A 72,089-nucleotide genomic window follows, 5' to 3' on the forward strand; every position below is an offset into this window, starting at 1 on the left:
TCAATAATAATAGCATTCAGAGACATTGTTATTATTTTGGTGGAATTGATCAACCAATTTTTTTTAGTCAAAATCAACATTCTCAATTTGAATTGAAGATCATTCACTCATCGTAGTACAATAAAAAGACTCATTGCTTCACCTTCTTCAACCAAACATAATGGTGAGAGCCACTCATTTTTCGCTAGCACAAAATCACTCTCGGCGTCTCTAATGCACATTCCAATTCCTACTCGATTTTGAGTGAACGAAAAGAATACATCAATGTTGCAATTAAACATTCCTACGTTAGGCCTTGACCAGATCAACTGGTTCTCCAAAACATTTGTAGTATGTGACCTGTTATTAGGCACTAGTACCATATTCCAATCTTCCAATACATGACATGCTCGATCACAAATTTGCTTATTGAATATTGGCATTATGCAAAACATCAAAACAAACAGTAGTCGTGCTCTGTTGTCTATTAATTGCAGCACATATAGTTTGCCACAATCCACACCTTTGCCAGCAAGCAATACTAGTATGACACTGAATGAATATATTGAAACTGTTTTCATTGGCAATTTGGCATTGAGGCAAACAGCACAAAAATTTGGACAGTTAACTCCTCGTTCCTGCAGTCTTTTCCTCGTCGGAAGGCAGTTCCGACATACTCGCCAGACTTTTTATGAGTCAATGAAGCATGGTTGCAAAAACAAGGAAATGTCCTAAACTACAAGAGTTGTAGCAGTTCAGAAGGAGAATAGGGAAGAGGTAGTGATAATGAAAGGAGAAAAGAGACAAACACATAAGCACTATTTCTCCTAAAGCACTAAGCTTCCATCGAAGATATTGCCTTCACATGGGCCTGCTGATTCATTTATTATATACATGTCAACAGGTTTTCCATATCCTGAAAAAGAACACCTAATCACAAAACTAAATGACCAGCATCCTCGTGATGACCGTGTTAGCATATATAACTGATGCACACATGTCATTGCTTACCAAGTCCAAGACATCAATGCTGATTGCTAACAGGGAATGCATCTTCACCCTCAATCGTTACTAACAATACATTTCCAGCAACATCTGCAGCAGTTTTGTTATGCATTATTTCTTGCCTGTTTGAATATTGCAGAATGCAGATATACAGTTTTCCCACGCACTTGTGCAGGCTCCGACAATGAGGCATAGTAAGATATCATTGCAATGGCTTGATTCAAATCTGCCTGTAGGTTATGGTAACAACATATAATTTGTAGCTAATAATCAGTAATTTAATTTCATATGAAGGAAAAATATATCAAAATAAAAATAAAACACTCACAAATTCAATAAAAGCTTGATTTCGGTTCGACCCAACATTGCGTTTTGTGTTCACAACATGGCCAAATGGCTTCCCGAGTTCAATCAGTTCCTCCTCCGTACATTCCCATGGCAAGTTTCTCAAGTGAAGCACCTTTGATGGTGGTTGGGTGTACCGGAACTGTTGCTGACTAGAGACCGATGCCATTTCAGACAATAACCTTAAACCTGCAGAATTGCAATATCCATTTAAAAATCAGCTACCATATCATCATACAACCCTATACTCAAATGCATAATTCAGTTTTCTAAAAATTAACCAGATGAGAGCCACTGATAGTCTGATACAACATAATTATTTACATAACATAACAAGAAATGAGAGGAAAAGGCAACTGATATCAAAAAAATCATATTCTGATAGATAAGCCTTTGCATTCCCACACCTGCTAATACAAAAAAAAATAGTGACCTAATATTATATTATGCTGTAAAAAACATTGTATGAAAGACTATCAACTATGCTCTATGCACACCGTTATGACAGATACTGGCTACCGCATGACATAATGACCATAAAATCAATAAATTGTCCTAAATGAGAACCATAATAAAAAGGTTGTGTCAAATTTGTATATCAGCAGCATAAATTTTACCAAATAAGAGCATTAATACTGCTTAAGTGTGAGCCATAGTAGAAATGATAGGAAACAGCAAATGCCATCATAAAAATACATCCAAAATAGATAAGATATTGGTTTCCTCACAACTGGTAATACGAAAGAAAAAAAACCGTAATGATGACATAATACCAAAACATTAAATCATGCCCTAAAAGTAACTCCTGTCCTAGTAATACAAAATTTTCCAACAGCTCCTGTCATAAATCGATCAAAAAAGTGTCTAATGTGCTGAATGGAACACCTTCCTCCTCAGTTTGTTTTACAATTACCTGCTGAAAGTTAATTAAACAGTACAGAGACCTGAATACAGAACAAATTAGAGAATGCATTATACTTCCTCATCAAGGCATCAATAATTTATTATACATCCTCATCAAAGCACCACAAAATGGCAACCTTCAACCTGTTAGCTGTTCACTTGCTCTATCATTTTTAGCCTCTCCTTCGTCTGAACCGTCAGCTTCTGCCAACTCTGATACAGTACCAGTGGCAACAGTGCTCTCCAACGATTCAGCAGGAGTGGCAACAGCGCTCTCTGGCTCAGTTTCCTTATTCCCAAACAACTTGGAAGTTAATAAAAATCCAGATCCTATTCTCCTTTTAGCAGCTTCTGCTGCCTCAGCCTCCTTAGCCTTAGCTTCAGCTTTCAACCTTTCCTTCTCCTCCATCAGTTTGGTCAAGTCCTCTTCTCTCCCTTCTTTTCTCAATTCCACCTTAACAAACTCTTGGAATTCCTCGTCAAAGTCAACACCATTGTCATCCAACAACATATCAACAATCTGAAGCACATCATCCAACCTTCCTGCCTCGCTCAACACCTTCATCATGAACTGATAGCTAGCAACATCCATCTTGAGCTTCTTCACCATTAGGTCAAAGAAAGACTTGGCATCATCAATCTTCCCAACTTTAACCAACCCATCAACCAATCTATTGTAAACAGCCAAGTTAGGCCTCAAGCCCGATTCCACCATTTTTCTAAAATAGCCAGCAGCATCATCAGGCCGGTTCTCTTTGAAACAAGTATCCATCAACAAGCCATATGTATACTCATCAGGGTTCACCCCTTTACCCTCCATTTCTCCATAAACCTCCTCAGCTTCCAAAATCAGCCCATTATTACACAACTGTTCCATCAAGTTATTAAAGGATAACGTATCCGGCCTACAACGATACTCACCCATGCTCCTGAAAACCTGAATTGCCTCCTTGAATCTTCCCTCAGCACAATAACCATCCACCATGACATTAAAGCATCCCAAATTAACAACCAACTTGGCGGGAGGATTATGCTCCTTGATCATCCTATGGAACAACTTCAACGCCTCATCAAACTTTCCATTCTTTGCAAGAGCATCAAGCACAGAACTATAAGCAATGTCGCTCATCTTCTTTCCCTCTACAAACACCTTTTGATAACACTCCATAGCCTCATTCTCCATTCCCTTAAGAAAATACCCCTTCATCAAACTCCCTAATACAACCCCATGATCTTCCACAACACCACCCAACTTCCCTTCCAACTCCTCATACAACCTTAAAACAGCATCCCCATCGGAATTCCTAGCATAACCCAACATCAAATAATGATAAACAAGAGGATCAGGAGCAAAACCTTTAGCATCCTCCATTTGATCCTTAATATCAATAGCACGATCAACCTTATTGTTATCAATCAAACCCTTCACAACAATGCGAAAAGTGGTTGAAGAAGGGTTAACTGGATCATTATTGATAAACTGTTTAAAAAGCTCAAGAGCAGTATCCGGCTTATGACAATCAAGATAAGTCTGAAAGATTAAATTGTGAGTAATGATATTAGGAATAACACCTGCTTTTTTAATGAAACGGTGGAGTGACAGGAGGTCGGAGTATCGCGACTGACTGACGGAGGAGAGCATAGAGAACAGCATTAATTGATGGTGAAAATAGTAGGACGGCAGTTTGAATAAATGGAGTGGCGCGTGTAAAGTGCAGCTTCATCGAGATCATTTTGACGAATAAGCTATGGTTAAGATATGGTTATGAAGGTTGAGACGGTTACCGGTTAAAGCGGAAGCGTGTTCGGGAAGTTTAGGGTTACTGGGATTAAGATAATAATAAGCTGGTGATTGTGATTTAGGGTTTGGATTAGGTGATTGTTGTTGGTTTCGGTTAAGAGAGGAGAGTGGTGGTTCGATTCGGATTTGTCGCTTACGACGGCGGCGTTCGGCGGCAGCTTCTTCAGGGGAGGCGAAAAGAAGGTTGACAGATTCGGATATGTCTGTGAGGTTGTGCGATGGTTTTGAGTTGAGTCAGGAATGTAGCTTTGAAGAGTGCCATGGTTTTGAGTTGAGTGAGGAAACAATTTGACTCATTTACAAAGGAGAGTGGAACTATTGATGTAGAATCTGCAGTGGAGCCTGATTATTATCCTTTAGCTGGTAACAATTTGACTCAAAATGCAGTTGTAGATAATGTGTAATCCATGTATAAATGTAGCAATTACATTTTCAGTGATCTTTTTGTACGATTCTGTTAATAATTGAGAGTAGAGTTCTAGGTAGGTAGTACATTCCACACTCTTCTAGCATAAACTTTGAAAAGGCTGCAACGATTTAGATGGTCATGATTCATGAAGTAGCTTGCACCATCCTGTATGGTTAGCTACATAAACAAGATTAGTGGTTGATTCTGTTATGGTGTCTAGCAGAATCAAATAAAATTTGCTTTTCTTTTTGTATTCAATGCAAGACACGGCTGCATGTACCTAAAAAGTGGTTTTTTGCTTTTCTAATTAACCTAAAAAATGGTTTTTTTGCTTATAATAGTGACCGAAGGAGTAATATTATATCTCAAATAAATCATGAACCATTTTGACATAAAGACAGGAATTTGTACCTGTTGAGCCTGTTTGAAAAATCATACTAATATTTGAGTTATGTTTTGGATAAATAACTTAATTAAGCGTTTATAGCATAAGAGCTAATCATATAAGTGTATATGTGTAACTTATTTCTATAACAAAAGATAAAATAAAGTCAACCACATAATTTCTTTTGTACTTCTTGGATACAACCACTCAAATCACAAGGGAGATTCACACTAAGTCATTCAGGGTGAGAGAAAGTACTGCAGAAGTGGATGCAGTAGCATAGGTTCATATATATGTAACTGTTATATTGAAATTGATAATAAATATGATACTTTTCATCTGTAGTATTAGTTTTTCTAGAAGTTCAGTTGTAGATTTCTATAATTATTATCTCTTTAATGATAGTAGTTGGTATTGAAGTTGTATTTGAGTCTTGTGTTGCTAAAGATTACCAAGCTGTGCGATGTTTATATGTGCTAAGGGCACCTACATCATATAAGTTAGCCTTTTGGAATTAGATCCAAAGCAATTTAACATTAGCATGGTATCAAAATTGGATTTTCCAGGCAATGCTGGAATTTGACTAAGGTGCGCTATATTGAAGTTGCATTTTTGCTCCAGATACATGATCTCACTCACTCACTGATTAAGTTAAGTTTTTTTTTTTTTAATCAGACTCATTAAGTTAAGTTTTGGAAGAGAGATCCAAAACAGCCCATTGTTTCTGTTTTTCCCTGGGTGGGAGATTTGTTAAATTGAGTGTCATTTACGCGCAAATGCAAAGACTAATTCCTGGTACAATGGGAAAAGTGGAAAAAGGGCAAAAAAGACTAATTAACCGGTTTTGAGACCCATTCTGCTTGGTTTTCGTGTGGATCAAAGAGGTTTTTATTGAATTGATCGAATTACATTTGAAGGACCAAAACAAAATTAAAAAAAATAGTTATGGGACTAAAGTGCAAATACAAAATAAGATAAAGGATCAAATATGTAATTTAAACTAATTTTTTCCTATATTTGTTTTTTAGTTTATCTTACTCCCTAATTGAACCAGTGTCCCATCAATTTAGCATATCAACCTAATTGATCACCAAGTGTTTAATAATAACAATCCACTCAAGAGTATACTCTTAAAATGGTCACATTGTCATAACAAAATCAGTGAACAAAATTTTGTGCAGCAAGGAAGAGTATACAATTGAAGTCTGTGTGCTAACACATACTTTTACATTACACAGTTTTTCTATGTCACATACTTTTACAACATACTTTTAATAAGAGTTTTTCTATTGTCATAACCAATTATTTCATTCAAACAATTTTAATATAGGCATATTGCAATGATTACATTTGTTTAATTGTGCAAGAGTTACAACATCCGACAACAAATTTATTCAAGTTTATGGGTTTCACCAAGAATACAAGTTTAATTGTGCAATGGTTACATTTGTTTAATTGTGCAAGAGTTCCATTATTTTTCCTTTTATTACTATCGCACGGGTCGTAACGTTACGACCATATTTTTTTTTAAGTTATAGTTTGTAATCAAAATTGTTTTCAATTATAAATATTTAAATTGAAAAAACCAATCACACATAGAACATATTTATATATTAGTTAGAATTTATCTCGTGTAAAATAATTTTTTTTAAAATTTTATTAGTAAGAACTTGTCTCGCATATGATAACTATGTGGAAACTAGCTCGACTGAAAGTTCATGAGATGAGGATCACAGATCCATGGCGTAAATCGACGGACGTGCTCAGAGGTGGTCGAAAACAGAGCTTTTTGGCGGCGGAGTTCAGCAACAACTTCACTGTTTTCAAAAACAGATCGAATAGAAATATAGATCGTGTAGCTTGCAGCCAAATAAAGTTGTAGCTGAACTCCGACGAGGGACGCTGTGAAGACGCATATACGACTAGGGTTTGTAGCAGGGAGGAGATATGTTTCTTTTTTTGCAATAGATAGAGAGAAAATAAATTAGAAAATGAGAAAGGAAAGTAATAAGTAAAAGGAAATGCAAAGGCCGCTATTTTTATTTTTGTTTTTGGTGTAATTTTATTAAAAAAAATTAAAAATTCAATAGAGATCCACCGACGGTGTAAAATAGTTTTATACGATCACTCAATAAATAACTATCAATTTTCCATGTCATATTAAGAAAGAGGGTGAAGTGAGGTGATGTGGCGAAAAACATCGTTGATATTGGTTGACAGTTTACACTATCCGTGCATATTCATTTTTCTCTAATTCGATTGTTTTTTTATGAGAAAAAAAAATGCACCGACAGTGTAAAATTACTTTAAACCTTCAACCCATCAATCATGTAAAGAAAAAGTTGTGAGTAATTTCTTATTGGATGATCGTGTAAAAAAAAGTTACTCTGTCATTGCATCTCATTAAACTTTTTTTTTATAACATAATCAGATTTATGTCTTATTACAGTTTAGTTCATAAGTATTAATAACATTATTGAAATACCAATTAAAATTCAAACATAATTGATAATTGTCTTCGTAAATACATCTCAGTTGATAAGAATATCGCATTTTTTATATATAGAGGTGGGTTCAAATATGTAATCTCTCACTTTTTCACCTCAATACGTAAATAAATAATTTTTTCACTATCAGTATTCAACCGACTACACCGCATAATCTGATTTGGGGTCGGACATCAAATAGTTCCAACCCATCTCAATTTTTTAATTTTTTTTGGTCAGCAATATGTTCAATATTTAATTGTGCATAATTGACATTTGCTTAATTACCCCGTGCAAGTGCACGGAATCCACACTAGTTATTATCAAAGCATAAAACTGTAAATGTAATTTATAAACTTAAATTGTGAATTCAATATGTATAAATAATCTTTTACTAGTAAAAGGAAGGTTGAGTTACTCAAAAGCAAGCATTGTGATGATGTGGCATGCTTTAGAGAGCTTCTCATATCTATTTAAAATTTATCCCACAATTTATTTTGTGTGTCCATTCATCCTCCAAAATAATTATCTATATGTTACAATAATAATGGCTCCCAATAATAATGAAAGAAAAAAAAGAAAAAAAAGATCAAATTACAAAAGAACAATGAATAGATATATGCTCTTTCATATTTTACACTACCAAACATAAAATATAAATCATGCATGCGTAAATATGATTTGCAATTTGTAAAATTTTACTTTAAATAAATAAACCAAATAAAAAAATTACTCCTCAAAAAAATTCCATGCTTGACAAAATAAATAAATAAATTTTATGAAAAAAAATACTTTAGTTATATTGTTTATTAATTAATTACTATTGTGCTACTTTTTCAAAAAAATTACTATTGTGCTATTATTTAAAAAAAAATTAACTTTGTCACACCAACTTTTAAACTACCATTCTTTCGTATTCCTTAACTCTTATTCTTTAACTATGACAAATAAATTTATCAAACAATCCTTTAAAAGGAAGATTGAGTTGTTCACAAGCAAGCATTGTGATGATGTGACGCTCTATAAGAAAAGTTTACAATCTCTATTAAAACCTTTTCATATTTTTTCATATAATAGAGTTACTCTAATAATAAATAATAATAATATATTAAAAAAAAAAAACTAACACAATTTATTGTTGTTGAATTGAGACAAAAATGAATTGCAAGCAATGAAAGGTGAAATGGTGCATCATGTTATTGTTTTAATTGCATTGCAATATATTATTAAAATATATATTGTATGTTACAATTCCCTATTAATGCAATTGAAAACAAAGAATTCTTGGAGACACTAATATTGAATATGTTAATTTAGCTAATTATCAAACACAAGCTCTATATAAAGTTAACCCAAAAGCTAATTATCACCACCACCATATCAGGAAGTCTACCTTCTATGTTTTAACAAAATTTTAATTTATCTATCTCATAGCAAAAACTTTATGGTTTCTTTGTCTAACATCTCCATGAGAAAAAGTTATGCTTCTTCATCTTCCATATGTTAAAGTTACACATTATAGTGTCTTGAATTGATTTAAAAGCTATTGTGTGCATATATATAGTTACATCATAAGTATATTTGTTTTTGTCCTTGGTAGGTGATGGTGTCTAACCTCTTAGAATATCAGGTATGTCTACATGTGATTGATTAAGAAATTGATATACATATATGTGATAGTTGCCTATTAATATGTTTGTAAATTGGAATTTTTCTATTACTCTGAGTTTAGAACATCTCTAATCATTTTTTATATTTCTTTTTTAGGTTGGATATTTTTTTAAATATCAACCGGTGTTTTGTTCGATGATTAATTAAACTTTGAGTTGAATCGATTAATATGAATATGACTATTTTTTCATGTGAAGGAGGAGAACAGAATAAAACATACTTCTATTTTTGCTTACGTTGCATCCTATGAATGTTTGTAAACCTATGAAATGGCACCTCATGTGAGGATGTGTATTTAACTCTGATGGCAGTTTGTAAACCATCATTTTTTTTAATTGATATAATGTTTGTAATTAGACAACTTTCTTTTTTCATTTATTATTTTATTAGTATAATGTTTTAGCTTATTTGTTTCTTATTTTCTTTTTCATTTATTATTTTATATAAGGTAAAAGATTTGTATAAAAAATTGTTGATTAATGGGAATATAATTAATTTTTTTCATGTGAATAAGTTGAAGAGGATAAAAGAGACTTCTATTTATTGATTTTGAAGTCCCTTAAAATTTATATAGATCGAGGGTATATTGATGTTGGAGGCATTTAATTAAAAGAAGACAATCCAAATAATTTAAAAATATAAATATGTGTCTCATTTTTAAATACTATATTGTCTACAATGTGTAGGTAATCTACTTGATCTCAATCAAGAGAAATATAGAAACAATAACAAAGTAGAAATTAAAATAATTTTTTTTTTTTTTTTGTAGTTGATACTCAAGTCATGTGGTTCTTATAATTGTAATACATGCAAGAAGTATATTGATTCAACTTGACTTAGAGGTTGTCCAAATATATAATCTTCATGCATTTATCGTATAACACTTGCCTAAATCTGGATGGTTCAATATGAATATATATGAATTTTAATAGATAGTCCTATTTTAATCTACGCATGACATCTTATTCTTACAACCATAAAATGAATCGATGAAAAGAATTGTGCTAAAAACATGTTAGTTTAGAAATTGTGCTAAATACTTTTTCCTCCCACTTAGAATTGTACTAAAAACTTTCTAAATTAAATTAAAAAAAGACAAAAATTATTAAATAAAAATTGTTGATGCTCATTTGTCAAAATAAATTTTAGAAATTATTAAAACCGTAGATGTTAAAATATATTTACATATATTTAGAAAATATAATCACACATATATTTAAACATATTTACACACAACTAAAATTCACCAATAATTCAAAAATTATTAATTTAATTTACGTAATAATATAACTTTTTGGATAAATTAATTACATATTCTAAAAGAATGTTTACGTTACGGCTGAAAATAAAATAGTGGAATATTTATAAGAATAAGATGACATTTTTTTAAGCAAATAAGAAAATGACACATGTTAAATCTTAAATTCATCTATAAGACTTTCTTTACCTTAACCAAATAACTAAACCTAAATTCAAATATATAAAATCTTCGTCCAAAGTTATATATTGACAACAACAAATATTCAAAGTTTATATAATATAATAAGAAAAATAAAATAAATGTTCAAGAAAATATTAAATAAGAGGGGCAAAAACTAACAATAATTTTGAAGAGACACAAACCTCACCAAGAAAAAGAAAAACAAACCAAAAACAAAAGGACCAAGCAAAAAAAAATGTGAACCAAACAATAGACTAAAAAATTTGGACTAATAAAGTTGGAATAAAATTTCAGCAAGTGAATAAGTGAGAATAAACTCCAAGAGAACGAGAGATGAGTAAGTAGATAAACTATTTGGAACGTTAAATTGCATAGAACGTAGTAAGCAAATACGCTGTTTGAGATATAATTTTCAAAAAATGAGATCACGTGTAACAAATAGTCAAACCCACCATATATGAATCATATTCTATAATCAAAACTTATTTTAACATTTCTCATGAGCAATATTGTCTACAAGTATAATTAGGTATGCCTCCAACTCTTATTGAAAATAATAAAATAAGGGATACATCAAAAATAAAAAAACAAAGTGGCATTTGACTATAAAATTGCAACTCATATAAAGAAAACTAAAATCTTATATGATTACACTAATAAAATAAAAAATGATACATCCTTTCAAACTTATAAAATATTATAAGAGATCTATTACATTAAAATATGAACATACTACGATATAAATTAATAAAAAATCTAATATTTCTAAACAACTTTTTTTTACCCATATACTAATATTAAATATAATCATATTTTAAAATAATATCTATTATTTAAATATATGTGATTATAGTTATCACAATTATTATTTTTTATTTATAAAAATATTTTAATTATATATTTTAATCAAATCCGTGCAACGCACGGGGTTACCCCTAGTGTAATCTAATTGCATAGTACAACAATTGAACAACCAATGATTAATGAGTTTTCTTAAAAAATAATTATTTAGGAAAATTCGAATTTAATTTTTGAAATGAACAAATTTTGATCAAATTTTATTTATTAACTGAACTTTGAATTATTATACTTGTTTTTGAAAATCGGAAGATTAACAAAATATAATAGAGTTGCATAATACAGTGATCGATATAGATTAAGTGCATTTGATTTTTCTTAATAGCATTTTTTTTTATAAATCAACAAAAATTTATTTTAGATATTTTTTAAGAAGTTAAATTAGCCCACTCAAATTGAATTTATTTTAGATTATAGATATATGTTCCCAGCATAAGAAGTGCCAAAAAGCATAGAAACAATAACAACAAAAAGGTAACTACAATTCCCGTATGAAACGAATATCATTCGAAAAAAACAAAAACAGGGGAAAATAAAGAAAGGCAGCCAAGAACCAACTATATATACAGTATAATGTAATTATATATGTCAATGTTGTGTTGGTATATTGGTACCGGAACCGACGTGTGTTTGATACCATAACATTGACAAGTGTTTCACAATTTTAACCTATTAATTGTTTGCTTTTCTTTTTTTGATTGAGATTAATTTTTTGTCGATTAATTTAATCTTTAAACCATTTATTGTATTAGTGCAAGAAATATCTAAATCATCATCTCGTGAAGGAGAAAATGAAGAATATGAAAATTATGATGATAATTTAGATTGAAATATTGTTTGTGAAGAAGAAATACCTAGAACTGCAATGATATGATATTTACGTAGTTTCGAATAGGAAATTACCTTGTATTACATGAATTATGGATTTTGGAATTAATAAAATAAGTTCGAAAAATGAAGATGACAGAAAAAAAAATGTTACTTAACATGTAGTCGTAGTAGCCGTAAAGTATGTGAGCAATTCAAACTTCAAAGAATGGTTTGAATTTTTTAACTTTGAGATGAGATTAAACAATTATTTAAAAAAAATATAGAAAATTAAATAATGTATATAGCCACGTAATTGTTATCATGAAAACACCCTTTGTATGAAAAACATTTCTTTTCATATATACTTTCTTTCATCCCATTTTAAAAAATATATACTTTAATTAAATATTTTGACAGTATTTTTCTAAAATATATAAATGTAAATATCTAAATGAGACACCAGAATTCAAAAAAAAAAAAAAAGAACAAATAGATTCAGAAAATAAAAGAAAAGAAACACGCGATTCATTCATCTCCTTTCCTTGAAGGTTGAATCACCATATCCACCATCGCCGTTGCCGTCTCCGTCCGTCCACCGTACCGTACGCCGTCCTTCCACTTCCTCCTCCTTTTCCTTCGTCACTGCCGCCCCTGCCTGGTACAGATAATCCTCTCCCTTTCTTTTCTTCTTTAATTAAATTTTCCCAAATTAATTTAGGGTTTGAGTTTGCTAGTGATTAGCGCTAGTTTAGGGTTTGAGTTTGCTAGTAATTAGTGCTTTATGCTTCGTCATTAAATTTTGTATTTCATGTGAACTATTTAGTTAATTTTTTATTTGTTATTGCTTTGTGCTTCTGTTATTGCTGGTTTTATTAGTACTTTTCTTATTAATGTTAATTTAGCCTCTTTGAAAAAGATAATGAAGATTTAAGAACAAGAATAAGTTACTAAGAACATGTTAATTTAGCCTCTTTCAATGTCTTGATTTTCTGCTACAAGTATTAAAAGGTTCAACAATGAATTGATTTAAGACTTAAACATGACCTTTCTTTTATTTGCATTTACAAGAGGTTTGGATTAAGTCCTCTGTGATTTCGTATTGACTAGAGAGCTTAGAGGCTGTGGCTTGTTGGAGTATGACAAAGATTTCAATTTCTTAAACAAATGTATGTGTGTATTACTTTGAACGGTTTATATATTAATGTTACTACAATTATGGAATGGAGCAAATTGGTAGTTTTATTAAATCATGTTACAAGGCTTCAACTATGTGTGTCTAGTTGTTTGTATTTTTTTTTCTCAGTTCTTTTACACAATTTGGTAGTTTTATTAAATGATGTTACATGATTTCTGCAATTTGGCTGTTTTTTTTTTCTTCTAAATTATGTACTAAATCAGAAACCCCCAACAACATATTGAAATTTTTATGCCCATTTCTTAAATTTATCACATCCAAATAGCCCTGTGAAGGAGAAAAGTCATAAAGTAGAAAACCCTAAAATTTATGTTAAATTCCATAAACTGATAGACAAAACCTAAACTCAATTGAAGTAAAGCATTCAGATATCTACGTGTACTCGGTGTCTGGTCTGGAATTCAAACACACACTTTCCTTTTTGGCCCAGACCCTTATGGGCTAAGGTTGAATTGGGTGGACAAGCCTATATTCACAGCTGAAATACTCCTTTTTCACAATTACAGACAGCAGGTTGCATATTTTTATCTGAAGAGAAAAAGAGAGAAAGAGAGATGTCGGGTATGGGAGATGGATATGTGGGCACTGCCCAAGATGCAGTCCGGATCCGACGGCTAGAGAAACAGAGGGAAGCTGAACGTCGGAAAATCCAAGAGCTGAAATCCAAGTCTGCCACCTCCAATGGTCAACCTGGTCTCCTCCAGTTTGGTTCCAGCACTTCTGAGGTTACATACTGTTTTTATTTTGTTATTTTTATGTTTCTTCTTTCGATTTTCTCTATTGCAATCACTAACTAACCAATCCCCCCCCTTTCAATTTCATCATTTCAGATTCTTGAAACTGCTTTTAAGAAAGAAACTGTTGGTCTTGTCACCCGTGAACAGTATGTTGAGAAGGTATTTTTTTTTTAATTATTATTTTTGAACAAGTTTTTTTAATTATTATTATTATTATTATTATTATTATTATTATTATTATCCCTAACCTGTTCAGTTCATTCATATGTCCATACTGATGGGGAATCTGAATTTGAATATGCAGAGGGTTAATATTCAGAGTAAAATAGAGGAGGAAGAGAAGGAGAAGCTTCAGAAGCAACTACAAGAGGAGGAGGAGCTTCAACAACAGAAACGGAAGAAGAGGAAGATCAAGGGAAATTCTAGACTATCATTTTCCGAGGATATTATTGACAATGACGCTCAGGAAGAGGAGGAGCCACACCAAAGTAATAATATAGAAACAAATGGAGGAGTACGGTGTGGTAAGCTTGGTAAAGACCCCACCGTTGAAACTAGCTTTCTACCTGACAGGTGCGCCGCCCTCTCTTCTATCTTCAATACATACACTCCCTTTTCCTTTATTTGTTGCTTTGTTTGTTTCCCTAACGTTCGGCATAGGAGTGCTGAGGATTTTGTTCAGTGAGCGAGAGGCAGAGGAGCAAGCTGAACGTGAAAGGTTACGCAGACAGTGGCTCCGTGAGCAGGACCAAATTCGAAGTAAGTCTGTCTACTGTTGTTTTTATAATGGTAGTTCCTAATTTCTTTCAAAAATGATAAAAGGTTGAAAAGCATAGCTTGTGGATTATGCTTCCTTAGGAAGAAAATAAGTGTAATTGCCTGTTGTACATGCTTAATTGCCTCTTAACTCTTGTTTAATCATGAATATATTGCTCTTGGGTCCCCAGATGAGCCTCTTCAAATCACATACAGTTATTGGGATGGAACTGGCCATAGGCGTGTTGTCCAGGTAAGTGAAGGCCATGGGCTTCAACTTCAACTTACTTTTTAAGTCTTAAGTAAGTTTGCATTTGCTAATTTTCTATATAATGACTACATCTGTGTTTTTATCATTTTGTAATTCAGGTACGCAAGGGTGACACCATCGGAGAGTTCCTTCGAGCAATCCAACAGCAACTTGCTCCTGAATTCCGCGAGATTCGAACAACCTCAGTAGAAAATTTGCTTTATGTGAAAGAAGACCTTATCATTCCTCATGTATGAAGACCAAATTTGTTTATAGTTTGAGTAAATCTATGTACATCTTTGTTTGCGTACGGGCATGTGCCCAATTTTATTTATTTTTATTCAATCGTATATGTTATTTACCTGTTTTCGTGCATATTACAGCAACACAGCTTCTATGAACTAATTGTGAACAAAGCAAGGGGAAAAAGTGGACCGGTATGTTTTTTTAGTTCTTTTTTCTTGAATTTGTTGTGTTTATTTTATGTCGGAAGTTGTGTATCCAAAATTTTCTGAAAAACAATACATTCACAAGTATAATATTCCTCTTGAGAACATATATAACTCCCTCACACCTTGTAAATGGTTCTTAAATTGAGAAAACAGAATAGTAGAAATATATATTTTATTTTCTGCTGTTGGGGTTAATTTTTTTGTGCATTACGCACAATCCAAAGCTGTAAACCCATGAAGAAGAGGTTATCAGCTACAGAAATTTGAACAAATACGCAATTGGTGACAAATCATATATAATTTAGTGGAAAGTGCGATGCATAGCTGAGATTTGTAGTTTGTACTAGTGCCTATCTTAGCTAATAAACAAACTTATTCTTCTTCTAAGAATGTAGGGATTCTTGGTAGGTGGGTGGAATAGTTGAATGATAGTTCATTGCAGTAATGAATGAATTCTTCATGGTTTAAATGAGAAGTTCTGTTCTTTTGACCAGCTGGTATTCTTCCACTCTCTGTAGAAGTGTCTTTAACACTGATATTTTTGGGTGATACTCATGGTTTTACTTTTGGTCTGTAATCTATATTGCTTTGATGTTACTGACAGTATCTCTGACAAATATATGGCTAATGCTAAAACATTGCATTCCATCTCAACTGCAGTATCTCTGACAAAAATATTGCTACATGCCATCATAAACTTGGAAGTGTTTGCAGATTATCTATTAATTATTTACAGCGGATTAATGATACTTACTATTTTTCATATGTATTATACAGCTTTTTCATTTTGATGTGCATGAAGATGTACGAACAATTGCTGACGCCACTATAGAAAAGGATGAGGTACATTTTCTAGTTTCTACCCAGTCATTGTAGTTGCCTTTTTGAAATTCAAGTTGACAATATACTGAAAACAGGACAAATGCATTTTTTTCTTTGCGTGTTCTAGTAATCTTGTTTTCGATCCTTTTGCTCTTAATTATCTTAATCAGTTATTCGTATCTCAATTGACAGTCTCATGCTGGAAAAGTTGTAGAAAGGCACTGGTATGAGAAGAATAAGCATATATTTCCTGCTTCAAGATGGGAGGTACTTTGTTTCTCTCTTTCCCCTTTTCTGTGTGCATATAGTTTATATGCCGATCTTCATCTTCTTTGGCGTCGTAGCATATTGTATTTGTACATATTTATTATGACAATGACAATATGCTCTTATTAGTGTGCCTGTAATGTGTTGCAGCAGCAAAATACACAGCTGATTATGATTGTTTTCATTGTCTATTGCAGATTTATGATCCAACAAAGAAGTGGGAACGTTATACCATCCATGGGGATTAAACTTTTGCTGCCAAATAATTTTACTTGGATTTGCTGCTGAGTTTTGATCTGATCTTCAGCTGAACTGATTATGCCTCAATTTCCACCTTTGATAATGTTGGTTTAATATAATATAATTAGCAATTCCAGTGTTTGGAATGAGTGGTCTTAAATCTTCATCGTAGAAACTTAGACAATTAGTCAGATTTATTTTACATTACAGTGGAAATCTGACAGACTGGGCATCTAAAATATGCAGACTTTTTGATATACTGAAAGGTTTAAGGAGTGCCTGCTGGCAACCTTTTAAATCTTAATCTGTTTCTTTTTGGCACTATCTTGATCTGGTTAATATTTCATAATTAGTGCTTTTTTGTCATTTTCATCTCTTGGTGTTGGTTGTTTAAAAAAAAATCTCTTGGTGTTAGCTTCCGACCGAGTATTTCAAGGATTATTAGTTTAAAAAGAGAGTGATGACAACACCTATTTATGCATGGGGATTATTTGTCAAATGAATGTTGTTTTTTTCTTGTCATCTAAAGAGATAACATTCCAACTAATTCAAGAAAAAAGAACTAAAAAATAAAAAACTCTTTATTTCAGAATTTTAAGCTTAAAAAAATATTTAGAATATCTTTTGCAACCGTGTATATCTTTCCTCCTTATATTTAAGGTGACGGATAAGGTGGGCAAGTCCTCTAATTTTTTCATGATGGGAAATGCGCTTTTGACCATGTTTAAATCGGTTTTTACGAATTGGATTTTTTCCCCTAACAATTAAATATCAAAGTATGTGGACTTCGTCATTATATCCATTAGTTCTTGAATCTTCACTAGCCCAAATGACGGCATGCCAAACCAAAAACATCCCTTTTAGAAAATGTTTCCTAAACAAGCTTACTGCAAGAAAGCTCTAAAAAATGGAAGACAAGGAATGAGATGATGTCAAGGCACCACTGAACCACCTAAAAACCTTTATCCCGACCTCCCAAGCCAACGGGCAAGAAGCAAAGAGATGATTCTCCGATTTACCGGACAAGCCACAAATAACACAAGAAACACCCCCATCAAAAGTAACGTCACGACGGGCAAGATTAACCCGCGTTGGGAGACGACCTAGGAAAGCTTGCCACGAGAAGACAATTACCTTTGACGTTTTGTCAATGATACGACTATAAATACTAGACTTGTTCAACCTCACGACTAACTTAGCAAGCTCTGAATGAATTCCGACAACACTCACAAACAAAAACTAACCCACGTAAAAACACAAGACAAACATCAAGAACTAATAAGTTAACACTGATGTTCCCAACAAACTCTCACAGAAGGGGGAAGCTGTAATTAAGATAATATGAAAGCAGCATGTTGATACTTGATACTAACATCCAAACCAAACATTAAACAGGAGGATCACTCGACAAAAGAAAGTTACACCATTTGCAAAAGATAGGAAACATTCTCTTCCTCTAAGACTCTTTTCTGAAAAGTTTTTTGCCATGCATAAAAAGTTCCGAATTTTTTTTTTGTAAAAATATTATTTTGAATGGCAATTTTTTTTCCCCAAAAATCTGAATTTTTTTAGCAAGGGCAAAAAAATGGGAGTTATTTTTGCCATCTCCTGGTTAATCAAACTAACCGCTACTTAAGTAGCGGATGACATTTTTTTTCAAAATTTCTGATTTTATAACATCCGCTACTTAGCGGATGTGTAAAAATAGGGCGCACGAGTAACCAGTAGAATGACAAAAGTAGCTAAAAAAAAAAATCAGCGGGAGAGAATTTTCCATAAATAGCAACTAGTTTAAAGACTCGTACATTCCCACGAGTCCATTGACTTTAATTCGATATTTAAGTTTATCATTATTTTAATGTAAAAAATTTACTTAGAATAAAATATTTAAATTTATTATAAAATATTATTAAATATAAATGAAACTATTGTGTTTTTTTTACCGTAAATAAAATTATTGTGTTATTTTTTGTAAACTTAATTATCCAATTTTTTATGTTTCGGTGATAAATAATGGTACCGTCGTCGAAGGAACCCAAAGCCCAATGGATTACGGAATTGGATTCCCTGCAGTCAAATTTTGACTGCAGGTTAATCACAATCATTCATTTTTAAACCTGGGCCACCAAAATTTGCATCCAAAGACTCACAATGCATGAATGCATGAATGCATGGATAATTGAATGCATTGAATCCAGGTCCATGGATTACACCTTCATCATTAATATAAAACGAGACAAAACCCTCTTTACATACAAAAAAAGAAGGTAACTTTGTGACGATTTTTGACTCTTGTCGTAAAACCCTAGTGATCATCAGCGTCAAAACCAGCAAAGCAACAACAATGGTGAGTCAATAATTCTTCTCAAACGAATCCAACACGTTCATCAATTTCCCATTGAATTTGATTTTGATTTCCAAAGATTGTGGGCCTGTTTGTTTGGGATTTTTAAAAAAATGGATTCTATAGTGTTACATGATTTTGTGTAAATAAAAATTTACAAAGAATTTTTTTATAAAAGATTCAAATAAAAATTTGGTTTGAATAGTTATTCTAGGTATTTCATGATTTTATTGAATTTTTTTTCGGATATCAAAATTTCAAAAAAATCATTTATTTTGAAGCTATTTCAAATAGATTTTTACAAAAATCATTTTTGAAATACAACTTTTTGAAAAAATTGCAATTTTGAATATGTTTTGTTCTTCAATAATGTATATTTATATTATATGATGTCAAAATTGATATTGATGTTTTAATTTAGAAAAAACGAATATAAAAAAACTTGTAATATTTTGAAAAACGGTTTTACAAAATCCATTTTAAAAAATACAAAGAAAAAATCCATTTTTCTAAAGCTGAAACAAACAGAAGAGTAACATTGATTTTCCGATTGAATTTGACTTGAATTTGAATTTCCATTTCCATTTCGCAGGCAGACGTTGAGGTTGATGCAGCAGCAGCCGCCGCCGGAGTCCCGAAGAAGAGAACGTTTAAGAAGTTCAGTTTCAGAGGAGTTGATTTGGATGCTCTTCTTGACATGCCCACTGATGAGCTCGTTAAGCTCTTTAGTGCTCGTGCTCGTAGAAGGTTCCAGAGAGGTCTCACCAGAAAGCCTATGGCTCTCATCAAAAAGCTTCGCAAAGCGGTACAATACAATATTCCATTTTGATTGATGTTTACTTAAGACATATTTTAGGCATTAAATTGTTATTAGTCATTTTGTAAATTTTGATTGAGGGACTAAATTGCTACGAAGTTTACAATGTCAATGAATGAAATGCTGGTTCATATTGTTATTATATTTTATTGTTTGTAGAAAATGGAGGCACCAGCTGGTGAGAAGCCGGAACCTGTTAGGACTCATCTTCGTAACATGATTATTGTACCTGAGATGATTGGGAGCATTATTGGTGTGTACAATGGAAAGACATTTAACCAGGTTGAAATCAAACCTGAGATGATTGGGCATTACCTTGCCGAGTTCTCAATTTCATACAAGCCAGTTAAGCATGGTAGACCTGGTATTGGTGCTACTCACTCTTCCAGGTTCATTCCTCTCAAGTGAATTGCTCTTTTTCGGAGAACACGGTTGCGTTTTGCAGTTTATTTTGAAGAAAAACCCAAGATGATTTTGTTTCTTATGTTTAGTGCATTTTGCAGTTTATTTTGAAGAAAAACCCATGGATGATTTTGTTTTAATTGCTTGGTAGTATAAACTATGTGTTGCCTATGAACTTAAGTACAAAGTTTCGATCAGCAGTATGCTTTGGTTTGTTTTACTACGTTTTTTTGTTCTCTTTACTTGATTGCGTATCACTTTAATGTTTTATCCATGGATATTGAAATAGCCGTCTTATGTTTCAAACTACTTGGATTATTGAGAGAAAATTGTGCATCTGTTGGGTTTGAGAATTTGTCAATGTTTGAATCGTTCATATAACTATGCTTGATGGTCAGTCTAATATTTTTCATGTTTGGATTATTCTATGAGGTGTTTATTGAACATTTTTTTTTATCTGAACATGAACTTAATTTTTTCATAAACTATGGGTAGTGTTTGATTGGAAACTATGACATCAGTAGTGTTTCATATGACTTTCTTGTGAATGTTGTTCGTTTTTCTTCTCTTACAAAAGTAGACCCAAGATAAAAAGTTCATTATTCTGGAAAACAGTATTGATTGGATTCATTTTGTTATATTTTTTTTAATTCTTTCTAGTCTCATGTTATATTTCTCTAAATATGTTCCGTTTTTTCAAATGGACAAAAAATATAGAAAACCGAATTAACTTCTCCGCACCACTCAATGTATTTCTTAATCAACATCTATATGCTGAAATAAGTATTCGTTCACTTTCAAAAAGATTGTTTAAGGTTTTACTAAATGCTAATGTGCACTTACGCTCCAAAAAAACGGTTGATATGAATCTTAGTGTAAATCGGTACAAACCGAGGTTTTTAGTCTATAATTTTTTTTAACAAGTTTTAGTCCTCAAATATTATTTGCCACTAGTTTTGGTCCCTTCTTTTAAATCAATTGATGTTTACTGTACTCTTTATATTTTGAATAACTTTTTGTACTCATGTATTTAATATATAGTACAATAATCTCACAAAAATTTAGAATTTTCTAATAAATGATTAATTCATTATGAATTTTTAAACGACAAAAACTAAAAAAATTATATTTAAATCATTAACTGTTTAATAAAAAAAATTAAACCTCATAATATAATTTAAAAACAAAAGCAGTAAAAAGTTGTTATAAAAAATATATTGAAATTTGAAAATTAAGTTCTTCTGACTGACCAGCTAGTATTCCTCCAGTGTGTGTAGAAAGGTCTTTAAGACTAATATTTTTGGGTGATAACTCAGGGTTTTACTTTTGGTCTGTGATTTATATTGCATTGATGTTGCTGACGGTGTTCATATAGCTAATGCTAAAACATTGTGATAGAAATTTAGCAAGTGTACTAAATAGTCGTCAAGTAATAAAATTTATAAAGTTCGTATCCGCAGGGATTGTTTCAATCTCGACAAAACAATTAAATTAATTTAGGATTAATAATTAAAATGCAAGGAGGGAGTTTAACTTGGTTTGAATTTTTATCATAAACTTATAAATAACTTGGGATTCAAATTGAATGAAAGAAAAGCGATTGATCCTTTTGGTTCATCTAATTACTACTTCTCTTGGTAATTTCATGTATGATTACAAATTTACTCAATTTAGTTTCATGATTAGATTAAATCTCAAATGATTATGCCCAATGTCTTGGTAACACAATCCTCTCCCTTGATCATCGATTTCTAATGTCTTAGGTAATCTATGATCAATTGAGGTTTACAACCTTTAATCTTTTAATCTCAATTAACAATCCAAAATATCTTAAGTGAAAGTTAATTGATCAATCATTCCTAGATCGATCATTCATTCCTATCGTCATAGTAAAACAAATAATTGAAATCATTACACAATTGATCAAGTCATGCAAAGCATTAAGCACAAGGAATAATTGAAGAAACTAACTTCGTAATTCATTGATCATATCATATGATAATCACATTGTTCAAGAAAAATAACAATTAGAATCCCCTAAGGACCAATCATGGAAATTTAGCTGGACATAATTGTGACAATAAGCAACATAGAGAATAAAATAAAACCAGATAACATATGATGCTCCTGCTTGTTGTGCTATTGCCGTTCTCCAATTCCGTTCTCCAGTGATGCGTGATGTTGCTCCAGGGTGTGCGTGATTCTTAATCCCCTCTTCCTTCTTTGTTGCTGTGCGTGATACCCCTTTTTGTACGTGATGTGCTTCTTCTTCTTCTAGGATTGGGTCCATCATGGCATAAAGCCCACTTTGCTTTTTGATTTGGTCAAACTTGGTCAAAGTTTGATCTTCTTTTCTATTCACACCAGCCCATACACTAGAACACTTATAATAATAATTTTTGCACTCAAACATAAACATGTTAAGTCGAACCAAGAAAATAAAAGCTACGCAAAATATTATTTTTATAGAGAAAAACACTTAATTGACTCAATAAACCAAAAATTGCAATTTATTTAAAATGACTCTAAATTAAATATTAAACTAATAAAATGATATTAAAAACTTAATTAAAAAGACTCTAAAAATAGCGACTGATGAAGACTCATCACAACCCCAAACTTAATCTGTTGCTTGTCCTCAAGGAACAATGCTTTCAAAAGAGTGCAACTCAACCTCAAACACCCAACCAAACATTCATGTTAATCTATCTCCGTAATCAATAAGAACAAAACATGTCATTTTACAAAAATTATCATGCTCAAGGTCACTTTCATCTACTAACAACCAATCGGAAATTCAAAACAATTCATCCAACATTCATCCATCAAGCTCAATTCTCTCTTCACACAATCTCACCAAAATTCTCTCAAGTGTTTAGGGACATACACTCAATCAACACAATCTACACCTTTCTACCATAGGCTTGCAAGGATTCTAAAAATCGATCGACATACAATGAATATGCACCTTTCGAGGACTTTTCGGGTTATAGCGTGGCTTTGGTTTATTGAAGGGTAGATATTTTTGGGAAACTAGGTAGAAAAACTTGAAGCTTTTAAGATCACCTATTTCAAACAAAAGTTGACAAAACAGTTTATTCCCCCAAAATCATTACATTCATACTAGAGAACTTAATTTTCAATTTTTTTTTTCTTCTTTTCCTTATGCAAATGAATTCACAATGTGTGAACTCATTCCATGCTCACATTTTTTTTTTCACAAAGAAGTCCCTCGACAAAAAAAAAATTTATTCATTTTTTTTTTCAAACATGGTGTTATGCATTTTGCATTCTCTTTATTTATTTTTCATTTCTTTCACCATTTCCTTTCTTTTCATGAGGGACATTCTCTTCCTATTTGTTTTTTCCTCAAACTTTTTCAAAATATTTTTCTTTTAGTGTTCTCTAGTACCCCACCCCAAACTTAATAGGTTGCAAATCCCAAGAGCAACCCCAAACTTAATGATGAGCATTGTGCTCAAATCACAAGTTAGGTGATCAACTTCAAGAAAATCATTTTTTTTCTTTGTTTTGTAAAAATTATGTGGTTTTCAAAAAGAAGTAAGATCAAAACATTTTTCTTTCAATAAGGCTCAAAGGGGCTAGCAAGGGATAATAATATACAAGGGTAGGCTACAAAGGCTCAAGCTCACAAAAACGTGCCTCGGTGCATTATTCATCGCAATCAATCAATCAAGAGAATTCAAGCAAGTTCTAGAGAATAGGAGAGACGTGGAACTCACATAGTCAAGAAAGAAATTTAAGTGTTTAGGCTCAAGACCTCACAGTTAGGATAACAGAGAAGAATTAGAGCCATTAGGAATCATGCTAAACAAACAGAAATCATTTCCTCAAAAATCATCAGCAAACTAATATAACCAAAGAGCAATCAATAATGTAAGTTGACAGTTACTACTTAGATGGAGAACAAACTAACAATCACATTCTAGTTAAATGCTCAAAATCAAGTCACACATAAAATATTAACTCAAACAGATAAGGATAGAGTAGTGACAAATTCATTCAACAATGGTTTTTATTACTTAATAAAATGCAGAAATTAAAAGAAAATTAAAGACCGAGTTACCTATCATGGGTTGCCTCCCAAGAAGCGCTTCTTTAACGTCATTAGCTTGACACCTCAACCACTGTTAGGGTGGCCTGAATGATAGCAAGAACACATCATCCTTCTTTTTCCTCTTGTTTGTTAAGAATTCTATGAACTTAGCATAGAGAAGCAAATGTTTCCATCTTCCAACAACTAAGCTTTTGGAACAAGCACTCTTCCACCTTGGAGAAGAATGAGATTTCTTTTGCAAGAGATTTTTCTCTTTAGACTCCATTGGTTGAGACTCAAACTTTACATAGAGATCAACATAATTTACTCTTCTCATGTCATTCTTCTTGTTTTTCAATTTTTCTCCTTCTCCAATAGCATGATGTTTCATCTCCATCGCAACCAACTTCTCACACTCATTTGCCTTTTCAACAAGATTACCACATTCAACTTCAAATCCATCAAATGAACCTTGATTTGACCTCAAAAAATCATCCAAAATCTTTTTGAGTTGAAAGCTGTAATCAATGTTGATCAGTTCGCGCTCTTTTTCATTCAAACAATACTCCTCAAAATAGTCATTGTGATGATTCGATCCACAAAAATCACTTCTCGCCTTCAATCTCAAAATATGTGCATCCAATCTCTCTTGTGCATAAGATAGTAAACATAGTTGATAACAAATGATATTTATTTCTTTGGAATCAACCAATCTATTATCAATCCATTTCATCGCTACAAAACTTAGAGAAAATTTTCAGCTGCAAAGAAAACTAAAGTAGACATAAAGAGAAAACTTATATATACAAGAATAAAAAGAAAATAATATAAAGGAAAAAAAAATCCTAAGTAAAATAAATTGCCTTGTCAAAATTAATCAACAATCCCCAGCAACGGCGCCAAAAACTTGATAGAAATTTAGCAAGTGTACTAAATAGTCGTCAAGTAATAAAATTTATAAAGTTCGTATCCGCAGGGATTGTTTCAATCTCGACAAAACAATTAAATTAATTTAGGATTAATAATTAAAATGCAAGGAGGGAGTTTAACTTGGTTTGAATTTTTATCATAAACTTATAAATAACTTGGGATTCAAATTGAATGAAAGAAAAGCGATTGATCCTTTTGGTTCATCTAATTACTACTTCTCTTGGTAATTTCATGTATGATTACAAATTTACTCAATTTAGTTTCATGATTAGATTAAATCTCAAATGATTATGCCCAATGTCTTGGTAACACAATCCTCTCCCTTGATCATCGATTTCTAATGTCTTAGGTAATCTATGATCAATTGAGGTTTACAACCTTTAATCTTTTAATCTCAATTAACAATCCAAAATATCTTAAGTGAAAGTTAATTGATCAATCATTCCTAGATCGATCATTCATTCCTATCGTCATAGTAAAACAAATAATTGAAATCATTACACAATTGATCAAGTCATGCAAAGCATTAAGCACAAGGAATAATTGAAGAAACTAACTTCGTAATTCATTGATCATATCATATGATAATCACATTGTTCAAGAAAAATAACAATTAGAATCCCCTAAGGACCAATCATGGAAATTTAGCTGGACATAATTGTGACAATAAGCAACATAGAGAATAAAATAAAACCAGATAACATATGATGCTCCTGCTTGTTGTGCTATTGCCGTTCTCCAATTCCGTTCTCCAGTGATGCGTGATGTTGCTCCAGGGTGTGCGTGATTCTTAATCCCCTCTTCCTTCTTTGTTGCTGTGCGTGATACCCCTTTTTGTACGTGATGTGCTTCTTCTTCTTCTAGGATTGGGTCCATCATGGCATAAAGCCCACTTTGCTTTTTGATTTGGTCAAACTTGGTCAAAGTTTGATCTTCTTTTCTATTCACACCAGCCCATACACTAGAACACTTATAATAATAATTTTTGCACTCAAACATAAACATGTTAAGTCGAACCAAGAAAATAAAAGCTACGCAAAATATTATTTTTATAGAGAAAAACACTTAATTGACTCAATAAACCAAAAATTGCAATTTATTTAAAATGACTCTAAATTAAATATTAAACTAATAAAATGATATTAAAAACTTAATTAAAAAGACTCTAAAAATAGCGACTGATGAAGACTCATCACATTGCATTCCATCTCAACTGCAGTATCTCAGACATAAATATCATTCACATGCCATCATAAACTTGGAAGTGTTTGCAGATTACCCTTTAACTATTTGCAGTGAATTAACGTTACTATTTTTCATATGTATATACAGCTTTTTCATTTTGAATTAACGAACAATTGCTGATGCCACTATAGAGAAGGATTGGGTGCATTTTCTACCTAGGCATTATGGTTACCCTTTGAAATTCAAGTTTACAAGATACTGAAAACAAGACAAAATGCATGTTTGTCTCTGCGTGTTTTAGTAAACTTGTTTTCTATCATTTTACTCCTAATTATCTTAATCAGTTATTCTAATCTCAATCAACAATCGCTTGCTGGTAAAGTTGTAGAAAGGCATTGGTATTTCTCTCCCCCTCTTTTGTGTGCATAGTTCATATGCTGGTCTTCATCTTGCTTTGCACCATGGCGGAGTGTATTAATTAGTGTGCTTGTGATGTATTGCAGCAGCTAAATACGGCCACTTCTTATTCTGATTACAACTGTTTTCATTGTATATCGCAGATTTATCATTTATGATCCAACAAAGAAGTGAGAATGTTATACCATCCATGTGGATTAAACTTTTGCTGCCAAATAATTTTACTTGGATTCGCTGCATCTGAGTTTTGATCTGATCATCAGCTGAACTGATTGTGCCTGAATTTCCACCTTGATAGTGTTGGTTTAATATAATTAGCAATTCCAGTGTTAGCTTCCAACCGAGTATTTCAAGGACTAGTTTAACAAGAGATTGATGACAACACCTATTTATGCATGAGATCAAATGAAAATTTGATTAAGTTTTGTCAAATGGATGAATTAATATTTTTGTGTGTGCTGTTATCCATCAGCCCTATGCACATTGCACGGTCTCATTTGCTTCCTTTCCTCATGTTACTTTCTCTTCAAACATCGTCCACATTAAATTGCACTCAAAATATATTAATAATATTAACAAATAATTTATGATTTGTCAAGCAAAGATATAATTATCTTGTAGTATAATGGAATTTTTTTAGAAGAATAATTATGTTAATTTGAATTGGATATCAGTTTTTTTTTTAATAATAGATGTCAGAGTTATGAAAAGTATTATAATTAAAATGGCCTTCAGATTTGAATGAAAATCTTACAAAGGGCAAACATTAATACATTATGTTAATTTGAGAGATATCTCACATAAACTAGAAAAAATTTAAAAAATACGTTTCAAACTTTATTCATAAGGAAAAAAATACAAATTCAGAAGAATGAGTGTTGGAGGAAAGATAATTTTTCTTCATAAAAATATCCTGTCTCGTTGATAGATATATTATTGTTTCCAACAAATAATAATTGTCCTTTTTTTTACTAAATAATACTCCATTGTCTTCTTGACTAAAACCATCTTAGAATTGAGTATTGGGCCTAACTCATCCTTACAAAACCGGCTTATAAGGTGAGGATTGCCTCTAGTATATAAACACTTAGTCAGGCCATATCGCAACCGATGTGAGACTTCTTAACACCCCGGCTCGCGCCAAGCGCTATGGGCTTGAGGCGCGGATATGAATGGTGGAGGGCCCGATCAGAAACCTGATTGCAGGCGGCCCGATGAAGTGGCCCAGCGAATCGTGGCTAGGCTCTGATACCATCTTAGAATTGAGTATTGGGCCTAACTCATCCTTACAAAACCGGCTTATAAGGTGAGGATTGCCTCTAGTATATAAACACTTAGTCAGGCCATATCGCAACCGATGTGAGACTTCTTAACAAACCATACGTACCAATGTACCAAAAAATAAAAACCATACATACCAATTATTATCTCATGTGTCAAATTATTTTTTGCACACAAATCAATTTTTCTTTTTCACCACCAATTTAATTTGGTTCGAGTATCAGTTCAGGCATCCAACTCTCTCCAGATTTTCCTAGGTTCCAAGCGAATTTAATGGAAAAAAAGTTCAGAAAATACATCCTAAACTATATTTTCAAGAGAAGTTTTCTTTTATGAAACAGAAATTTTTTTTGACGAATTTTATGAAAATGTTTTCTCTCTAGCCACATGTATCTTTTATATCCCCAAATATTCCAATTTTGCCGTTGATAAAAATTTCGGTTCGCAGAAATCAAAGTTTTTCCTAGTTCAAATTCAGGGAAAATTCGGTTAACAGAAACCTAATTTTTTGTCAAGGCAAAAAAAAATCGGTTCGTAGCAACCGAAATTTTTATTGAAGGACAAAAAAGTAAAATCCAGGGAAAAAAAGAACCATGCCCCCCATAGAAAACAACATCTTTTATGAAAAAGACTAGGTAGTTGGGCTTATGCGAAAAGCCCAATGGACGTAACCGAGAGGCCTAGGGTTACACCTTCAGCATCATAAAACCCTCTATATAAATAGATGAAAGGAACTCTGTGACGAGTTTTGTTCTCTTGTTGTAAACCCTAGCGATCAGCGGCAAGCAGCAACTATCAACAACCAACCATGGTGAGTTCATAATCATCATTCTCAAACTCGAATCGAAGATTAACATCGATTTTCCGATTGAATTTGATTTGAATTTTCATTTCAATTTCACAGGCAGACGTTGAAGTCGATACAGCAGCAGCAGCCGCCGCCGGAGTCCCAAAGAAGAGAACGTTTAAGAAGTTCAGTTTCAGAGGAGTTGATTTGGATGCTCTTCTTGACATGTCCACTGATGAGCTCGTTAAGCTCTTCAGTGCTCGTGCTCGTAGAAGGTTCCAGAGAGGTCTCACCAGGAAGCCTATGGCTCTCATCAAAAAGCTTCGCAAAGCGGTACAATACAATTTTTCCTTTTTCGTTTTGTTAATTTCTTTCGTTTTATCTGAAAAATGAACAATGTTCTTGTAAATCACCATTAGGTTAGGTCAATATAGTTCTTTAAATTTTTGAAATTTCAAGTTTATGCATTATTGAATTAGACAGAAGTGTTTGCTAATGATGTAATTTGATTTGCGGACTAAATTCATCGTCGTCTTTTAATTATAGGGACTAGTTTGTTATCAGCTATTTTATAAATGTGAGTGACTAAATTGCTGCATAGTTTACAATTTCAATGACTGAAGTGACTAAATTTGGCCCACCCAAAATGACACCAGAGGGAATCGAACCTAAGATCCTAAGGAGGAGCACACTCTCCGGTCTCCAAGCCAATACCACGGGACCAACCCAAGTGGGTTAATTTCAGTCAATTTATGTTGACTGATGTGTCTAGTAAAGATGTATTTTGATTTATGGATTAAATTGATCAGCCAGTACTTCAATTTTAGGGACTGCTTTGTTATTAGTTATTATTTTATAAAGGATAGTGATTAAATTGCTGCAATGCTTACAATTTCAATGGCCGATGTAATGGTTCATATTGTAATATTTGAATTTGTGAATTGATTGTAGAAAAGGGAGGCACCAGCAGGTGAAAAGCCAGAACCTGTTAGGACTCATCTTCGTAACATGATTATTGTTCCTGAGATGATTGGGAGCATTATTGGAGTGTACAATGGAAAGACATTTAACCAGGTTGAAATCAAGCCTGAGATGATTGGACATTACCTTGCTGAGTTCTCAATTTCATACAAGCCAGTTAAGCACGGTAGACCTGGTATTGGTGCTACTCACTCCTCCAGGTTCATTCCTCTCAAGTGAAGTGCCCTTTTTGGGAGGATGCAGTTGTATTTTTCAGTTTATTTTGAAGGAAAAAACCCAAGATGATTTTGTTTCTTATGTTTAGTGCCTTTTAATTTGATTGCTTGGTAGTATAAACAATGTTTTGCTAATGACTTTTTTATAAAGTTTCAGCAGTATCTTTTCGTTTGTTTTATTAAGTTTTTTCGTTCTCTAAACTTGATTCTGTAAGACTACAATGCCAACATCAACTTGTGCTGTATGTGGTAATAGTTTTCAGTAAACTGAAACAGTTAGATGGTATGCTTACTATAAAGAATCTTTGGGAATTAATTAACGCGAAAAGCACAAGTATTATTTGATTTTTAAGTCTTTTTTTTTTTTTGGGAAAGGATTTTTAACAAGTCTCGTCTCTAAATGTTTGATGTTTAGATCTTAGATCGTTTATATTTATGGTAATTCATCTGAAATATTTGTATGTTTTTCCCAACTTATTTCACTTTATTTTAGTGTGTCAATCCGTGTCAGTTATTCCCTTTTAATCTACACTAGTATTTTTTGGATTTGGATTCCCTGCAGTCACTATTTGACTGCAGGTTAATCACAGCCATTCATTTTGAACTCTGGACCACCAAAATTTTGATCTAAAGGCCAGAAATGCATGACTGCATGACTGCATGGTCATTTGAATGCATGGAATCCAGGTCCGTATTTTTTACATATTAAAAGTGTCCATGTTTAGTTATATAAACTGGACAAAAACTCTTTATTTGTTTCTCTAATACACATTCATGTAAGAAATATTATAGGACTAATAAGATGTTGAGATAATGTTTAATTTCACAATAATAATGAAATGAGTCAATTATTTTATCTATTGATTGGAACTTGTGAGATGGCTTGGAGGAAACATTTTTTTCATCTTAGAGTGGAAAATGATTTGAAGATACCAATCAACATGATTTTTAACGAGAGCAGGTTCTCTTATTAACTGGATATGGTAAATTTTACATCCCATCCACATATCCAATGTTTTTTGGTTAGATGAACAGTGCACTGCAAAAAAGAGATGGATGGTACTTGAGATAGGACTGGAGGGAAAATTCAAAATTTACAGGAGAGGTTCTGCTCTCATTTTTTACGATACTAAGTTGAACTAGAATGTCCTTATTTTTGTTAATCATCATTAATTTGCCTAAAATGAATTGAGAGGATCCTCTCTCTTGTTGCGATACTTTTGGAGATCAGTGAGTTAGTGAACAAGAAGATTTTCATGGCATGGTAGTTCTCAGCAAAGTAAAAAATTATTTTTTTAAAACTAAAAGTAATAAGAATGTAACTTGAAAGATGGGATAAGAAATTGAAGGAAAAAAAAATGTCCAAGTTGTTGAAGAAAACTTGAGATAACTTTATTACATGAGATGATAACATATCATCGAGCAATTTATATATAATATTTTTAGGGTGTTACTAACAAGTGCTTTTTTTTTTATACAAAAACTAACAAGTGCTTTTAGATACTATTTAAGCACATTAAATTTTTTTGAATAAATAATTTATTTAAATGAAATGCTAGTGTCATGGAAGCACTCATTAGCATTTTTCATATAAAGAATAAAAAGATCTTATGCCAAGAAAAGAATGTATTCGAGAACTTTATATCTTATTTTCCCTCTTCCATCCTTTTTTCCTTTTTAAAACTTTATCTTATGATAAATTTAATCGGTATATTTCTTACATATTTACGATCCCATTGATTTTTTGAGGCAATTTACCACTGATATATGAATTAAAAGTATATAAACTTGTAATTAAGCAATCCCTTTTAACAAATTTGGCTGTATTTTCTACAAAATTTGTTCCATTCCATGTTATAAGTACTAAATTCCATCATCTTGATTAATTTTCTTCAGACAAAAGATCTAACTCGTGGTTATTTATTTAAGAGATTTTAGTATTTTCTCACTTAAATTAATCTATTATTAGTTCTATTTTGAATCTATTCAATGAATAATCTTTAAATATCTTTGAGCTCGAAACTTAACCTGACTTTGATGAGATCACTTTATCTAGACTTTTTTTTATTTCATTGTAAAAAAAAATCATTTCAAATTTCAATGAAAATTTAAGTGGAAATTAGGTGGTAAACTTGCACATTTTTTTTTACAATATTTTTAACAGTACCTATATTTTTCTAAAGATCCTACTCTCTTTTTTTGGTAAGGAAGCTAAAAAAAAGAAAGAAAAGGGGAGGGACTAATCACGAAGAAAAAAAGTTCCCATTGCGTCGTTTCTAAGAAGATCACGAACACCATCTGGGGGAGAAGCATGGATCAAGTAGTCGGCATCTGAGGAGGCTCCAAGTTTAGCGAAGAAATCTGCACATTGATTATCTTCTCTAAGCGTGTGATAGAGAGAAACATTGGGTTGTGAGAGAAGCTCTTTTATATCTTGGATCAATACAACATGAATATGATACTTGACATGAAGACCTTTGATGAGGTTGACACTGTGTAAAGAGTCAGAGTAGCAGACAAGTTCATCGATATTCATGTCTTTGGCCAGCAAGAGACTGATACGATCACGAGTTCCCTAAACATGTGGAAGGAAACTTATAAAAAAATGCACAAAAATATTTTGGATAAAAATGCTTTGAGCCCAACTTGAAGCCCAATTCACATGATAAGAAACATCCTTGAGCTGAATTGTGGTCTAATAATATTGGACTAAATAAAAAAAACAATTAAGTCCAATTTTCTTTATTTTTATTGTAATTTTCGTTTTTGGTATTAGGAGGGTTTTTAGATGACCTTTAGTTGCTCCCTAGGCTCTCTAGATGCTTCCTAGTGGTGCACTAAGTCATTATAGTGGCTAGTGGGAATTTATAAGCATGTTAGTGGGAATTTTCTAAGTCCTATGGTGAATGTATGGTAGTGGACAATAAATCCTACTATGTAAGGATATGCTATAAATAGGATTATCATGTACTTTTCAAACAACTTGGAATATAATCTAATTTGAGAGTTTTTCTTGTGATAACTTTTTCTTTGTTCTTGTCATAAGAACATTGTTCTCGAGATAAGAACTTTATAGTGTTGGTTCTACCGGCAGGTCGCGGTTAGGGTCGCACTTTATTTGATAACTTTGGTTCTACCGGCAGGTCGCGGTTAGGGTCAAGTTCCTCTTTTCCTTGATAACATTGGTTCTACCGGCAGGTCGCGGTTAGGGTCAAGTTCCTCTTTTACCTGTTTTCAAGACGATCCTAAGCGGTCGCTTATCAGTTGGTATCAGAGCTTCGGCTCTTGAAATCAGGTTTGATCTATCTTTTTTTTTATCTTGTTAAAAAAAAAAAGGAGTTGAAAAAAAAATATGGAGGAAGAAAAGCATGTCTCCATGAAACATTTGGAGAAGTTATTATTTCAAGAATTTCAAAAGCTTCATGAAAAGTTTGATCGCATAGAGCGGAATTATAGAAAAAATTATAAAAAAAGAGACAGAAAAAAGGAGATAGAAGATAGAAGAATGAAAAGTGAGGAACAAACGAGAAAACATATTGCAAATTTTGATGTATTTTGGGGTAACTTTCAAAATAAAGAGATTGGTAGAGAGAAAAGAAAACAAGAGAGCAAGGAGAAACTTGAAAGTGAAGTGAAGGGAGAAGAGATTATTGAAAAAGAAAATGAGAACATTTTTGTGGCTATCGAAAATGTCACCATTCCTAAGAGTGGGAAAGAAAAAGAAGAGATTATTGAAAAAGAAATTGATAGCGTTTTTGTGGCTACCGAAAATGTCATCATTCCTTTTAATAATGTTTATTTTACTTCTTGTACTCTGGAGTCTTTATCTCAAGGAGAAGTTAGTGAAGAAGATAGAAATCTTACTTTTGAGAGAAGTAAAGAAAAGGAAGTAGAGAAGATGGAAAATTGTGAGAGAAAATATAATGATGTTATAGAAGTGGAGGAGAAAGAAAATATTGAGAGAAAAGAAGAAAAGAAAAATGAATGTGAAGCGAAGGAAATTTATGAGAGAAAAATAAATGAGGAGGTTGAAAAAGATGTCAACTTTGAGAAGATTGAAGAAAAAAAATTCAACTTGCAAAAAGAAAGGGAATATCCAAAAGAGAGAATTTTTTTTACTAATCCTTTAGTTATTTATGCAGATTTGGATTTGAGGACAAATCCTCTTGAAGAGGGAGAGAATGATACGATCACGAGTTCCCTAAACATGTGGAAGGAAACTTATAAAAAAATGCACAAAAATATTTTGGATAAAAATGCTTTGAGCCCAACTTGAAGCCCAATTCACATGATAAGAAACATCCTTGAGCTGAATTGTGGTCTAATAATATTGGACTAAATAAAAAAAACAATTAAGTCCAATTTTCTTTATTTTTATTGTAATTTTCGTTTTTGGTATTAGGAGGGTTTTTAGATGACCTTTAGTTGCTCCCTAGGCTCTCTAGATGCTTCCTAGTGGTGCACTAAGTCATTATAGTGGCTAGTGGGAATTTATAAGCATGTTAGTGGGAATTTTCTAAGTCCTATGGTGAATGTATGGTAGTGGACAATAAATCCTACTATGTAAGGATATGCTATAAATAGGATTATCATGTACTTTTCAAACAACTTGGAATATAATCTAATTTGAGAGTTTCTCTTGTGAGAACTTTTTCTTTGTTCTTGTGATAAGAACATTGTTCTTGAGATAAGAACTTTATAGTGTTGGTTCTACCGGCAGGTCGCGGTTAGGGTCGCACTTTATTTGATAACTTTGGTTCTACCGGCAGGTCGCGGTTAGGGTCAAGTTCCTCTTTTCCTTGATAACATTGGTTCTACCGGCAGGTCGCGGTTAGGGTCAAGTTCCTCTTTTACCTGTTTTCAAGACGATCCTAAGCGGTCGCTTATCAGAGACCCTTGTAGATAACATACAATTCAGCGAGCAAAATGGCATATGACCCTTAAATGAAGCCTGAGAAGCCAGCAAGACAGTGGCCGAAGGTGTTTCTAATAATACCGCCAAATCCAGATCGAACGGGAGAATCGAGACAGCTTTCATCCACATTAAGAATGGTACATGGATAGTTGTTGTGGTTCCACTTGATATAACTATCAATTGACCCTTCGGCATTCTTGCTATTTTTAAATTGTTTTTTACAATATTTTTAACAGTACCTATATTTTTCTAAAGATCCTACTCTCTTATGGCATACTTGCTATTTTTCAAACTTTAATTATTATTTTTTGATAATTTAAACTTTAATTATTAATTATAATAATAATGCATAATTTACCCAAATTTGTACAATTGTGAGTTGTTGAACTAGCTTCTACTCCCTCCGTCCCATTTTATAAGAGCTAATTTGACTAAATGACACTATTCATCTATCTTGCTTTGACCGTATTTTTTTAATAATATATAGATATAAATATTAGCATATGAGATCTTGTTTGATTCGTTTTGATGAGTATTTTCAAAATATCAAGTTTTTATAATTTTTACTAATACGAAATAAAAAATATCAACGATCAAAATTATGCATTGGCATACGTGCATTAGTCAAACTGACTCTTATATTTTGGGACGGAGGGAGTATAAAAAAATTGCTTAATTAGCTTAACGGCTTAACCCATTTGGTAAGCTAAACACTGTGCCCTCTCTCTTTCACTACGAGTATAAAAACACTAAAACAGGAATACTTTAGACTTAAACCACACTCTCTCATTATTACGAATCGCTTTTTCATCTCTATCTCTCTTTCTCTCTCTACCTTTCTCCCTAACACTCATTTTCTCTCTCTACAATTCCAAAACCCTAATCCTTCCGATTCACCATCAAAATGGGCTCCGAAGGATCCAGCGTCGTTGGTAATTCTCCAACACACCTTCACTTCGATTTTCATTTTCAATTGTCTCTTGTTCTTCGTCTTTCTACTGTTTCCATTTTTTTTGTATTTTTTTGTTATCAATTGTTTCCTCTGATTGTTTATATAATAATCTAGAATTTATAGCTTCAGTTTCTTTGTGTTGAAATTGATTAAGGATTTGTTTGAGCTTTGTGGTGACTGTGATTGTATGAAATTCTGGTTATCTTAGCTATTTATTTCTGTAATAAATGCAATAGATAAACTTTTAATTGAAAGATTTTCTGATATGATATGAACTTAATTGTCTCTGATTTTATTTATGCTCACTATACTTAATTTGGTAATAATCTGCTCAGTTAACGTGCTGTATGTATATTTAATTGCATCTTCGTATATTTTTGTTCTGATGGTTCCTTTATATTATATAGAATTCAATTATTTTGTATGCAAAGTTAAGAAACTGTTTACATGATTAAAGATTTAAAGAGTGGGAGGAACCAGTGGAAGGACAACGTTGTAGTGTATTTTAGTGTATTTCTCTCACAATTTATTTTTGCTAAATAAGAAATTGTTACGGGGTTATGAGGATTTTTAGTGGTCAGGAATTGGGAGCTTGAAATTTTAGGTTGTGATGTGTATGATCTGTGGTGGAGAGGTGATTAGGCCAGCTCTGAGACTGAGAATCTGGTGTCTAAAATTATATTACTTCAGTTGTTAATTATTTGAAGTTGTCCCTTCGCATCCTCATTGGGGCATAAGTAATAATTGTTTATGAGGGCTATCAAATTGACTTTCGAGGAAATGAGTCAATCACAAAGAGTGTGTGATTGTGTTCAAGAGTGAGCGTTACCGTGCACGTGAATATATTACATAATTCTTAGAATGTGGGTTGGGCTTAACTCAACCCTATAAAACCTCCAACTTGTGAACTCATTTTGAGGCCTTGTGTCATCTATTGGGGGACTCAACAATAATCAGTGAACTTAAGACGTGATCAGATATCTATGCAGTTTTTTTTTTTTAATGTAACTTAATATCTGCTATATGATTTTTGTATTCCCTCTTTCCTTAATCTTTTGTGAATGTAGCCTATCATTGACTACATTGATCAGATATTGAAACTGTTTCATTCCACATGTAGATTTGTAATTTATACTTGTTAACTTTTTGGTCTATCAATGCAGTTCCTAGGAATTTCAGATTATTGGAAGAGCTTGAGTGAGGTGAGAAGGGAATTGGAGATGGAACTGTTAGCTATGGAATGGATGATGCTGATGATATATATATGCAGTCATGGACTGGCACTATTATTGGCCCCCCTGGTGTAAGCTGTTCTGTTCTTTGCACTCTGTTGCATCAAATGCACTGAAATGAAAAGCTTTTTGCAATATATTGCATAATTTATCATTATTTTCAAAGATATGTATGTATGGTTCTACATTTCTTGTATTTTGCTTTGTCTATTTTGATCAACTATGCACATCCTTATTGTCAACTTTATGCTGTCAAATTTGGTGTTCGTATGTCTCACTTATCTTGAACAAAGTTTATATTTTGATCATAATAAGGGGTGTGTGACACGTGGGTATTGGAGGTTTGATGTATTGCTTTGGAAATTAATGGTATATTTGAATAGAGGGTTTTAGAGGGGAAGGGTGGGCTTACTTTTCTTTTGAAAGTTAAGGACATTGTAACATGTTTTTATAAATGAGTTAAGTGTCATTGATGTATTATATGATCATTTACCATGCTGCTCGTTCAAAAAATTTAAAATATCAAATATATATCAAAATATAGACTTAGCCCTCCACCCAAAACCCAACTCCCAAACATACCCTAAGTAGTTATGGGACATATTGTGCTTTATTTTGAAGCAAACTTTCATATGACACCTTGTAATTTGGAGATAGCATAGCATGATTGAAAATATATGATGTTTACGTTCCTGAAAACTTAAATCCTATTTACTTTTTCCTACATCCTTATTTTACCGATGTACTTTGATCAATATTGCTAGTTTTTTTTTCCCAAATAATGCCACACAGGTTGCGTGTGCTGCTATCTTAGTTGTGAAGTGAAATAATGCCATGCACATTAAACATCATTTTGCTTTATACTAACCATCTTGTTCTTTTACCAGACTGTTCATGAAGGTCGTATCTACCAGTTGAAATTGTTTTGTGGCAAGGATTATCCAGACAATCCACCAACTGTTAGATTTCAGACAAGGATTAACATGACTTGTATTAACCAAGAATCTGGAGTGGTAGGTAGCATTTTTACTAAGGATTCCTTACACTGTAGTGATTGAATATTATGTACTGATAAATATGTAAATAACCAGGTTGAGCCACATTTGTTTCCAATGCTTGCTAACTGGAAAAGAGAGACTACAATGGAAGACATTTTATTGCAATTGAAGAAAGAAATGACGTCTCCACAAAACCGGAAGCTAGCTCAGCCTCCTGAAGGTTTGTCAATCTTATTTCTGATTGTTACTACATGCCAGTTTTGTTGTTGTTGTTGTTGTTGTTTTTTAATATTTTTTTATATTTTATATTATATAATATATATTTTTCTCCATCATAGCAAGTTTAGTTTTTTTTTTAGTTAATTCAGTTTTCTTCCTATTGTATGGACTGCATTGTTAATTTGTCAGTTGAATACCACAATAATTGTTTCTTTCCTTGTGTCCAACTCCAAACTTGTGGACACTGATCGTCTAATATGGTGTTTTTTTTTTTGACCAAATCTAATATGGTGTGTTTTTTTTACCAAATCTAATATGGCGTTCGACAAACTATTTTATGTGAAATTAGTCAAATTACTGCATATGTTAGTCAAGTGATTGAACATTGATTGTCAAATTCGTTGAACTTGTGATGATATAGAAATTAGGTCTCGCTGAAAATGTGATCAATTATTTGCGAGTTATTCAGCTTTAAACTTCTTAGAGTAGTTTGACGGTGAAACTTTCTGATGGATTGTTCAGCAAGCAGTCTTAGTAAGTGCATTTGTTTCAATACATGTTTTGCGTTGCATTTGTGTGGATATTCCCAGGATTTGATGTTTAAAGAATTGACTTTTATGAGGATATCCGGTTTATATTTTGATTATATTTGAGCTAAAATAATTAATTGCACCTTATAACTATTACTGTTCACCAGTCTGTAACTGTAAGTTTAATTAATCTTGTAATTTACCAAAGATTTTTTTTTTTGCACCATCATCAAACTATGTATTGCCATATCATGAAAAGAGTTATTAAAATGTGGCGGTAAGCCAAGTGCACTCCAGACATAGTTCAAAACCTAGATAATTAAACTTAGGTTAAACTTTTTTGTAATATGCCAATGTATCATTGAATGGTAGTGTACTAGAAATTGCATTGACTGGATCAATTTAATCTGTTCTCTTTTAGCCTGTGCTGACTAGGTTTTTAGCTATGGTGACATAACCTTGTTGGAAATAGTATGCTGGTCGTTGTGTTTACATTTTTCTTATGAATCTTAAGAAAAGCTAAATGATCACTTCTAGGTAACGAAGATGGAAGGATTGACCAAAAGGGCTTGGTGCTGAGATGTTGTATTGTGTAATTCAGGTGAGAATCGAAGTAAAATAATGTAAATAATTATATTGAATAGATAATCCGGGATCATTGGTTAATGCATTTATAAATGTAATTATTGACCATTGCGCTTGTAACCTGGATAAATCAAAGAGTGACTGTCCTTGAATTTTTATTGTGAATTGTGTTGAAACTGCTCTTTACTGCGGACTCTAATTTGGCAGTGAACCTTTTATCTTTGCTTTTTTTAATGTATTCAACTGTGTAGCTATGATCCGTATGCATACTTTCATGAAATTATGAATGCATGCATTTGGTTGTTAAATTGTTTGTCCTACTTCATTTCCAAAATTTGCCTTTATGCCATTAAAGCATTATTTGAATTTTTCTTTGTCTTGATCCTCCGGGGTTCTCGGAAAAAGGGAACCTTGGTAATCTGTACTTTGTCCAGAAGGTAAGTAATTATTTTTTTTGAATTTGACTGTTTAATTGGAATTATTTTGGTCAATTTTTTCACTCACCAATTTGCAGAAGGAAAAGAAAAGAGAAAAGTGCTCATGAATAACAAAACCAATGAATTCTTCTTGTAAGGGTGGACCTTGAAGTAGCATGCAAAAAGATATTAAGAGTATAAACTCAATTTATACATCTAATAAAAATAAGTATGCGGTTGTAAAATATTTGCAGTCTAAATTTAATTTCAACCATCAGCTTGTAAAGTACTTTGAAAGAAACAGAGATTAAAGCGAGTTATTTTACACACGTTGATAAAAATTACTGTATTATAGGAGTTGAACAAAAAAGATTAATGGTTTCGAGTCCTTTTATGTGAGTGAGTGATCTTGATTAAAATTGTATACCTTATGACTTTGAATTTATACAATTGGAGTAATATATTCTCTTCATGTTGAATTTATACATGAGATGATTCAAATCCTATAATATTTTTATGAGTGGAAATTGAACTTTACTATGTTCACTTACATTGCATATATCAACCAATCTTTTGGTGTTATTTAAATCCTATTTAGAATGGTCTTTAAAGTGGGGAGAGTAATTTTTGCCTCAGACCAGGTTACCGACATAACTTTCTTTTCATTGAAAAAATAGTACTAATGTTACTACTTAGTAGCATATACTTCTCTCAATTCAAAAAAATATTTTCTAAAACATCGTTCTTAGCCAATCATAGTTGTAACTTTTTAGAGATCAAATGTCTTAAATTAATTGCAGACTTCTCAACTCAAATCCATTCTAATCCTAGTATACTATTACTAGATTGAACACAATCTCTTATCAAATAATTAGCACTAGAGATACAAATGACACTTTCACGTGGATGTGGATACGCTATATCTATCAAACCACAAGTAGTATGGGGGTTTTCAATTATTTGTCCATGTTTTCCTATTTATATAGTTTGTGTGTATAATATATACTCATAATAATAAATAAATAATCTATAACAAATGGGGTTGGCCACCTATATAATCTGGACAGAAATGCAATCAACGCCAAATATGGTAAAGGGTTTGGTCGTATTTTATGTGAAAGGTAAAGCTATGAATCATGAATGGGATGGTATATCTCATGCAAAACCTTATCTAAAGGGGCAAAATGAATTGGCTTTTTGGTCGGAAGTTGAGGCAGAAAACTTAATGTAGTGTTGTAGTAACATGTTTTTGTGGTGGCACATCAAAAGGCAAAGACAAAAATCCTCATAACTCCCCCATATAAATAGTAGTAATATATACAAAAATTATATAAGAGAGAATGAAACAATTCCTTAATTATTGAATGTGAAGTGACATTCCTTCTCTCTTTGTAATGCTATTTCATTTTTCTTTTTCTTTGATGGAACACTTACTTCTTACTACAACCCAACATGGTATTACACACACCAACCAATGGCATGTGTTTGTGATAGAGAAAGGAACTTAATAATGTATTGAAGAGTGAAATTAATAGGCAATCATAGAAACATGAATATTTGACATTAGATGTATTTAATGTGTCATTTTTCATCAAACAAACAACTATCCCATGTATAAAGATTTTGTTTAGACGGGTTTGAAGGAATCATGTTCTCCTTATACTCAATTATTAGAGTTTGTTTGATACCATCATACATTCATACGAAGACATCAATCAACACTTCATCTCATTCCATCACTAAGTTCTTTTGTATCGATTAGATATCGATTATTGGGATGTATATTTAATTTAGAAACATAGTCCTACTCTCCAATCTTGTTATGAGTTCTGTGTAAACACTAAAGTCTAAAGCATATAGATCTAATATAACTCTAGATCATTAATTAATACAGTACATACAGAGTACAAAAAACAGTGACTTTAAAATGGGTCCTGTAAATGAGCAGTGAAATTGATCTCCTCGAATTAGTCGTCGTTGAATTGGATATCAAGTTTTTTTTTTTTTATAAAAAAAAGTGAATTTGTACTTCTATTTCTTTCCCGTGACCCGTCCCGTCTAGTATCACGAATTTGGGTATGTAAGTTTAAAGATAAACTATTTTGAATGCGCATTACCAAATTAGACACTTTTTTTTGCTAAAGTTGCAATTATCCAACATGATATAAAACAAATTTCTTGAATAACCCTCGATAGTAATAATAATCTAGTTAAAAGAAGCCAAATGATCAATTAATCGCCTTTTTCTTTTTTGGTACATCAATTAATTGCCTTTTATTTGTTCTTATGTGGGAATAATAAATAATCTAGTTAAAAGAAGCCAAATAATTGAAGTTGTTTGGATGGTTCAATCGCTTCACTTCTTTTTATGCTGTATATGTTGAAGAAATTTCTTCCTTTTTGTTTTGGGACAACCAAGTTAGACACTTCTACGATTTTTCTTTTCTTTTCTGTTAAGCCTTTGGTTTCAAGAAAAAAGGGTTATCGGTAGTCAGTGTTTGGTCGCGAGTTAGATAGTTCTATGAAATATTTAGAACATATTAATCCAATAAAATCTATACTGAATACAATTATCAGTATAAATTAATATAGATCGGATATAGTAATTATGCAATAAATTTGAAAAATAATTTTTACTTGTATTTTACAGATGGATTTTTTTTTTATTTTTTATTTCTTTTGATAGTAATTATTTCTTTTTTGTTAGATGGTATCTTCATGAAATAATTCCACGCTCCATTGTGTCTTGAATCTTGTAAATTTTTATGGTCTCCAATTTTAATTTCAAGTTCTGCTATTTTTTTATTGTAAAGCACATAAATTAAGATGAATTCCGGGATGTTAATTAGTTGTCTATTGAAGATGACTTATTGTTCTGTCTATTTTACTATCTCTTTTTCTTCCATTCCCTTTGATGGTAGGACAGACATCCTTTGTATGTCTTTTTGTCATTCTAAGTTGTGGTACTAAATGCAGGGAAAACGATATTTTTCATTCAATATTTTTTTTTGGGTTACAAATATTTAGGAAAATGGTGGCAAGTTTTTACTAAATGCGAGGAAAACTTGAATTTTTACTATACATTTTTACAAATTTGTACCGAGAATTAGGGTACAAATTTGTGAGATCAAACATATTAACCGAGAATTAATCGATGGGTAGATCATCTTGCAAATCGTGATCATGGTGGTAAACATTTTAGAAGATACATGCACAATTTATAAGATAATATTTCTACAATTGGCAAGGGCACATGTAAGTTTTTTTTTTTTTTGTGTGTGTGTGTGGGGGGGTGGGGGGGTTGATATTGGTACGAAGGAAGAACATGTGAGATACACAATGTGAGTTCTTCCCTCTCAATCAAATTTTCTCGGTACACATGAACTAGAAATCGAACTTCTGATCATATCCTGGAACCAAAACCCTTACTCCTTACCACTGTTGTGGTAAGCATTTTCTATTTTCTAATAATTATACAAGTCTAGTTATTTATGTTATGAATAATATGTAATGAATGTCCATTATTGTGTAGGTTTTCTTGTCCCCTAATTGTGTCCTATAAATAGGACCCATTTGTTACAATGTAATACACACCTTGAATAGAACAATACAAGAGTCTATTCTCTCTTCTCTTTCTCTCCTTCATCTCTTCTTCTTTATTCTTGTTATTCTCAAGGAATAGTTCATAACACGTTATCAGCACGATAGTCTCTCCCCTTTCAAGAAAGGTATAGCAACAAAGGGAAGTGACAATTTTATTTTATGTATGATTTTTTTATTCTATTCTTTCAGATAATTTTTTGTCTTCTTGTTTTTTTATATTGATTCACAAACCTTCGATCCAGAAGTATCGTGGTGAAATTTTTGAAATATGAATCCTGAAGATTCATAGTGTGATAAAATTTTAAAATATGAATCCTGAAGATTCATATTATGATGAAATTTTAAAATATGAATCCTGAAGATTCATGGTGTGATAAATTTTAAAATATGAATCCTGAAGATTCATAGTATGATGAAATTTTAAAATATGAATCCTGAAAATTCATAGATATAAGTAAAATGAACATCAATCCCTGAAAGATTGGATAAATAACTGATTGAATATATATTTGATCCGTTATACAGTTCTTAAACAATTTTAAAATCAATTTGTATTACCCACGAATTCCTGAAGAATTCATTACGGATACATCTTTGAAGGATTGTGCAATTAGATATATTATAATATAACGAAGAATATGGATTATTCTTATGAGGATTGCATAAAGGATTATTCTTACATTATAACAATATTATATAGTTCCTGAAGAACTTAAAAGAAAAATCAAATTATTTCCTAAGAATTCGAGAAAAATTCAATATACATATCCATGAGATAGCTTTATCGATTTTTATAAAAATTTTGCAATCTACAAATTTCATTGGATTTATTTATTTATTGTTATATTGTACAAAACATAAAAAAATTAAAAAAAAAAAAAAAAAATGCATATCATACGCAAATTTTGCATGTATCATATTGAAAAGTATAAACAAATTATTTTTCATACTTTACCTATTCTATATGCATATGCCAATTTTTTTTTCAATAACTTACTAATTAATATACGTTACATTATAATTATTATTATAGGTTACATTATAATTATTATTAATTTCATTATGTTACTATTTAATTTGCATTATAAAATTTTATGTTACATTATATTAATATTAATAAAGATAATTGGAATTTTTTATTTGACTGTGTTTATTATGTTTATCTAATTATTTGCTTAATTTTATTTGATGATAGTATCAATGATAAATGAATGAAAAATCATTCCCAGAAGTGAATGAAGTCCGACCCACTGATGTTATTCCATTCACATAAGTGAATGTAGCAACACACGATTATCATGGACAAAATTGTGGTTATGGTCGTGGTAATAGTCATGGCCCCGGAAAAAAAGTGGGAAAATTAGCAAAACTATTGAAAATATATGTGACATTAGCTAGTTCCCGAAGGACAAGAAAAGAAAAAGGGAAAACCTTAATATTGAAGCATCTTTGAATGATTGCTCAAAGAATAAAATTTTCTTGAAGAAATTATGAAGATTATTGTGATCATTATATGAAGATCACTTGTGATATAGTTCTTGAAAAGCTAAAGCTTTAATATTAGCGCATCTTTGATGGATTGCTCAAAGAATGTGCATTTTCTTAACCAATATTATGAATATTATTGGTATAATTTTTGAAGAACAAATAATTTAACCATTCATGAAAGATTGTAAAATTGTGAATTTCTCTAGCCATTATGAATAGAGATTTGTTGTTGAGTTCCTGAAGAACTAATTTTTTTTTTACAACATGATTAAAGTCCACATGATCTATTTGATCTTAGTATAAATTGGACCAAAATTAAAAGAATGATTATGAATGTCTCTTGAATATGCTCCTGAAGTAGCAAACTTATGAAAATAATTTCAAAAATATTTGGTTAATCATATTTTAGATTGGTACAATTTCAATAATTATCAATTGAAATGTGAAAGTTTTTACATGATAATTCGACTTTATTTCTCGATGCACAACTTAGTAAGATCTCTATCTATCTATTTTATATTTTACTATGAGGTAGACGATTATTATTCCCTATGAAATATATGCTAAGCAAAAAGTTACATTTAGCTTTTTATACATTAAACTTTGAATTTATTTTATGGTGATAATGTTTTCTTAAGCTTTGAATACAATTATTTTCTTAATTACTTATAATTATAATTCGGTTACAGTTTGTAAATATAAACTGGTTTTTAATTATTCTGTTACTTATTTAAATCAATTTATTGATTTTAAATTATTAGATAAAAAAAAAAAAATTAACTGTTACTGTTTTATAATTCTGCTGAAATCCACATAAACATAATTGTTAGCATGAAAATATTCATTGATATTACTATTTATGAAAAATTAAATTTTATATATTTTTTTTGGGAGGAATTAACTTTTATATTTAGTAGTACAAAAATTATTGAAGGTTTCAGAAGAGCCAATGCATTGTTATATCGAGAAATAAAGTTACGCTTTGCCAATATATTGTATATTTTTAAGTCTTAAAGATTTTTTTTTATGTTTGAAGGATATTCGCATAAATGAATATCCTATTGAAACAAGAAATGGATGAGATCTTGTATCTCTATACATTACGAGACATATTATCAACATTTGCCTTTAGTTTGGGGTATATTTATATATATTTGTGCAATTGAAGCACATGTTCTTGTAAACCAGAAGTTTACAAATCATAATAAGTTTGTAATTGGCAAGATCAGTTGGGTCATCTCTGATCTATTATGATGCGAAAAGTTTCTATGGATATATATTGAATGGCCAGAAGTTCATTCAATCTAATATTTTTTTTGTGTATTACTAGCTCGCAAAGAAAATTGATAAATTAAGAAAACGAGCGTCTCTTATTTTTTAGAATATATATAAGGTGATATTTGTAAATCAATACACCGATCATGTGGACCGATTAGATTTCTAAAATTTGAATTGATGCATCAACCAAATGGTCACATGTATGTTTGTTATAAACTCACAACCAGAAGTTTGTGAGATTATTTTTAAGAGATCATTTTATATATATTATTCTAGAAAGTATTTGATAAATATCATATGTTAATTGAAATTTATACCAAACATCTTATGAAATATGTTCATACAAACAAAAAAATAATGGACCTGAAGATCCATTCTAAGTTATAGTTTGGAACATTCAAACATGTATGTTGAGATATTGAATAGCATCATGCCAACAAATTATTATATACATAAGCTCTCCCCTAATTTATTTGAATTTTAGTTTATAAACATATTTTCCCATATAAACATTTTTGGATGTGTTGGGTACGTTTCAATTGCTCCAATATAATGCATTTAAATGGGTAGTAAAAGAATATTGGGAAAATAATTTTTATATGAATCTCCAAAGAGAGCCAATAATTGGAGATTTTTTTACAGCTTTATGGGCTGATTATCAATTGGTGAATTAGTTTTCCCAATATTAGGGGGAGATAATAAGCAGCTAAAAATATGAACTAGAAGTTCAATTGAAATGTTTTGAAATAAATTAATAATTGTTATTTTGATCCTCTTAGAAATCAATATGAACCAGAAGTTCAAAAGATAACTCATTTGCAAAGTTTATGAAATCAATCAACAGCTGCTAATGCTCCAATAAAAATGAATGTCCCTGTTGGACAATCTAATATTGCAAATGATTCCTAACCACACGTGAAGCATGGTAAGCAAATCGGTTCTAAAGATAAAAATCCTCAAATAAGAAAAGGAGCTAAAAACAAAGATGACCCGAGTGAGGATATGAAAATAGTATTTGACATAATTAATTTTCCAGTTCCAGAAGAACTTATCAGATACCTGTAATTTACGAAAATATAGAGATCTCGACAAACTATGTCATGAATGGAATACGATGGAACCGAGATGAAGTCAACGTTGACAATATTTTTGCACATAATAAAGCGCTATATATGTGATAAATGACAATGAGGATCATAAATCAAAGTCTATTAAGGATTATAGACAATGAAATGATTGACTAAATAAGATAGACGCAATTGATACAAAATTAAACTAGCTTTGCAAAGCGAAATGTTTTTGGACCAGTAGTCCATTTCATCTGCAGATGGAGATAAATCGATATGAATAAGTTTTCAAGAGAAAAATAATAAAAACAAAATGTTTAGAGTTTGAATTGTTTATCAAGTATATTGATAAATGTCAATCATTGATTTTCAAGAAGCATATTCACCTGAAGTGAATTCAAAAAATTAATTAAGTTGAGTAGCATCTGAAATACTCAATTCATGTGAAATATGTGTTTTAACGTATTTTACTGACTCACTTGATAATGATGATCCCTGAAGGATTTAGTTATATTTGACAATAAATTATTTATATCCGAGGCTTATATTAATGATAAAATATCATCTAGACTCCCGAAGAGCTTATGAGATATTCTCATTTAAATTTATAATTTAAATAAGATTATATATCAAAAGTATTAAAACAGTTTGACATTGACAAATCTAATTTGTTGTATACTAAAAATGGTTGCAATGTCATTTGATGTGTCATGCCTCAAGAAAATGATAAACAATTTGAATTGGTCCTGAAGTACCATATCTTAATTCAATTAAGCTCACTAATATATTTGCTATAATTTCGTAGTATTTTATTTTTGCCTATTCATCCAACCCAAATATTGAAGTAAAGCAAAACATAGAATTATTTATACTTTAAAGAAACAACAATATCATCCAATCATGTGAAGATTTTAGCACTACGTCAAGCAAGCTGAGAAGATGTTTTTGTTGAGGATTGTAATTCAACACATACAAGAAATTCGTTGTTTTATTACAAAATGATGGTTCCTGCAACAACTCAACATGAAGATAATATCAGACGCAGTGCTAATTTAGAGAAGAGTATAATAAAGAAGATATGACAGAATTTTCTACAGAGTCAACTTTTAGTAAAACTTTGGAGCAGCTAGTACAGAAGATTATTTGATTTTCATCTCATGTATAATAATTGTCTTTATGAGGGGGAGATATAAATATGTTCTGCACTCTTTTTCCCTTCACCGTGGTTTTGTCCCACTGGGTTTTCCTGGTAAGGTTTTTAATGAGGCAGTTCACACACAAATGATGATGTACTCTTTTTCCTTCACTAGAGTTTTTTTTAGAGAAAGAATATCCTTCATGGACATTCAAGGGGGAGTGTTATGAATAATATGTAATGAATGTCCATTATTGTGTAGGTTTTCTTGTCCCCTAATTGTGTCCTATAAATAGGACCCATTTGTTACAATGTAATACACACCTTGAATAGAACAATACAAGAGTCTATTCTCTCTTCTCTTTCTCTCCTTCATCTCTTCTTCTTTATTCTTGTTATTCTCAAGGAATAGTTCATAACAATTTAGTTTTTGTTGAAATTTCCTTTCTTTTTAAAAAAATGTGTTTGACATATCCATTCATTATTATAACTCGTAGTCAATTTTTTGTGGGAGTTTATGCTAGTTTAATGGAGTACTTCATTATCAATCAACTTCATTTACTATGATTACAAAATTTGGCTTGAATTGACTACTAGCTAGTAATTAAATCGACTCTTAGTTAAGATTAGAGCTACGAAGCTTCTCATTCTAGCGTGTAGGAAGGGTGAAGAAATGTCATTGTCCAAGCCTACACAACCCATTGTAATATAGTACTATAGCTTTTTGGTATGAATACGTGACGCTAAAGTTTGAATCTTTGTTAACCAAAAAAAAAGTTTGAATCTTTTTCTACTTTTTCTTTTCTATTTTTTTTGCAAGGAATTATATATTTTCTGTCAAAAGAAAAACAAATTGCATGCTTGTTTGGTTCTTGTCAATTGTGATTTTTATATACAAAATATGATTTATGACGCTCTATTGTTATGGAAGCGTCATAACGAGGAAATATAGGTGGAGAAACCTATTTTGATGAGTGCAGTTTGATGGTAGCCTCGTTTGGAAGAGAAAGTGAAGTGTAACATTGATGCGATATTGTTAAATGATTAACAAAAATTTGAATTGGCATGTGCATTTAGAATGACCTAGAAGTGTTCATATAAGTAAAAACATATAGTTTGATGTTACCCTCCAGAAGTTGATGCATGGACTTTAAAAGATATCGTAGTTTGAGATAATTTTGTAAAGAGATAAGCGGATTTTGTTGTTTATATTTTTACTGGGGCATCAAAATCTTATACCTAATCACTAAACTTATGATTTTATTCCATATAGAATGAAATAATATAACTTTATTTTTGTTCAATGATAAATAGTTAAATACTTTAAAAAAATATGATAAATAGTTAAATACCCCAACTCATATGATCTTCCAAATCTATTTTAATCTATTTTTTAGTGAAAAATGCATCAAGTAAATATTCACCTACACATATTTTTTCTGAAGCAACACTTGCACATAATATCTTTAAATCTAAGGACTAAAACTCACTCAATTATTTGGTCCAAAATTTGATTTCTTACCGGTGCCTTTAAACATAATTATTGTTAGGTTTCAATACTCCTTTAAATAATAAATCATAGACAATATATACGGTACATTGGTTTAAAAAAATGGCAAATTGTTGAAGAATTGGCAAATGCTTGAGTAGACTAGAGATTATTTGGGTCAACAAGATGATGAAGAATCTTTTACTTTACACATGAAGGCAGTTCAGGATTATTTATTTATTTATATATGGCGACCAAAAATGTCCACAATCAATAAGGTACTCAATTTCAGGTTGAACTCACATGTGACGTGCATACGAAATTTGATTTTGACTTTAAAGGATTACTCCGGTCTTTAAGTAGAAAATAAGAACAATAAATATATATTTTTCATTTAAATATGATTTTAATCTCTACCTCTTTAGTAATTTTTATTTTAGTTTTCATAACTTTTATGTTTCATTCATTCTCTACAAATTTAAAAAAGCATTGTTTTTAGTTTTAAAATCACCTTATTAAGTCACATGACATAATAATTTTTTTTGTTGATAGACGAAATGACAAAGTCATTAAAAACTCACACACACAAAGTGGAGTGACTGAGGTTCAACATTGGTCCTGACGTTCGACACTAACAATTTTGATATTTCTGTCAATTGAATTAGGATTTGTGGACCTCAGATGACATAAAAATTAATAGTTTTTTAATTTACACGACCGAACTCATATTTTATTTTATATAAACCAAATTACACTATAATTCTATGTATGATTAAATTTTTGTTTAAACCTATAAATTTTGGCACATTGATTGAAACATTTAAAAAATGAAATTCAAGTTTTTGTTCTAGAGGCGATAATGTCTTTATTTTTAGTGGTAGACGATAATGTTAAAATCTAGAGGTGATAATGCCTTCGTTTTAGTGGTAGGCGATAATGTTTAGAAAATTGGAACTTAATTGGGAATGCCGGATAATTAATTCAAGTAGTTTGAGACTTTGAGTTGAAAGATCCAAAATTCAAACTTGGTGAATGAGAATAGCAAACAAATATTGACCTATCTAAATAAATTGAAAGCTGATTAGTTCATTAATTTTTCAAGAAATTAATACCAAGTATGAAATCTTAATTGGTGGATTTTATTTTGTGTTAGCTCAATTTTAGAATGAAGGAATGTGTATCGAGATAATTACACCGGAATGAAAGATAGTAAGATAATAAGTTGTGTTTCTACATTTTTTTGATAGCAAAACAATTATATCAATAGACTTAGGAGAGACACAACATTCATATTTGGTCGATAAAGGGTCATGCACGCATACGAATGTTGTGCTTAAAAGTCAAATGTGTAAAAAGTGAAATGGTATAAAAACATGTTTGATTGTCAGAGCATGTTTTCTCATATTTGATCATTCAAACGGGCCAAAGTAATCTTTAAATTATATTTAATTTAACAATTCAATCCCTTCAATTTATTTTAAATTTCAAATTTGTCCCTAAATTGATACATTATGTTTTAAACATTTTAGGTTGGTTCTCAAATTTCTAGCATGCAACAACAAAACTAAATTGTTAGATTTTATATATTTTAAGAAGCACTACTTAGTACTTACTATTACATTTAAATACTTTATGAAATAAATTGAAATGAGTGTGATTGTATAGGTAATAGTTTATTGAAAAAGTTTCTTCATTTTTTTTTTTTTAAATACAGAAGGTAGTAAGTAGTAGTTAGAAGAAGATATTGTAATTATGAGCATGTTTCCATGCAATAATAATAAGATATAAGTTGTTGTACACAGTAGGTAAAACTCTAGACCATCTTTTTGGCTTTTTGAATGGCTTAATTTGGAGTCAATTATCACACCAAACCCTTAACTATTTTTTGACTTCAAATCTTAATTAGTAGTGATTACTAGATGTAGAATTCCACAAATCACATTACCCATTAAACCAATATAAGAATGAAAATGTTAAACAGTGTTCAAGACACTTGTTAAACATATCAATATAAAAATTTAATATTGGAACTTATACATATGCAACATACTCCTTCCGATCTTAATTACAAGAAAAAATTTACTTTTTAGTTGCATTGAAAGTTTGATGTATATAATTTATATTATAGTTTAAATACATTAAACTTTAAATTTATCTAAAAAATAAATATTTTATTATAATTAGAACTAGAGAGTATTAAAAATATAAAATATCATTCTTTAATTATTAACTTTAGTTTTTTTTTTATGCTTAACCTGCCCTCGAAATACAATTTAACATGACGCATATAATAATCCCCCACACCTAAAAAAGCAAACAAAAAATATACTAATAAAATGAAAAAGTAAAAAAAAAAAAACCTTAGGTACAAGTACAACACATTACATAAGTGATCAACTTTAACCGTTTATCACTCCACTCAGCTTTTTTCTCCCCGCGCTTATTTCCACAATCATATTCTCTTTTTTCTTTCATCAACTTCTTCACTTCCTTACGTAATTTCTCCTTAAAGCAACACTCTCCACAAACAAAAACAAAAACAAAAAACTTTCTCACTTTGTTATTTTCTCCTTACTCTGTTTCTTAACAAAACAAACATGGTTGCTCTGTTTTTTCTCTTCATAGTCACACTCTTAACAACTTCAACCTCATCAATCTCCGACACCAACTCATTCATCTTCGGTGGTTGTTCTCGTCTCAAATACTCGCCGGGTTCGGCTTATGAAACCAGCGTTAACTCAGTCCTAACTTCGCTAGTTGATTCAGCAGCCTTTACTACATACAACAAATTCACCGGCACCGCCGCGTCGGAAACTGTCTACGGTCTTTTTCAATGTCGTGGAGATTTAAACAATGATCAGTGTTCAACCTGTGTAGCGCGTGCAGTGAGTCAACTCGGTACACTCTGTTTCGCTACTTACGGTGGCGCGTTACAGCTTGAAGGATGTTTCGTAAAATATGATAATGTTTCGTTTTTTGGCGTAGAGGATAAAACAGAAGTGACCAAGAAATGTGGACCGTCGATTGGGTTGACTTCTGATGCGTTTACTCGAAGGGATGGTGTGCTGGCATATTTACAGTCGTCCGATGGGAGTAATAAAAATTTTATGACAAATTCGGTTGGGGATTTTAAGGGTGTGGCGCAGTGTACGGGGGATTTGAGTACCAGCAAGTGTCAGGATTGTGTTTCGGAAGCAATCCAACGGTTGAAAAGTGAGTGTGGAGCTTCCACGTGGGGTGATATGTATTTGGCCAAGTGCTACGTGCGTTATTCGGAAGGTGGAGATCACTCGCGTGGTAGTAACGGTAAGTTATGTGGCTCTTCTTCTCTATACGTCATGTACTTTGTTAAGTTTGTTATGAGTTTTGGCTATGGTGGAAAAATGGATTAATTGCATTTAATATTTGCTGAATTATGTGATTTTTATGTGTTTAAGAGAGAAAATGTGATTAAAATAAAATTATTTGAATGTAAGAACAAAATTAGTTCACAAAGATAAAATGGTTAAGAGAAATATAGAGAGAAAATTATCACATTCAAATGACATGTTTGTATTGATTGGTGTTGAGATGGTAAGAATCACCGTGATTTTGATAAAAACTGCGCTTTAGTATATCGGATGAATTCATTCTATTTTTAAAAAATAATTGAGTGATGAAAGAACAAAAGGAACCGAATAAAAACAAGCGAGACAAAGAAATATAACAAAAAAAAAAGAAAGAAGCCTTCTCACGAGTTAGAGTCGAATCAGCACCTCCAGAGCTTTAGTGTTTTTACAAAATCATGATATTCTTGTGATTTTGTTAAATTCACCATTTGATTGTGTGGTGTTTGATAATATTTATTTGGTATTTAATTACTTTCTCTTACATTATTAAGTGAGAGTTGTCTTTAGTCCAAAAAAAAAGTGAGAGTTGTCTTTGCTTTGTTTTGAATGTTGCTTAGAAGCATATGGTCTTCCCATGTGAAGAGGGTATGGAGGTGGGTGTGGAAAATTTGAATTGGTCTAGCACCTTAATTAATTAGGAGGGGTAAACTCAAATTAATTACTTGTACTTCTTTTCATTTTTTACTTACTTTTGTTGTTGGTAAATATTATCCGTTTCTTGCTTGTTGAGTGTCTTCATTAGTATTGTTGGATGCAGCTAATTACTTTGTTGGTATTTTCTTTGAGTACTTAATAATGGGAAATTTCCAATACATATAACTTTTGTAACTATGTGGTACGTTAGGAGTATTAGAATGAAAAATTATCCTTATTAGTACTTTTAACATATCTATAATCTATGTGTACCTAAGCTGATTAAATTATCCAAAACTTGATTTTTCAAAAAAGGCTTATATTTGAATTGTCAATTAGACTTCCACTCTGCCTTTTGTATTCTTTAAATCTTTCTGTAAAAGTCATTCTTTTTGCTTAGCACATCGAGAGGAGAATAAAAAGTGAAGCAAAATTAAAAGTATCCTTCAAAAAGAAAAGAAAGAAAAAAAAAAAGATGATTAAAAAATTTTGCTTGGTCTATATTTATTTCTTTATTTTTATTGTATAACTTGAAATGTTGTTTAATTTTGTGTATTGAATTTGAAAACATGTAGTAGATGATAGCAATCACAATGATGATGAAATTGAGAAGACACTAGCCATACTAATTGGACTCATTGCTGGTGTTGCTCTAATCATAGTTTTCCTTTCCTTCTTGAATAAGGTCTGCGAAAAGCAAAGAGGTATGTATATGTATGCTTTTAATTTGGTGCACATGTTATTTCTATGCAATTGCAATCTTTTTTTATTTTTCTAAAAAATTAATATTCTCTTTTTGAACTATTTTATGCAGGTGGTAAATAAAGAATATATTATATATATGGATAGTAATAACATTGAAAATTTGTCCCTGCTATTTTTTTTTGTTGTTGGTATTTTCCTTTGTAAGTTTCCAGCACAATTCCCTTTTATAAAAAGATTGCTCAGTGAAGAAGGTATAGATAGAAAGATCTTTGTGGAAAAAGTGGTTCTTTACATAATGAGTTACAATAAGGTGAAAAGACTCAGATTCCACTCTCTTTATTTATTTACTTTGTCCACCAATGTGTATAAATAGTGAACATTTTAAGTAAAAAAAAAATGCATCATGCTATATTATAGCTTTAATAATGGGTTATTACTAGAACATGATGAATAACTTTACTTTCCATTCAAAAAGTTAGACTAGGACAAGTTTGATCACATTTATGTCAAATCTATGTCCCATTATGTTATTATTAAGGACTTATGACCTAGTTATTATTGGTCTATTGATCTCTAACTGAGAAATTTTTAGTATTATGAATTATGATACCAACTCATGTTTGACCATGCATTGTATTGTGAATTCTTTCACAAGAAAAAGGTTATTTTATCTTCTTTTTTTTAAATATCAATAATACCAAATACTAACATGCAATGATTAAGGAAGTATAATGATCACTCTATTATTATATAAGGATAAAATGATCAAAATGTAATTAGTTAAAGAGAAAAGATGAATAAGATTGTTGTATAAAGTACTAAATAATTATAGGACCATGGCCTTTATTTTAGTAAACAATGTCCATGAAATCCCTTGAGAATCATCTCTGTTTACATCTTTATGTCATCAATTTGCTTTTGGGACACTTTTAGTATAGGGACTCTGTTTTTCTCCAAGCCTATCCAATCTTTGGCACCACTTAACATCACTACTTTATTACCTCTTTTACTAACCTCATTATGGAACCTTAAGCTCTTTGTCTCTCATTTCTTAAACCGAATATTCTCATACTATACAACCATAATGTGATAATTATAAATTCATGTTTGTTCCTAATTCATTGTATGTCATTGCATTAACAATATGATTATGATGGACATTAAACAAAGAGCTATACAAAAGTAAAGACAAGTGTAAACATGGCCATTCAAATTTACATTGTAATTTAGTACATCTGATTTTTTTTAATGGCACTCACTAGACCGCCTAATACGATTCGAAAGTCAGTTCTTACATCAAGTTGTTTCAACCTCCTTCCAATCATAGTTGCAGAGGATTGAACTGTTATCCTCCCTACTAAGTTCAACGTCAATTACCACTGAATCAAGTAACGATCGGCAAGTAGTCTGATTTTGGTAGGTATACATATAGCATTGTCAAAATTGGACCTAAAGTATTGACCTAGTGGTTAGTGGTTACATAAATTGTGAACCCCACATTATAAGACTCAACCTCTAGTCTAGTTATGGCCTCCGTTCATGCATATGATACCCTCCTTGACCATTTAACTGGTTTTGAGAATAAAACCAAATTAGCACAAAGTCATAAGGAAAAGTTTTCAACCACTACACTACTTGTAGATAGTACTCCATATAACATTAAATTAAACAATTTCTTTCTTTACCCATTTTTAAATGACAATTATCTGTATTTTGTGAAATAATAAATTGCATTAAAATTAAACTGAGTTATCTTGTAGGAGCTTTCTTCCACACCCATAACATTTGTCTTCATACCACCCCACCTTTCATTTTCTTCACCTCTGTCATGAGTTCATTAGCACTGGATACAATAAAAAAAAATTAAATCAAACAATATTGTTTAATGAATAATATAGCTCTTACAATTATGGATTAACATTCATCGGTTAAATCATACAAAATCGATTTGTAAGTTATGATTTGCAATCACTTATAAATATACCCCATTCATGTCAAATACTATTGAGTTAGCTGGTGATCTGATACCAGATGATCTAACGAACTTGAAACTCAACTTTAATATTATAATTCTGAATTTAGTACAAAATCAACTTATAAGGTGATGTACCGAAATTTGCAATCACTTAAAGACTCTTTTAACAATAACCAACAATTTATTGCTGTGAAAAGATAGGGAATATTTAATTAATCTTACTAATTAAATCAGTTAAGCCAATCTAAATCTATATATATGTAGGAATATAAGATAAAGGTGAAATTGACAATGAAACTACAGTACTACTAATTGCCGCTCTACTTTAATAATTTTAATTGTTGAATGAGTGAACAACTACTAGTTTTGGCTTGTTACATCTTTTGAAAAGTTTTTCTAAATCAAAGGACGTGTAAAGCAATAGCGGCTCACACTTGGTTCTTAGTTTTGCAATATGGCTCTATTAGAAAAAGTAAGATTCTGTATTAATTTCTTTTTCTTTTTCTTTGACGGTAGTAATAGTATTTTCATTAACATGTGTCACACATATGTAAAAGAACAATGTATAGTAGGAAACTTCTTGTCCTCAATGATGCAAAATTGGGTCGAAATTTGAAGAAATATACATATATTTGAGGTCATAAACACAGCCACCTAAATAAAAATTGTAACATATTTTGCTTCTTAATTTATAATACTGCATTGCATCTGTTATTTTTAGAGAATAAAAAGTTTTAGCCTAACAAGTAACAACACATAATAGATCAAACCTTCTTTGTCTTCGTTCAAGTGATATGAACTTTATGTCATATATAGCTACAACATTTTATTTGAGAAGTGACCGTAATTTGAACTATTGTAAAATCGACCAAAGGAAAAGAAAAGGTTGAAACATTATACAAGATTTGAATCACAGTCACTAATCCTCATTAGAGGTATCAAATGGGCTGGCCGATGAGTTAGACTAAATGGACCAGCTGACTCAATTATGATTGGACTGTGCATTAAGGAGTTCGATCTGGCCACATGGGGCCATGTAGACTAATGAGCCACCCGACCCATTTCATTTTTTTTTCTTATGTTATTCAATATTTTTTATGTCAATTTGATATATTAGTTCTTCATAATTATCAATTTTATAGAGATATTATTTGATGTAAGTCTAAATAATTTTACATTAATACTAAATATCAATTAAGCTCTAGTTCGATTCCCATAAAAAAAAATTTTTTTTTAATGTTTTTATTGATATTGGACTGGGCAATGGGCTTAAGTGAATATCCGGTGAGCCCAATTAAAGTAAAAAGGACGATAAGCCCAAAATCAAGTAAACCCTAAAATACCCAATAGGCGATTAGAGCTAGGGCGTGACCTGCATCTCTAGGGCAACGCCAAAAAGGGTGGACTCTATGTTACTGAAAAAATCTTCTCCTTCCTTGTATCAACCGCTACCTTGAGAAGAAAGAAATAAACTTCTCGCAACTGCCATAGCTTGGAGACCAAGGTTCTCATCCCTATTTTCACGCCATACCACCGAAGAAGATGCTAAGGGCCGGATTTTTAGGAACCCTTGCTTGGAGAAGAAGACTAGAAGCTCTATAAATAGTTCCATATTCTCATTTTGTAGAGGGATCGAATTCTGACTTATTAAACTCCCAGGGTTGTTGGGATTGAACTGAGTGTAATCACACCATTTGATCAATAATACAAACCCCCTCGTTTTTTACCAGAACATTTTGGCGCCCACCGTGGGGCTGCGGTAAAATCATTTGATCCCAGCCTATCACAGCAACTAGACGAAAAATCAAACATCTTCACATGGCTGGAGAACACGAAAACCACGACAACTCTAACGTTAACACCCTGCAAGCCGCCGTCGTAGAGATTCGGCGCTTACAAACTCAAATTGCGGCCATCGAAGCCGAAAGAACTAATGAAAAAGAAAGAGCGAAATTGATTTTGGAGGAGGAGGAGGGAGAGGGCGTCATGGACGTACAACCCTTAGCACAACACTTGTGGGATGCCCAAGTAGTGGAAACAATCAAGGTTCCTCACCTTCCTACCTTCGACGGAAAGACGGATCCAAGGGAGCACTTGATGGCAATTGGGACACAAACTGCCATAATCAATGCTCCGGAGCATCTGAAATGTAAATTACTGGCCGGCACTTTCAAGGATGTCGCCCTGCGTTGGTACATGAACCTTCCAAGAAACTCAATCGAGAGTTATGCTGACTTTCATAAAAAATTCATTCACCAGTTCGCTGGATCGAAACACGTGAAAGTCACATCAACCAGTCTTTTCTCCATCCGCCAAAACCATGGCGAGTCATTACGTAACTTCCTCGCCAGATTTAGCGAAGCCACCATCAAAGTCTCAAATCCAAATCAGGAGATGTTCGTGGCAGCCTTCCACAATGGGCTAAGAGCGGGACATTTCAACGAGTCCTTAGCCCAAAAGCCAGCCTCGTCAATGCAAGAGGTGAACAAGAGGGCGGAGTGTTATATAAAGGGCGAAGAAAGTAACGCCGAGAAAAGGCAAAGAGATGTTAAGGAGAAGGAATACGTGGGCCGTGCCACTAGAGCGCCCGAACACCCACGACCAAAATCGGGAGGCCACCAAGGGGATCCATGGCAGAGGCACCATGGGAAGCCATACCGCCAACCGCCCAGAAGAGAATTCAGGAATCATCCCGCCAATGAAGACCTCACGCCATTAAACGCCTCAAAGGTTTACGTTTTAAATGAGATTCTGGCCACTGGTTTGGCAAACCTCCCCCCAAGGAGAACCAGTAACATCCCCATGGGGCTGGACGATAACTCCTGGTGCGCATATCACAGGTGTAGAGGTCACTCCACGGAGAAATGCTTCCGCTTAAGAGATTTAATCGAAGAACTAATCAAAAGCGGACACCTTCGCAAATTTATTGACGACGCCGCCCAAGGGCGGGTTGTCGTGCCAAAAGTCCCCCGGCAGGAGCCACGAGACCCTCCTGGGCCAAGCAGAGAGCCTCCCAAGGGGAGAATCTCCGTGAATACAATAGCAGGAGGATTCTCAGGTGGGGGCGAATCAAGCTCAGCAAGAAAAAGGTATGTACGCCGAGCCATCTCGGAGATATACCTCGTAAGTCAGCCTCAGCCATTAGACGTACCAGACTTGGCATTCACGGCAAAGGATGGTTTGGAGGTAGCACCCCATGACGATGATCCTTTAGTGATACAAGTCCAAATTTTGAACTGTGATGTAAAAAGAGTATTGATAGATTCGGGAAGTTCAGCGGACATCATGTACTGGGAAGCTTTCAAGGCCATGCAATTAGCAGAAGAGCAATTGCAACCATACTCCGGAACCCTGGTTGGGTTCTCTGGCGAACAAGTGGACGTAATGGGTTACGCCTCTCTTCTTACCACGTTTGGAGAAGGCAGCAACGCCAAAACTATCAAGGTTCGATATCTGGTAGTTAAAACTCCTTTTACCTCCTATAATATTATTATAGGAAGGCCCGCCTTTAACGCATTAGGGGCGGCCATGTCCACTTTATACCTAGCAATAAAATACCCCCTCGAGAATGGGGGAGTAGGAACAGTACGGGGCGACCAGATTCTCGCCAAGAAGTGCTACGAGTCCAGCTTAAAAATACGACACCGAACTTCCGGCGCAAGCGGGAAACTCGAAAGGAGACAAGCCGCAATTCCAGGCGGCATAAACATGATAGAGAGCGCAGATATGGATCCAAGGGAGGAATTCCAAGATCGAAGGGTAAGCCCTATAGAAGACCTAGAGCAGGTTCAAATTGGCGATTACCCTCACCAGACAACTAGCTTGGGAACAGCGTTGCCCAGCGAGGAGAGGAGACGAATCATCAAAATCTTGAAGGATAACGCTGACCTATTCGCATGGAAACCTTCAGATATGCCAGGGATTGACGAAGGGGTGATAACACATAAACTCTCAATATCACCCAGCACAAAACCAGTTTCCCAAAGAAAAAGGAAGGTGGGAGAAGAAAGGCGAGTCGCTATAGCAGAGGAAGTAGAGAAACTAAAGGAAGCAGGATTCATCGAAGAAATAAAATATCCCTCATGGTTGGCAAATGTCGTCATGGTGAAAAAGGCCAACGGGAAGTGGAGAATGTGCGTGGACTTCACAGACTTAAACAAGGCGTGTCCCAAAGACCCATATCCCCTACCTAACATAGACAGGTTAATTGATGGCGCCTCGGGGTGTAAGATGCTGAGTTTCATGGACGCCTACTCCGGATACAATCAAATAAAGATGAACCCCTCCGACGCCCGCCATACAGCCTTTATGTCGAATACCTGCAACTATTTTTACAACGTCATGCCTTTTGGACTGAAGAATGCGGGAGCAACATACCAAAGGTTGATGGATAGGGTTTTTGCTGAGCAAATAGGGAAGAATTTAGAGGTATATATCGACGACATGGTAGTAAAAACTTCCGAGGGAAGTCGCCATGATGATGATCTGTTGGACATCATGGGATCAGTAAGAAAGTACAACATGAGACTAAACCCAGCAAAGTGTTCCTTTGGGGTACAAGCCGGAAAATTCTTAGGGTTTATGCTCACCAGCAGAGGAATAGAGGCTAACCCCGAAAAATGCCAAGCCATCATAGACATGAGGAGCCCTACATCCGTGAAAGAGGTACAGACCTTGACAGGCAGAATAGCCGCACTATCCAGATTCCTATCATGTGCGGGCGAAAAGGGTTTCCACTTCTTCGCATCTCTTAGGAAAAATGAGAGATTTTCCTGGACGCCAGAATGCGAAGAAGCCTTCAAACAACTAAAAGAGTTCCTGGCATCACCGCCCATCTTGACACGCCCATTACCAGGTAACACCCTTTACCTATATCTCGCAGTCTCGGATAGAGCTTTGAGTTCAGCTCTAGTTCAAGAAATAGAGGGCGAAGAAAAACCTATATATTTTGTAAGTAGAACCTTAAGGGGAGCAGAAACTAGGTATCAAAGAATAGAGAGGTTATCTCTCGCGGTAGTTGTCACAGCCAGAAAGTTAAGGCAGTATTTTCAAAGCCACCAGGTAGTTGTTAAAACAGATTACCCTATCAAGAACGTCCTCCGAAAGCCAGACTTGGCAGGAAGGATGGTGGCGTGGTCCGTGGAATTATCGGAATTTGACATCACCTTCTCACCTAGAGGGGCCATTAAGTCACAAAGACTAGCTGATTTTGTATTGGAGATGTCTACTCCGCCAACAACAGAGAAAACGGCGTTTTGGACACTCTCAGTTGACGGGGCCTCCAATGTGCGAGGAAGTGGAGCCGGAATAGTACTGGAAGGACCGGATGGCGTGATGATAGAACAATCACTACGTTTCGCCTTCAAAGCTAGCAACAACCAAGCGGAATACGAGGCTTTGATAGCAGGAATGAAGTTGGCAAGCGATATGGAGATAAAAGAGCTAAAGGCCATGAGTGATTCCCAACTGGTAACCAACCAAGTATCAGGGAAGTTTCAAACGAAGGAGCCGCAGTTAATCAAATACGTGGAGAAGGTGCAAAACCTAGCTAAGCATTTCGATTCCTTCGAATTAGTTTACGTTCCCCGCGAACAAAACATGAGAGCAGATCTATTGTCAAAGCTGGCGAGCACCAAAAAACCAGGAAGTCATAGAACCGTTATCCAAGAAACCATAAAAACTCCCAGCATCAACGGGGAAGAGGTAATGATGGTAATAGAAGAAGAAGACTGGAGATCGCCCATTATCCGGTACCTCCAAAAGGATGAGCTACCGAAAGAAAGGGAAAAGGCTTTTAAACTGAGGAAAATGGCGGCATGGTATTCAATGGTAGGTGATAAGCTATATAAGAGGGGATTCGCGTCCCCCCTCCTTTTATGCGTCAGTACTGAAGAAGCCAAGCGCATCATGAATGAAGTCCACGAAGGATCATGTGGTAGTCATATCGGTTCAAGAGCATTAGCAGGAAAGATATTGAGAGCAGGATTTTATTGGCCAGATATACATGATGATACCGCCATGTATGTAAGAAACTGTGACAAATGTCAAAGACACGCCAACCTGCATCACGTTCCAGGGGAACCACTAAAGTCAGTATTATCCCCTTGGCCCTTTTTCATGTGGGGTGTAGATATCGTTGGTCCATTTCCGGTTGGCTATAAACAAGCGCGATGGATCATCGTCGCCGTAGACTACTTTACAAAATGGATTGAAGCAGAGCCGGTATCCAGCATCTCGGCGGAACAGGTAAAAATCTTTTATTGGAAGAAAATCATCTGCAGATTTGGATTACCCAAATACATCGTATCCGACAACGGTACACAGTTCGCCAGCGAAAAGGTCGTTGAATTCTGTCGAAGCAAAGGAATCAAAAACACCTTTATATCAGTGGAGCATCCACAAGCTAACGGACAAGCAGAGTCAGCAAATAAGGTGATACTAAGAGCCTTAAAAAGAAGGCTAGATAGTAAAGGCGAAGCTTGGGTAGCCCACATCTCACCCATCCTCTGGTCGTATCACACCACTCCCCAATCCTCGACAGGAGAAGCGCCATTTACAATGGTCTATGGTTCGGACGCGATGATCCCGGTGGAAATAAATCCTCCTAGTTGGCGCAGAGAAACCACAACGCAGGAAGAGAACGACAGAGCTCTGGAAGAGAACCTGGACATGATCGAGGAAAGAAGAGAAAGAGCGCATTTCAGGGAATTCGCCATAAAGCAAAGAGCCGCTAGGCGTTATAATACGAGAGTCAAACAAAGGAGTTTTCAAGAAGGCGACCTGGTGCTGAAAAGACCTATGGGAAAGGATAAAGGAGGAAAATTCGCAGCAAACTGGGAAGGCCCCTTTCGGGTGCAAGAAGCTTTCGAAGGAGGAGCATATCGCCTAGAGACCATGGAAGGAAAAATCCTCCCAAGGACATGGAACGTAGCAAACCTAAAGTTCTACTATAGCTAATCACGGAGCATCACTTTATCGGTGGAAGAATAAGTAAAACCATTCTCTTCCTTTAGCAATATTTTTAAATGATGTATAAGAACCGTTTTCATAAATGAATAAAAAAACAATGAGACACTCTTTTCCCCTGTTTCAACGGGGGTTTTTATCGAGGCTCATTGGATTTCAAAATTCTAGTAGTTTATATCTTCCTGCATATCTCAAAATATTTGCATCAACCTGATTAAGTTACGGGATCTGAATCAACAAAAATGGTTATCTCAAACTTGAGCTCTGAATCTTTATTAAAGATCAACTCAGATGTGAGCGCTGAACCATAAAAAGGGTTACAGTGCCTTGGCGTTACCTGTAAGTCTTACGAGTTGGGTACGTCAGAAAAAAAAAAAAAAAAATATTAAACAAGGGTTACAGTGCCTTGGCGTTACCTGTAAGTCTTACGAGTTGGGTACGTCAGAAAAAAAAAAAAAAAATATTAAACAAGGGTTACAGTGCCTTGGCGTTACCTGTAAGTCTTACGAGTTGGGTACGTCAGAAAAAAAAAAATATAAAACAAGGGTTACAGTGCCTTGGCGTCACCTACGAGTTGGGTACGTCAGAAAAAAAAAAATTTATATTAAACAAGGGTTACAGTGCCTTGGCGTTACCTGTAAGTCTTACGAGTTGGGTACGTCAGAAAAAAAAAAATATAAAACAAGGGTTACAGTGCCTTGGCGTCACCTACGAGTTGGGTACGTCAGAAAAAAAAAAATTTATATTAAACAAGGGTTACAGTGCCTTGGCGTTACCTGTAAGTCCTACGAGTTGGGTACGTCAGAAAAAAAAATTTATATTAAACAAGGGTTACAGTGCCTTGGCGTTACCTGTAAGTCTTACGAGTTGGGTACGTCAGAAAAAGATACAGTGAAGAAAGGCGAGATTATTGACGCCGCCAGAAAAAGCTTATACATAACCAAAGCAAGGCGATTCATCACAACGCCAAATCATTTGCAACCACCAAAAAACAACAGGTATAAAGTTATTTGTATCAATTTACAATTATTATAGAAAATCGAAGATGTCGCAGGTGCAAGGATAAAGTTTCCTAAGCGAGAACGACAAAAGGCGTTACCTCTCAACGTAATGCAAATCCATAAAGTTATGAAGAGAAGAAATCGGGCAAATAAAGAAATTTATAAAGGACCCAGCCAAGGGGTAAATTGTTCAAAGCCACAAAAAGGGCATACAAAATAATTACAAAAAGCCACAGAAGGGCAGAAACAAAATCATTACAAAAAGATCATTCACTGAGGAGGAACATAGGGAACGAGCTTGCCGTCAACAATTTGATTCATTGCATCAGCTTCGCCAAGGCGTTTAGCATCGAGATCCGGAAAAAGAAGCTTAACCTGTTCTATAGCAAAAGAAAAGCCCTCGTCATATTGGTTGGCGGCATAGAGCTGAAGCTCTGTGACATCATTCTCCAACCTAGCTTTCTCATCAGCTAAGGTCCCTACAGACTGTACCGCTTCATCCTTCTCCTCAGATAGCTTGGAGAGTCTCTCAGCCTGGGCAGCAGCATTCTCTTTGAGTTTGGCCTCCGAAGCGGCATAGCCTTCTTTAACTTTAGACAGCTTTTCCTCATACTCTTTCTTCAGTCTCTCTGTCTCGCCCTCCCGTTCTTCTTTCAGCTTCTTAATGTCGCCTTCCAACTGTGCCTTAGTTTCGGAATACCTCTTCTCAATGTCAGCGAGATTATCATCAACCAGCTTCACTTTTTGCCTCGCCTCTAGAACCTCTTGCTCTTGGCGGTTTGTCAGTAGATAATTAAGAAGAGTACCCTTGACTTCATACTCTAAGGCCTTCTTCCTTAGGTCTTCCGTCGAAGTGTCGGTGAAGCGAGTCATGTCGCCCACCATAGTTACTCCTCTCTCAATAAACTCCAAAGGATCGAAGGAGCTCCAGGAAAGGGGCGCAGCGGTTTCAGCGTCTTGAGCAGGAGGCTGAGAAGAACTGGAAGCCGCGCCTTTGCCCTTGTCAGCGCCCCCAGCCTTCTGAGTAATCTTCTCAACTTTTTGCTTTTTGGGAGGAGGAGGAGCAACACCCTCAGTCTCCTCTACTCCAGAGGCCGTCTTTCCCGGGATCTCAACACGGATACGCCCATCATGCTTCTTCTTGCTCCGCCCTTCCTTCATAGCAGCTTCCTCCACTTGCAGCTTTTTCAGTGGATCAGTCACGGCGACAACAGGATTGGCCTTTTGCTGGCGAGCCTTAGCCAAGAATGCCAGCCTCTCCTCATTAGAAATAGTCCTCATTCTCTCTGCAAAAAGTAAAAAGAGACAAAAAAAAAACACAAGAGTTAATAATGAGGCGAGATCAACATTGAACAGAAGTAGAAAAATACCAAATGCGCTACTTACGTAAATACTCTGTCAGGACTTCACTATTACCCTCACACCTAAGGATATCGGCGGTATCCATAAGGGCATAGGAGTCAAGGAAGTTGACGGTATCTTGCTCAAAATCGCTTAAGGCCTCAAAGATAGCACCCTTGATAAGCCTAGGGTTATCAGTCCAGTAGAAAGGGAATAGAGGATCATCAACCTCATCATACATCAAGTCAGAAAATTTCTCAGCACTACGAACTCGAAAGAAAGAATCCTTAAAGTTCTTGAAGTTGGAAGCGTATAGACTCAGAAGGCGACGGTTAGGTTGACTGCTAAGAGAGACCAAAGTTTGCGGCTTCAAGTTCTTTATGTGGTAGAAAGAGAAAAAAACGCCAATTGAAGGCTCCAATTCGAAGCCAGAACACATTACCTCATAGGCTTTGATAAAGGCCCAACTATTAGGATGGAGTTGGGTGGGGGCGACGTTGAGAACCTTCAATATCTCCGCCTCAAAGGAAGTAAAAGGTAACCAAATGTTAAGGGGTTGTATTACGCCGGTATAAAGATAGAAATAATGCGGCGGGTTGTCATTCTTGGAAAATACAAACTCGTCCTCTCTGACGGGTTCGGTTATAATAAGGTCTTCATGAGAGGGGTCTGAAAGCTTGACGGCTTTCCTAAAGCTCCTCACCATTTCCGTGTTGGTATACTTTGAAGAAACTTCCATGGTGACGGGAGTATAACCAGCAACAACCAGATCTCGACAAGGATTCTTCCGCTTTCCTGTGAAAGAGGAAGGGGAGATTATGACGCAATCACTGTCATTACCACTATCAACACTACTACTATCACTATCACTATCACTACTACTACTCCCAACATCAAAACCCCATAATTCCGAGTAAAATCCTCGGCTATTGAGTACACCATTAGCCCTAGTATAATGGGCGCGAACTTGTTGCGCCCATTCGAGATAACTAGGAGCAGAAATAGGAACCCTCCCATCATTATCGTCTAACTCTCTCAAAATAACCATCTTCCTAAACCTAAATCAGAAAACTAGGGTTCCTACGCAAAACAGGCCAAATCGGCGAAAAGGAATAAGGTATAAAAGAAAGAATACCTCAAAGAAATTGACAAAGCTGGGAGCGTCCTAACACGTAGCGTTGAACAAAGGCTTGCTGGAGAATCGAAGAAGGATATGCGAAAAAGAGTACGGATTTGCGAGAAGAAACAAGCAAAGGGAAGGAAACAGAGGTAATATTTAAAGAGAAAAATCTTTTCGGTTGTTCGAAGTCCAGAAGTTGAAGCAAGAGGTAACGCACGCGTCGTCGGATTAAATACGTGTCAAAGCGCGCATCTCGAGAATAAACCTTAGAAGATTTATCGTCAGATAATTAAACACGACGCCTACAGGCGGGGAGAGTGGCGCCATTCTTTGAAGTTTGATTCGCCTTAGGGGCGCGACAAAGATATCCAAAACAACGCCAAACGAGAAAAAGCCAAAAAATCAAGGAAGGACAAGACATAAAATAATGCATTCTACTCAAAGCAAGAAAGAAAAATCTTTATTATTAGCAGAAAATGGAAAGTACAGCGAGGAGAAACCAAGGTTACATAAAGAAATCCTAAAATCCTATCAATCAGACTCCGAATCCTTTTGCACAGGCTCAGGGAAAGTCATCTTGGATTCCACGGTGACCCGGGACCCCCCTTCTTCACTGGATGAGGAAGCACGAAGCTCAGGAGGAACATAGGTCTCCAGAAACGAAACGTAGTCCTCATCACCACTACCAGAATCGGAGGTATCCGAAGAAAGAACGATAACCTCCACCTTTTTGACATCCTTAGACCTTCGGGAGCGAGTGGAGTTAGAGGTTGAAACCTCAACTCTTTTCTTCCTCCGCTGAGGCGGAGTACTTCTGGCAACAGGTTTTTTCGCATTGTTATTTTCCATAATAAAGATTCAAAACAAGTTGATGAAATATGAGAATAACAGTTGATATTTATAGCCAATCTTGCCCAACCCTAACATCGTTATTAACGGTCGTAATTAATGCTTGGACAGTCGCAACTACTTTGGTTTGACTATCTTGAGAACCGTTATTTTTTATCTTTCCAAGGAGTCAATGTTTGACCCGTTTAAGTTAATGGAGATTTTAGAGGAAGGCGGTACTAGAAAGGACAGAAGAGCAACACATAAGTAAAGGAAATTGCTTAAGCATTCAAGTTCGTACAAAAGAAATACAACGGAAGCAAAGAAACAGAATAAAAATAACAAAGATCCCAAAATCCGGAAGCAAATTACAAATACTAGAAAGAAAAGCACAAAACGGAAAGATGAGCAAACAAAAGACTTCATGGCGTGGTAGAACTCCCCAATTCACCAGCATCGGCAACGGCGATACGGTGCATTTCCTCCAATGCCCGTTTCACCCTCTTCGCCTTCACCATATTCTCGTCAATGGGCTTCAGATCCTCCCTCAGCTCGTTCTGCTTGTCTAAAAGGTGCATCAAAGAATGGCGCCTTGAAATCAGCTTGGCAACATCGTCCCTAATCTCGCCTTGGAGGGCCCTCTTCCTCTTCACGAGCGGCTTCATCTCCTTGTTCAGCAGCGCCAAACGATCGTCCACTCTACGCTCCTCGTTGAAGCATATCCCTAGGATTTCCTCCTGCACACCCATGGTCTCTTTCGTGATCTCTATCTGGCTGTCGACAGCTTCGGTAACTTCGGCATGGCATTCTTTGACATTCTCCACAGCAATCACAAAGGATGCACTATCCTTCAACTCTTTCTCTAGACGCAGCACACTGTCAAGAAAACGCTTCTCCTCCTTGGTCAGCCTCCAGCAATAATCGTTCAGCTCTTTGACAAATTCCGAGAATTCACCAAAATCATCCATTAAGTCCTCCGTACTCAGGGTCAACATACGGCGGAGCCGCTTGATGACGGGGGAAGCAGGGGATTGTCCGCATTCAAAGGGAAGGCTTTTAGGAGACATACTGCAGAAGGAAAACTTTTAAGAGAGCAGGTGAGAATGTGACGAGTTAGTTCTATCAAATGCTCCATTTTATAGAGAAAATATCCCATCGTGGTATCGGCGAGTGGAGAAGCGGTTGATAGATATGGTTTAGGAGCACAAGAACGTGTGCCAGAAAGTGGGAGGAACGTGATGAAGTTCTTCCCGCGCTACAGGTTTTAGAGGGAAAATTCGAATCCTACTCAAGCACTTCATTCCTTTGGACCTCGTGCTTGGGGGGCTGTGGACTGGGCAATGGGCTTAAGTGAATATCCGGTGAGCCCAATTAAAGTAAAAAGGACGATAAGCCCAAAATCAAGTAAACCCTAAAATACCCAATAGGCGATTAGAGCTAGGGCGTGACCTGCATCTCTAGGGCAACGCCAAAAAGGGTGGACTCTATGTTACTGAAAAAATCTTCTCCTTCCTTGTATCAACCGCTACCTTGAGAAGAAAGAAATAAACTTCTCGCAACTGCCATAGCTTGGAGACCAAGGTTCTCATCCCTATTTTCACGCCATACCACCGAAGAAGATGCTAAGGGCCGGATTTTTAGGAACCCTTGCTTGGAGAAGAAGACTAGAAGCTCTATAAATAGTTCCATATTCTCATTTTGTAGAGGGATCGAATTCTGACTTATTAAACTCCCAGGGTTGTTGGGATTGAACTGAGTGTAATCACACCATTTGATCAATAATACAAACCCCCTCGTTTTTTACCAGAACAGATATTTACAAAAATGACATAAATTTATTTATAATGTGCCGGCTCAAAATTCAATGGGCTAGACGGCTCAGCCCAATACTTATATGGACTACATGGGCTTTGGGTCAAAAAGGTCCGATTACATTTGGGCTATATTTTTTGATACTCGACCCATCCAAGACTGTGGGCTAATGGGCCGGCCCATTTTTGACAACTCTATTCCTAATGCAACAGAGAGTTTAAATGTTCAAGGATGTGAAAATAATTTTGTGGTGCGCTAGTTAAAGTGCGAAATCTATTCTCAAGTCAATATGTGAGCGGAGTAATCTTGATAATTTTATAGAACACGTGAGAAGATATGGGGGGTGCAGAAAGAATAAAAAACATGGAGCGTCACCGTCACACTAGTAAAATATGGGCCTTCAGAGATCAAATTTGAGCCCAAGAAATCTAGATCTGCTGAAGTAGTTTACCTGGCTAAGAAACGAGGTTTTGTCACGTGTACATCACGTGTCACTCAAGCACGCATTTGCTTGGCTCTAAAAATACAAAACCGATACACTATAAATACAAAAATCACTTTCACTTGCGTGTCACAACGAAAACAAGAGAGAGAGAGAGAGAAAAAAAAAAAAAAAGAAGAGAGGAAAGTAATAATAATAAGTAACTAACTCCCTTTGAATTGTTACCGAAGAAAACAAAGCACCGAGATCTGAATCAATGGCGTTGGAATGGGTAGTGCTAGGTTACGCCGCAGCAGCAGAAGCAATAATGGTCCTTCTTCTCACAATCCCTGGCCTCGACGCTCTCCGTAAGGGACTCGTCGCTGTTACCAAGAATCTTCTCAAACCATTTCTATCTGTTGTTCCGTTTTGTCTCTTTCTTCTCATGGACATTTACTGGAAATACGAAACTCGACCTAGCTGTGAAGGTGATTCATGCACTCCTACGGAACATCTTCGTCACCAGAAATCAATCATGAAGAGTCAGCGTAACGCGCTTCTCATCGCTTCTGCGCTTCTTTTTTACTGGCTTCTTTATTCCGTTACAAATCTCGTTGTTAAGATCGATCATCTGAATCAGCGTCTTGAACGTCTCAAGAGGACTGAATGAATTGCTGATTTCTGTTTTTTGTTTCAAGATATAAGTCTGTTGAATTTGTGTTCATCGCAGTTTTTGTTATTGTTATGATGATGTTAGTAAGCCATAATTAACAATTTATATCCATGTAGATCTATGTTTGTTTGAACGATTATGAGACGATTATTTGGTTAATCGTATATTATTATATTGTAATTTCTGTCTTGTTTTGAACTTGCGCAACTTTGATTTCAGAATTAGGGTTCGTTTTAGGGATTTTCTCATTGTTGCAATGGTTATGGTTCGGTATCAAATTTCATGTTATTCGTTGCTTCCTTATATAGTAGGAATATATATGATTGTTAAGTGTTAACTCAATAGCTTGCTTTGCTTAACAAGATGATTTACCGTGGTGGTTGTTTCTCACCGGATTTGCATATTTTTGTGTGTTTGAGGAATTGTGATTAACTTGTTAATGTTTCCTTTACAATGCGAATGCTTTGAAGTCGACACTTATAATTACATTGAATTATATATTTTTTCAAGTTATATCGTTGTCCTTTTTTGGTGTCAATTCAGTGAATGTGCTTGGTTGAATGCCCTGATTGTGCTTATTAGTTGAATGCCCTGATTGAGTTTGTGCTTCGGTGAATGTGCTTAGGTGAATGCCCTGATTGAGTTCTAATTGCGAGAGCTTACAAAAGAATGGTTAATTCAATTGAAACCTGATTGACATGATAAGCTGATAATTTCAGATTTCCAGACTTATTTGTTAATTAAAATTATTTTTAGCAAACACTTGCACTTAAAATTAGGGCTGATTCTGTTATTTATTAGATCATGATAACTAAAACAGAGAGAAGCCTAATGGTTATTTTTTTACATAATTTAGGGATTTGTCTACTTTATGGCACTCATTAGCTATACTAGCTATTTGAATATATATGATCATCATTTCATTATAAGTCTAATTCTATTCAAAACAAATTTCAATTTTAGTGATAGATATATGCTAATTAAATATAGCCCCATTCAAGTATTGCTTATTTGCTTTTAGTTTTTTACTCTGCTAGTTCTTGTGTCTCATACTCTAGAAGTTCAATCATATGATTATCTTTCTCAGTTA

General features: G+C 33.7%; 5 protein-coding genes and 2 pseudogenes across 7 annotated transcripts; 6 read left to right on the top strand and 1 right to left on the bottom strand.

Moving 5' to 3' along the window:
* Positions 1-214: 214 nt before the first annotated feature.
* On the bottom strand, positions 215-4,722 carry LOC123914424 (annotated as a pseudogene).
* A 7,829-nt stretch (positions 4,723-12,551) lies between these two features.
* On the top strand, positions 12,552-17,136 carry LOC123915921 (protein XAP5 CIRCADIAN TIMEKEEPER-like). Of its 2 annotated transcripts, none has more exons than XM_045967202.1 (11): positions 12,552-12,751; positions 13,795-14,013; positions 14,119-14,184; positions 14,330-14,598; positions 14,708-14,784; positions 14,973-15,034; positions 15,151-15,282; positions 15,415-15,468; positions 16,261-16,326; positions 16,498-16,572; positions 16,770-17,136. In XM_045967202.1, exons 2-11 carry the CDS (start codon positions 13,843-13,845, stop codon positions 16,818-16,820), a joined length of 1,023 nt encoding a protein of 340 aa, XP_045823158.1. In that variant the 5' UTR covers positions 12,552-12,751; positions 13,795-13,842; the 3' UTR covers positions 16,821-17,136. The 2 variants fall into 2 exon arrangements, with proteins under 2 accessions (XP_045823158.1, XP_045823159.1); XM_045967203.1 differs by lacking the exon at positions 12,552-12,751 and adding an exon at positions 13,162-13,259.
* A 375-nt stretch (positions 17,137-17,511) lies between these two features.
* LOC123913584 (40S ribosomal protein S15-4-like) lies at positions 17,512-20,399 on the top strand. Its single transcript, XM_045964371.1, has 3 exons — positions 17,512-17,544; positions 19,749-19,961; positions 20,133-20,399. Exons 1-3 carry the CDS (start codon positions 17,512-17,514, stop codon positions 20,379-20,381), a joined length of 495 nt encoding a protein of 164 aa, XP_045820327.1. The 3' UTR covers positions 20,382-20,399.
* Positions 20,400-28,913: 8,514 nt separating this feature from the next.
* Positions 28,914-30,407, top strand: LOC123916957 (40S ribosomal protein S15-4-like). The gene is made up of 3 exons (XM_045968547.1): positions 28,914-29,056; positions 29,150-29,365; positions 29,984-30,407. Exons 1-3 carry the CDS (start codon positions 29,054-29,056, stop codon positions 30,230-30,232), a joined length of 468 nt encoding a protein of 155 aa, XP_045824503.1. The 5' UTR covers positions 28,914-29,053; the 3' UTR covers positions 30,233-30,407.
* A 5,499-nt stretch (positions 30,408-35,906) lies between these two features.
* Positions 35,907-39,897, top strand: LOC123916952 (annotated as a pseudogene).
* Positions 39,898-52,506: 12,609 nt separating this feature from the next.
* Positions 52,507-55,196, top strand: LOC123917597 (plasmodesmata-located protein 6). Of its 2 annotated transcripts, none has more exons than XM_045969362.1 (3): positions 52,507-53,441; positions 54,733-54,861; positions 54,972-55,196. In XM_045969362.1, exons 1-3 carry the CDS (start codon positions 52,733-52,735, stop codon positions 54,980-54,982), a joined length of 849 nt encoding a protein of 282 aa, XP_045825318.1. In that variant the 5' UTR covers positions 52,507-52,732; the 3' UTR covers positions 54,983-55,196. The 2 variants fall into 2 exon arrangements, with proteins under 2 accessions (XP_045825318.1, XP_045825319.1); XM_045969363.1 differs by having other exon boundaries at positions 52,553-53,441; positions 54,736-54,861.
* A 15,276-nt stretch (positions 55,197-70,472) lies between these two features.
* On the top strand, positions 70,473-71,179 carry LOC123915833. Its single transcript, XM_045967089.1, has one exon. The coding sequence runs from the start codon at positions 70,604-70,606 to the stop codon at positions 70,994-70,996; it is 393 nt and encodes a 130-aa protein (XP_045823045.1). The 5' UTR covers positions 70,473-70,603; the 3' UTR covers positions 70,997-71,179.
* Positions 71,180-72,089: the final 910 nt, after the last annotated feature.

Source organism: Trifolium pratense, linkage group LG3 (assembly GCF_020283565.1).
Source record: "Trifolium pratense cultivar HEN17-A07 linkage group LG3, ARS_RC_1.1, whole genome shotgun sequence".
Taxonomy (NCBI): Eukaryota; Viridiplantae; Streptophyta; class Magnoliopsida; order Fabales; family Fabaceae; genus Trifolium; species Trifolium pratense.

Coding starts and splice junctions, on each gene's coding strand:
- LOC123915921 (XM_045967202.1), top strand. CDS start 13,843: ATGTCGGGTATGGGAGATGGATATGTGGGCACTGCCCAAGATGCAGTC. Junction 14,185..14,329: donor GTGAACAGTATGTTGAGAAG/GTATTTTTTTTT, acceptor TTGAATATGCAG/AGGGTTAATATTCAGAGTAA. Junction 14,599..14,707: donor ACTAGCTTTCTACCTGACAG/GTGCGCCGCCCT, acceptor GATTTTGTTCAG/TGAGCGAGAGGCAGAGGAGC.
- LOC123913584 (XM_045964371.1), top strand. CDS start 17,512: ATGGGAAATGCGCTTTTGACCATGTTTAAATCG. Junction 17,545..19,748: donor TTTTGACCATGTTTAAATCG/GTTTTTACGAAT, acceptor TCCATTTCGCAG/GCAGACGTTGAGGTTGATGC. Junction 19,962..20,132: donor TCAAAAAGCTTCGCAAAGCG/GTACAATACAAT, acceptor TATTGTTTGTAG/AAAATGGAGGCACCAGCTGG.
- LOC123916957 (XM_045968547.1), top strand. Junction 29,366..29,983: donor TCAAAAAGCTTCGCAAAGCG/GTACAATACAAT, acceptor AATTGATTGTAG/AAAAGGGAGGCACCAGCAGG.
- LOC123917597 (XM_045969362.1), top strand. CDS start 52,733: ATGGTTGCTCTGTTTTTTCTCTTCATAGTCACACTCTTAACAACTTCA. Junction 53,442..54,732: donor TCACTCGCGTGGTAGTAACG/GTAAGTTATGTG, acceptor GAAAACATGTAG/TAGATGATAGCAATCACAAT.
- LOC123915833 (XM_045967089.1), top strand. CDS start 70,604: ATGGCGTTGGAATGGGTAGTGCTAGGTTACGCCGCAGCAGCAGAAGCA.